At 49.1% G+C, this 71745-nt stretch overlaps 1 protein-coding gene and 1 pseudogene across 1 annotated transcript; both read left to right on the top strand.

The window, feature by feature from the left end:
• The first annotated feature begins 20620 nt into the window (after positions 1 to 20620).
• LOC100191574 (tyrosine specific protein phosphatase family protein) lies at positions 20621 to 30700 on the top strand. The gene is made up of 5 exons (NM_001137004.1): positions 20621 to 21063; positions 21146 to 21239; positions 30029 to 30086; positions 30158 to 30201; positions 30291 to 30700. Exons 1-5 carry the CDS (start codon positions 20729 to 20731, stop codon positions 30465 to 30467), a joined length of 708 nt encoding a protein of 235 aa, NP_001130476.1. The 5' UTR covers positions 20621 to 20728; the 3' UTR covers positions 30468 to 30700.
• Positions 30701 to 44586: 13886 nt separating this feature from the next.
• On the top strand, positions 44587 to 44755 carry LOC111590984 (uncharacterized; annotated as a pseudogene).
• Positions 44756 to 71745: the final 26990 nt, after the last annotated feature.

The raw sequence follows: 71745 nt of genomic DNA, 5'->3' as shown, positions 1-71745 counted from the left end.
CATCTTGATAGCATGAAGGGAAGGTATTTTCGAGACATGTCTATTGTGAGGGCAGATGCCAGGGAGAAGACTACGCCTACTCCCGAAGAGAACGAAGTCGTAATCTTTTGAAGCTTCTTGAAGGCTGGGATGCGATTTCCTTTGAGCAGTTTTGTCGTGGAAGTACTGAAGATATTTGAAATATACCTTCATCAACTTACTCCGGAATCAATCATAAGGATGGGCATCTTCATCTGGGTCGTGAGGAGCCAAGGTTTAGAACCAAATGCAAAAAGTTTCTGCAACATACATGAGCTATTGTATGAGACAAAGCCCTGGGGTAAAGAACAGTATCACAACAACTTCGGCTGCTACAGCTTTGGCTCCCGGTCTGGGTCAAGCTGCCCCATGCCAACCTTTCAAAAGAGGTGGCCCGGCGACTGGATGACGGAATGGTTTTACGTGAAGAATGATTTGAAATTACAGGAAGATATTAAAAGAATCATTATGCGTCCCATCTGGCAACGCTTCGGACTGCGGAGGCCGAAGGTAGAAATGAATGAAGCAGCCGAAAAATGCCAGAGAGCCTTCGGTGTTGTTTGCTCTTTAATTGGGACAAGGGATCTAGTTCAAGAACATATTGCCTTCAGAATATGGCCACTTGTGGAAAAATGGGAAATGCCGAAGGAGACCATTAAAGAAACTGACGAAGGTGGACTAGTCAAGTTGAAATACACATTTAAATACGGAGATAAATTCGTTGAGCCAGATGATGACTGGTTGAAAAGTATTGAGACCATCAGTGATGAATTACTTGGTGTATACTCAAAGGCCGAAGATACTGCATTATCGGCGGCCTTCGGAGGCCGAAAAAGGAAAAGGCTCAACCGAGTATTTGATGCAATTGGGTTTGTCTACCCCGACTACCATTATCCAGCACAGGGTGAAAAAAGAAAGAAAACATCTTCTGCGAAGGAAACTGCTTCAGCCGCTCCTAGCGAGCTGGCGCTGAAGAGGAGAAGGGTAAAAGTTCTCACACACCGGCCACGTTATATTGAACCGGCCACAATGCCTGCATTTTTCGGTGGAACTCCTTCGGCCACTGAAGCTAAAGAGACAGCTCCCCTGCCAAATATTGAAGGGCTGGCCGAAGTGCCAGTGACTGAAAAAATAGAAGAAACGAGGGCTGAAGAAGTAAAGACATCAGAAATCTTGAGTCCTTCGGCAAAAACTGAGGCAACAAAAAGCCAAAAGGGTCCAGCAGTGACCCCTAAAAGAAAAAGGATGGTTAATGTGCTAGATGTTTTAGAGACAATCAAATCTTCAAGCACAACTCCAAAGAAAATTGCTAAAACTTCCGAAGTGCACACTGAAACCTTTGACGCCGAAGCTTCAAGTCCACAGTCTGAAACTGAAGCCGGGCCTTTAGAGCCCACCAAGGTGAAATCCTTGGAGGCCGAAAAAATAGAAATAGCAGAACAAATTTTGGCTGAAGAAACTGGCACTGCTGCCCCCGAAGCATCTTCCAAAGTATTTGATTATATTGTATGACATGCTTCGGGGAAGAAATTATCTGAAGAAGAAATTTTTGAAGCTAATCACTATGCCCGAGAACTGAAGTATCTGAAAGGGGCCTTAGTATTCAATGGCACAGATGAAGATGACTTCTTATACTGCCTCCCAGACAACAAAGAATTATCTGTCTGCCGGGAGATGGCTAGAAGTATGGGGTTCCCGAAGCTTGAAGCTGGGCTCTGCGCTATGACGAAGGATGATCTTGCGGATAGCCTTGCATATAATAGTCTAAAGGTATGAGAATTGTATATTTGGAAATTTGTAATTTTTGAATCATTCTTTTATTCTTATACTAATTCTTTTTTCATATAGGGTTTAATATTGAGCAACACTTTGAGAGCACAAAAGAATGCCGAAGACGAGAGCTATAATATTGCTTTCAACAACCTACGAACGAAGGTTATTAAGCTGAGGAACGAAGCTTTGGAAAAAGATAAGATTCTGCTTACATTGGTGGATAAAATAAAGGAAGACGAAGCTACCTCCAAGGCTCAAGCTGAAGCCCAAAAACGCGAAATTCAGGATCTTCGGAAACAGCTGGCCAGAGCTAAAGAAGAACGCATACTTGAAGAAACAAAACGAGAACTTAGTGATCAATGGGCGAATCATTTGGAAATAAATGTTGAAGAGCTTCGTGCGGCCAAGAAAAGGTTCTATGACAAATCCACAGAGTGTGTTAAGAAGATAAAATCCAGTTTCGCCAGCGTTGGCGCATTTTCTAGCGAAGAAAATTTTTCAAGGGGGAATCCAGAAGGCCCGATTGAATGGATCAGTCACGAAGCTGAGGCCTTCGAAGAAATCTTGAATAGCCGCGGAGACATATGTGCTTTTTCAGGCGCCAGGGGGATTGCTACTGTTCTGGAAAGAAAAGGCTGTGATCATGTGAAATCTTTAGCGCAATCCGAAACTGCCTTGTCTTCCGAAGATATAAAAGACCCCTCGGCCGAAGCAAGCCTTGTCGGTGGGAAATTTTTCACCGACATCTGGGACAATGGTGGCCGGGAAGTGGCCAAAGAAATTATTCAAAAAAAGCGAAAAAGGCATCCATGATGCTAGAAAAATAGCAGAAGCTGCTGAAAAAAGCGCAGAGCCCGAAGGGCAAATAGGTATTAACTAGTGGTTTTTATTCTGTTGTAATTTTTGATTTCAAACTTTGTTCGCGGTTTGTAATAGTAATATAGGCGTATCTTCTCTTCCCTCAGAACCTGTTGAGGCATCTCCGGGCCCCCACCCGAAGGGGGACGACGAAATTAGAAAAATGGCCGAAGCCATCATGGACAAAGTTGTCGATCAGCTACTGAACGAAGCTGCAGAAGTAGTTCTTAGGGAAGATTAAATGCTATTGTAAAAACATTTGGAATGTAACATGTGTAATATTTTGTAACTTTGAATGTAATATATAATCTATTTATGGTTCAATTCTTTACGATGCATGAAATTTTCATCCATACCATTTTTTGAGCCTTCGGCGAAAAAACACCTTCCCTTCTTTTCATGCTTCGTGAAGAAAATCTTTTATATATCACAAGAATTTCCATACTTCTCTGATGAAGAATATCCAAGCTTCGTGAAAACGTTCTCCGAAGCTATAAAAAAGTTTTATGTTGTCTCTCTGATGAAGCTACACTTCTTCTCAATTTATCTTGTGGCTTAGCACGATTTTCTCTTTTTCAAAACATTCTCCGAAGATCAATATTGTACCCCCTTCTTGTTCCACATGCAATATGATGTATGATGCTTATGTTATGCAAGATGATGTGATGATGTTATGTTATGCAAAATGATATTTGTGCCGAAGGTACACACATCCCTGCAGTAGAGCACACAATCTTTTTTTATCAGCGCTAACTTTTCGTTGTAAGCCTCCCTTAGAAGCTTCTTCGCCTTTTACTTCAGCGGAATCAGCGTTTATTTTTCGCTGTAAGCCTCCCTTAGGAGCTTCTTCGCCTTTTACTTTCAGCGGAATCAGCGTTTATTTTTCGCTGTAAGCCTCCCTTAGGAGCTTCTTCGCCTTTTACTTTCAGCGGAATCAGGGCTTATTTTTCGCTGTAGGCTCAGAAAACTTACACTGTGCTCCCTTAGGAACGACTTTTTACTGCTTCGAATAAATTGCACTGTGTCCTTAGAACAAATTTTTGATAATTCAAAGGTCCTTCGTGCCACCATAAATTCTTATGCTTCGGCAACTCAAGCCTATGGAGAAGATATATTTTCATTATGGCAAAAGGCGAAACTGTTACAAGAAATTGAAAAACGATAAAAGACACTTAGACTTCCCATAATTGTTCCTTATTAACAAGAAAGTAATACTGAATGTGAAAATGCGAAAAAGACTGCTGTTGAGGTAGGATATTTGTCAGTAAATGTGCTTCGACTCTGGCACAGTGCTATTGACTGTGCGAGCTTCGGACTCCTCTCTGAAGTCCCGCTGAACGTGAGTGTGCTGACTCCCTTCTGGCTGCTGACCTCGCTGCGTTGGTGGTGGCGGTGGAGGCTGTTGCCAAGATGCTTGGGGTTGACTTGCCGAAGCAACAGAAGCTGCAGGGTGATTGCCTACATATTCTGGAATGTAAGGCGAATGGTACGAAGCAGTGTGCATGACCTGCTTCGGCTGACTTTGTTGTGCTGCAGCTTCTGCTATCTCCTTTTGCTTCTGGATGGTGACATGGCACATCCTGGTGGTATGGCCCTTGTCTTCACCATAGAATAGGCAGTAAATTCTTCTTGGCTGATCCCCAAATCTTCCCCCAAAGCCCCTGGCGCCTCTGCCCCTTGGCGCTAGCAGCCGAAAAGAGCTTTGCTGCTGCCCCGAAGCTTGCGAAGAGTATTGTGGCCTTTGCTGTTGGCTCCCTCTATCGTCACTTTGAGTAGAGTTGTGAATTGACCTGACGTGCCTCGGATGAAATCTTCCTCCGAAGCCCCTGGTCATTTCAGAGAACCTGAATGCCTCCTCCCTTCTTTGGCGGAAGTCATTGTCAGCTCAGATGTACTCGTCCATCTTCTAGAGCAGCTTCTCCAAAGTTTGTGGTGGCTTCCTGGCAAAGTATTGCACTGAAGGTCCTGGCCGAAGTCCCTTAATCATGGCCTCAATGACAATTTCATTGGGCACTGTTGGCGCTTGTGCCCTCAGACGCAGAAACCTTCGGACATACGCCTGAAGGTATTCTTCGTGGTCCTGGGTACACTGAAATAAAGCTTGAGCAGTAACTGGCTTCATCTGAAACCCTTGGAAGCTGGTTATCAACATATCCTTCAGCTTCTGCCATGAGGTGATTGTCCCTGGCCGAAGAGAGGAGTACCAGGTTTGAGCGACACTCTTGACGGCCATGACAAAAGACTTTGCCATGACTGCAGTATTGCCACCATACGAAGATATGGTTGCTTCATAGCTCATCAAAAATTGCTTCGGGTCTGTATGACCGTCGTACATGGGGAGCTGGGGTGGCTTGTAAGACTGGGGCCATGGTGTAGCCTGCAATTCTGTTGATAGAGGAGAAGCATCATCAAAAGCAAAATTTCCATGATGGAAATCTTCATACCAGTCGTCCTCTTTATAGAAGCCTTCCTGATGAAGCTCTCTGCGCGGAGGCCTTCGGTTCTGGTCATCTTGAGCAAGATGACGAACTTCTTCCGAAGCTTCATCTATTTGCCTCTGAAGGTCAGCTAGACGAGCCATCTTCTCCTTCTTTCGTTGCACCTGTTGATGGAGCATCTCCAGGCTTTGGATTTCCTGGTCCAAGTCGTCCTCCGGAGGTGTTGGACTGGTGGCCTTCCTCTTCTGGCTTCGGGCCTCCCTAAGAGAAAGGACATCCTGATTGGGGTCCAGCGGCTGCAGAGTAACAGCCCCTGTCGCTGAAGCTTTTTTCGGCGGCATGACGAAGGTGATGCTTGCCGAAGGTGTTCAAAGCTCAAGAAATGGAAGTGAGTTCACCGGAGGTGGGCGCCAATGTTGGGGACTTGTTCTCAAATGCTATGAATTAAGAACAAGGCAACATAAAATGTTAAATATGAAAGCCCTTCGTCCTTCGAAGCATTATTTCCCTTTGGATATAATGGATTTCGGATGAAGGTTATGAAGGTCACACCTTCATAATCATAATAAAAGATAAGAGAGATTTATACATAAAACACGGAAAATAACATGATTACTTTGAACATTATTATTCATTTATTTTTATTTATTTTACTTATATAAACAACAACAGATTACAAATGTACCTTCGGCTTGAAGGAAAGTAAGGGTACAAGCGTGATGCTAATGCCAAGTCAGCGTGAACAGTACGTGAGTATTGTTCATCTATTTATAGGCACGGGACGCAGCCCGTGTAAAATTACATTAATGCCCTTTACATTTATCAATAACTCTATCGTAATTCTTCGAGGTCTAATTTGGCTTTTCATCTTTAAGTCGGTTCCCCTTTCCTGCTTCCATGCCGAAGCTTTTCTACGCATAGCTTCGTGATTGTTTTAACATTCGTCATGATCGCCTTCGCATGTTACTCAAGCTTCGTCTTACCTATTCACATATTTCACTTGGAAAACATTGTCAAATTATGTTTTTGAGGACCTTCGGAAGCCGAAGGCCCCCAACACCTCCCGAAGCCGAGGCCTAGGTCGGGCGAGGCAAAGACCTCCTCCCGAGGCCGAGGCCTGGGTCGGGCGAGGCAAAGACCTCCTCCCGAGGCCGAGGCCTGGGTCGGGCGAGGCGAAGACCTCCTCTCGAGGCCGAGGCTGAGGCCGAGGCCTGGGCACGGTGATGATTCCTCCCGAGGCCGAGGCTGGGGTCGGGCGAGGCGGAACTCCCTGTTGCGCCTGAGGCTGAACTCGGGAGAGGTGGTAACTTACTGTTGTTAGTCTTACCCCGGTGGTTGGCAAAGTGGTTGGAACAAGGTGAATAGTGTCGTTATCCTGTCAGAACGATCAGTAAAAGAGCGAAGTGATTGCGGTCATTTCGACCTTGCCAACTGCGTGTGTCGGGATAAGGTGTCAGGTGATCCCTGCATTAAATGCGCACGTGATATGGTCGGTGGCAAGGCGGTTTGGCCGAGGCCGCTATACGACAAAGTTTACCCGAGCTTTGTCTCGGGCGAGCCGAGGGTGCGCCTACTGCCTGAGGGGACCCTCGGGCGAGCCGTGAATCCATACGGGGCTACTATTCTTGCCTGAGGCTGGGCTCGGGTGAGACAGGACCGCGTCCTTTGTTAGACGAGGCTTTGACTTGAACCGTGCTTACCAGTCTCTATGGTTTGTTTTTAAGATGTTCTCCAGCCGTGTTTAGAAGTACTGGGGGTACCCTTGATTATGGTACCCGACAGTAGCCCCCGAGCCTCAAAGGGAGTGTAGGCACTCGCTTGGAGGTTCTACTGGATTTTTGCAAGGTGACTGGTCTTTTTTAGTAGTATTTTGTTCCGATGGGTGCGCGCGAGTGCACCCGTCGGGTGTAGCCCTCGAGGCCTCGGAGGAGTGGTTTGACTCCTCTAAGGCCTTAACGCTCTTCTTGTTATTCCCTGGTCGGTCTTGTTGTTCTCTCATGCGGCCTGGCCACAGCCCGGGTGCATAGTCAGGCTCTGAGTTTTTAAGTTAGTTTGTCGATGTGGTCAACAATTTAGCCATAGCCTGGTGCGAGAGCAGCCCCCGAGCCTCTGCACGGAGCGATAGGACGATCAAGGACTGTCTCAGCTTTTTATAGTATGCCCCTTCGTCGCCTTTCCGCAAGGAGGAAGTGGGGAACACGCCATGTTACCCTCAGTGGGCACCGAACACAGTGTTTCCAGTGAGTTGCTAATGTGTAATCTGAGTGGATGCCCGAGCCCCGTTCGATAAGGGTCGGCTAGTGGCCCAGAGGCGCGCTCCAAAAGTACATGTAGGTGATTCACTGGACCTGAACCCATTTGATAGGGTCCGAGGGCTCGGTGCCTCCCTCCGATGGGATTTTATTACAAATCGTTCCGCTGGTCTCGGAAATGTCCTAGGGTACCTCGGGAGCGTAGCCCGAGCCTCGGCCATGTAACAGACGTACCTAGGGTCAACCCTGACTCTGCATGCTCTGGGGCGGCTGTCGAACCCTTCCGAGGGGCCAGCCTTTGAATCCCTGATTAGTAGAGGGCTCGGAGCCCGAGTGCTCTGGGGCGGTTGCCGAACCCCGCAGGGCGCAACCTTCGAACCCCTGATCAGTAGGAGGGCTCGGGGCCCGTTTCCTTTGCTGAGAAGGACTCTTTCGAAATATCTCCTTTCCTGATCCCTACAGAGAGAGAGAGGGCAAAGGAAGAAAGGATATAAACTAAAACAGTGTGGCACACCTTTTTGAGGAAGTCATCATGACGGAGGCGAAACGACGCCCGCTCGCCTGCCAGGGGTGACGCGTGTCCTGCCAGAGAGTTAATGCGACGGGACGGGCGACTCGTGGGGTATCCGTTGCGCGTGCGCGAGTCATTCGAGGAACGGAAAAACCGTTTTGATTTCGAATTTAAAATTCTCGAGGGGTTGGGCGAAGTTTTGGGTGGATTTTGCCCGGGCCTTTATATACCTGGAAGAGGGACCGATAGTGGTTCTTTACCCTGCCATTTGCGCTTGCCTTCCGCTTTTGCTTTCGCAATCTGAGAGAGTAGACAGAGAGAAGAGAAAACCACGCACCTCGTTCCCTCCGCTTCCACCGCTTCCGCTCGGCGATGGCTAACAAGACGACCGTCATTCCGTCGCGTGACCCGTAGCCCTTCTCCACCGTCACTGCGGAGGATCTGCAGGCCCTCGTTGCCGAGGGTCTGCTCCGTCCTCTCTCCGGCGGGCCACAGCCTGAGTGGTTGGCCCCCTGGAGCGAGGCCGACCTGACTCCGCCGCGGGGGTACGTGGTCAGGTTCACCCCTTTTCATGAGCGGGGGTTTAGGATGCCGGTGAGCCGCTTCATGCGGGCGCTCCCACATTACTACGGGGTGGAGCTTCACAACTTCAACCCCAACTCCATCGCGCATGCGACCATTTTCGTGGTGGTCCGCGAGGGGTTTTTGGGGATTGACCCCCACTGGGACCTGTGGACCCATCTCTTCTCCGCGGAGTTCTTCACCACGTCGACGGATGTGAAGAAGGTCCATATGGCGGTGCAGGCTGGTGGTTGCACCCTCCAGCTGAGGTCAGGATGCGCAAAGCAGTACATCCCTGCCTCCCTTCTGTCTTCGAACAAGGGGTGGCAGAATCGGTGGTTTTATCTCCGGAATGACGACGGGGTGCTGTCGCCCTTTTCTCAACGAGTGGTGACCGCCGCCGGCGATAACTAGCGCTGGGGGGCCACACGCGATAACCAAGAGAAGCTCCAGCCCATTCTCTGTGCCCTGCAGAAGCTCCAAGCTAAAGGCCTTACCGCCGCGGGGGTCGTCGCCGCTATCCACCGCTGGAGGGTGCTCCCATTGGCAGAGCGGCGGTTGCGGCTTTCGGAAATGAAGCCAGGGGTTGATTTGGCGGGTTCACAGATGTCTTCGACCCCCCTCTACACCGACGACCTCCTCAGACGGATAGCGGGCACGGTAGGGAGGCTAGACGCTGGCGTCCTTAACCAGCCCCCGATGCGTCCCGACCACGGATATGTGTCCCTGGTAAGTGTCCGACCTTTCTTCTATTTTGTGCGGTGCTTCTTACGTTTTTAGCCCTTACCCTTGGGATTTTTGTTCGTCCCCAGGGGTTGAGGAACTTTAAAACCTTCCGGCCACCGGTCCCGGAGGACGCGACAGGCCGAACCGCGCGTAGGCTCGCCGCGGAGAAGGATAAGCAGAAAAAAGACGCGGAAAAGGCCCAAGCTCGCGAGAGGATGCGGGCTCGGGAAGCCTTGGAGAAGCGTCGTTGGAGGCAAGCAAGGGATGGGCTCCCGTTGGAGCCGTCGCTGGACACGCCCGATGACGACGACGACGATGATGATGATGATGATGATGATGAGGACGATGACATGGCGGCCCGACTTGGCCTCAGTCCGGATCCGAGGCTGGGCCAGGGGTCGTCAAGCCAGCCTCCAGGTGGGCTGGCACCACCAGTGTTTGGGGCCGGGACGCCGGGGTCCCAGTCCGAGGAGCAGAGGCGGGCCGAGGGGGTACTTGACCCCTTGGCCGAGATAATTGGGGTGACTCCGAGGGGTCGGGCCGACCCGCATCCCTCCCGAGAGCAAGTGCCTGTGCCAGCCGTGCGGGAGGTTGTTCCCTCGGCTATCGTGACATCGCCCGGGCAGGCCACCCCCTCGGCGCCTCGGGCGTCCGAGACAGAGGCGGCGTCGAAGCCGGCCGCTGGCCAACCCTCGGCAACGTCTGTGGAGACCGGGGTCCGAGAGGTCTCCCCGCAGGCACGATTGGCCTTGCCCTAGAGCGGGTAAGTATCTGAGGGCACCCTTATTTCAGCCATTTTTCTATGTATCTTGATTTTGTCTTTTCTTCTTTTCAGCAAGCGGAGGCAGGGCTCGGCTGGTCTGACCCCCACGAAGGCCCTTAAGACGGGGCCGGCCTCTGCAGCCGGAGCTGCGGCGCGCCATGCTGGTTGGTTGGCCTCCGCACAAGGCGCCCTCCGGTGGGGGGGTCCAGGAGGCACGTGCTATCATGGGGCAAGCCTCTTAGGTCGACCTCCCTGTTGGAGCGGCCATCGTGCCAGGGGAGGTCGTTGACGCGACCGCGGCCTCGAGCCCGCCTTCCTCGTCGCCGACACCGACGTCAATTCCTACCGGGGCCACCGCTGGTGCGCCCACGGAGCCGCCCGCTGCCGCCGATGTCGAGATGGCTGAGGTGCTTCCGCCCCCGGCTCCTTCGGTCCTAGTCATCCCCGATTCCCCCGTTTTCGACCATGGGGAGGGGCGGCCGTTGTTGCCGAGGTTGGTGAGCAGAGGCCTGCCGCCTTGATCGAGGAGAGGCCCGATGCGTCGGCTGCAGAGGGACCCGATGCCTCGGTCGTGGGGCGCGCAGATCCCTGGCCTGTCGTGGGGAGCAGCGGCCTCATCCCCACACAGCTCAATCCCATTGAGTGGGGAGGGCAGCCGCTCGTGTTCTGGGGCCGCGATACCTCAGAGCCTCTCCTTGCCCTTAATGATGAGGGAGGGGAAAGGTTGCAGAAAGCTTTCCGTGACTATAGCAAGGCGGCGATGAGGTCTCTTTGGATGGCCACGGAAGTCCTTTCTCAAGACGTTCCCTGGGTCTTCCAGGTAAGGATTTAGACGCACACCTCGTGTGGTCAGGGCATTCTTTGTGATATTCTATTTTTTCTTTTCAGGAGCTCGCGGACATGAGCACTGCTAAGTCGTTGTTCCTCCGCCGTGAGAGCAGCGTTTGGGAATCGCTGCGGCTCCAGGGGGTCGCGCTTACTGAGGCCAACGAGCGCCTCGCCCAACAGAGCGCCGAGGCGGTGGACCTTCGGCTGCTCTGTGAGGAGCTGAAGTCAGAGGCAGCGGCGGCGCGGACAGAGGCGGCGTCGGCACGGACGGAGGCTTTGTCGGCTCGGGAACAGGTGGCTTCCCAGGCCGAGGAGATGCAGCAGCGGTAGCTGGAGCTTGGCCAGGTCATCAGTGAGCGGGACCAACTCCGAGGCCAAGCTGCTGAGGCCGTGAGCCAGGCTGAGACCCTTAAGGGATAGCTGGCTGAGGTCACAGAGCGGCTAGCCGAGGCGACTGCTCGGGTCGGGATCCTTTCGGAGGGCCTGGCCGTAGCCGTCGGGTCGACCTAGTCCGCCCAAGCTATGGCTTCACAGCAGCGTGCCCGGGCCAAAGGTATGTTTTGCCTGCTTCATGATTTTGCTTTAGCTTAACTCTTCTCCTCGCGTCTGAATATTGTCTAGCTGTCTTCAGGGTTCGAGACGGCTCTTAATGAGTCCATTGAGAAATGCAAGGCGCTTGCCCAGGCGGCCAAGCAGAAGGAGGCTGATTGCATGGCCATGTCCGAAACCATTTCAGCCTTTTGCCGGACCTTTGGTCTTGACGACGTCCCCTCGGGCAGCTCCCCCCAGAGTCGCCTGCGGGCCTTGGGAAGCCACGTGCGCAGCAGACTCCGCGGGGCGCTGCATCACGGTGTTATGCGGGCCTTTGCCGTCCTCTCTTCCCACTACGACGTGGATTTGGAGCGGGTCAGCGAGGGCTACTGCCTACCCGATGACGAGGATGCCGCCTTGGCTGAGGCCCAAAGGCTTAATGCGGTTGCCGAGGGTCCAGGCGCGGTGCTGGCTTCCTTTTTTGAGGTGGAGATCCTTCCGCCCGTGTCTCCGTCCGAGGCCGGGCCACATTCTGCCGCCCTGCCAGTGAGGCCGCTTCGTCTGCCGTAGGTGTAAATAACGCCGAGGGTGCTGCTCCTCCCCCTGCCGACATCTGAGCCTGTGTAGAATGGTTATTTTAAGTATGTGTATGTTTTCTGCGGCTGCTGAGGCCTGAACATTTGGATGTTTGAGTCTAAAGGTGTGTTGCTCTTGAGTCATGTTTTCCTTGCGTCTCTTTCCTCTTGTTTCGAGCATTAGGACTTGTTCAGTAGCAGAATCACTTATCCGAGCGTGATTTACCTTTCACGGAAGGTGGTGAGTGAGGTATCCGTATCCCGGAGGCGTAGGAGTCCCTTGGCTCGGTCGACCTTGCCGTTCGAGGTCTCTCTCGTTCGTTTTTAGGATTCCATTATCGATATAGTCGAAAGGCACGAAAGTCGTTTTGGTAGAAAACTTTTCCAAGGAAAAATTTGACGCAGAGGGGGTTCCCCCCTTCTAGCCCCCGAGGGAGGGTCAGTTTTTGCCGAGGCAAGGTCGATCCTTCCTTGACGGTTAGACTTTATTTATACATGTAAAGGAATCGAGATACATGAACGGCTTGAAACATTTAAGGGTAAAAGCGACGTAGCTGTTCGATGTTCCAAGCTTTGCTGTAGACCTCGCCTTGATCGTTGGCTAGCTTGTATGTCCTGGGCTTCAATACTTTGGTGATGATGAACGACCCTTCCCAGGGAGGAGTAAGCTTGTGGCGCCCTTGGGTGTCTTGTCGTAGCCGAAGCACCAAGTCTCCCACTTGGAAGCCTCGAGGCCGAATCCTTCGGGCGTGATAGCGTCGCAGAGACTGCTGATACCGTGCTGAGTGCAGTAAGGCTACATCCCAAGCCTCATCCAGCTGGTCCAATGAATCCTCTCGGCTAGTTTGGTTGTTTTGGTCATTGTATGCCTTTGCCCTCAGGGAACCGTATTCTAGGTCCGTGGGTAGGATGGCCTCGGCCCCATAGACCAGGAAAAACGGCGAGAAACCCGTGGCTCGGCTCGGTGTTGTCCTCAGACTCCAAACCACCGAGGGTAGCTCTTTTATCCACCGCTTGCCAAACTTGTTGAGGTTGTTGTAGATCCTTGGTTTTAGTCCCTGCAAAACCATGCCATTGGCGCGCTCCACCTATCCATTTGTCATCGGGTGAGCTACGGCGGCCCAGTCTACACGGATGTGGTGGTCGTTGCAGAAGTCTAGGAACTTTTTCCCAGTGAATTGCGTGCCATTATCGGTGATGATGGAGTTTGGGATCCCGAAGCGGTTGATGATATTTGTAAAGAACGTCACCGCCTGCTTGGACCTGATGCTGGTTAAGGGTCGGACTTCGATCCACTTGGAGAATTTGTCGATGGCGACTAGCAGGTGCGTGAAGCCCCTGGGTGCCTTCTACAAGGGACTGATGAGGTCCAGACCCCACACAGCAAACAACCAAGTGATAGGTATTGTCTATAGAGCCCGAGCAGGCAGGTGTGTCCGTCTTGCGTAGAATTGACACCCTCGGCAGGAGCGTACAATCTTAGTGGCATTGGCCACCGCGGTCGGCCAATAGAAGCCTTGACGGAAAGCGTTTCCTACGAGGGTCTGAGGTGCTGCATGGTGACCGCAAGCCCCCGAGTGTATTTCACGTAACAGCTCTTGTCCTTGGGTGATGGATATGCATCGTTGGAGAACGCCTGAGGGGATGTGGTGGTACAACTCTTTTTCATCACCCAGTAAAACAAATGATTTGGCGCGCCGAGCCAGTTGCCGGGCTTCGACCTTGTCGAGGGGCAGCTCTCCTCGGAGGAGATATTCTAGGTACGGGGTCTGCCAGTTTAGAACTGGTGTGACCCCATCCTGCCCTACCTCGACATGCAGGGCCTCACCCCCAGCGGCCGAAGGTACCTTGAGCTGGTTGAGGTCCCTTCGGGTTCGGGCGCGTCATTGAGCTTTACGGATGGTTGATATATGTCTCTAGAGAAGACATTCGGGGGAACCATTGTCTGTCCCGAGGCTATCTTAGCCAGCTCATCTGCAGTCTCGCAGTATCGTCGAGCAACATGGTTGAGTTCCAACCCATAGAACTTATCTTCCAAGCGACGAACCTCATCATAGTAGGCCTCCATTTTTTGGTCGTGGCAGTGAGAGTTCTTCATGACTTGGTCAATAACGAGCTGCGAGTCGCCATGAGCGTCGAGGCGCCGAACCCCTAGCTCGATGGCGATGCGCAACCCATTCACCAAGGCCTCGTATTCGACCATGTTGTATGACGCCGGAAAATGGAGGCGTACTACATAACGCACATGTTCTCCGAGGGGTGAGACAAAGAGCAAGCCAGCGCCTGCCCCGGTTTTCATAAGCGACCCATCGAAGTACATGGTCCAAAGTTCGGCCTGGATTGGAGCTGTTGGCAATTGGGTGTCGGTCCATTCAACCAGGAAGTCGGCCAAGACTTGGGATTTTATGGCCCTCCGAGGGGCGAATGAAAGTGTTTCTCCCATGAGTTCCACTGCCCATTTTGCTATCCTACCCGAGGCCTCTCGGCACTGGATGATCTCCCCCAGGGGGAAGGATGACACCACAGTCACCGGATGAGACTCAAAGTAGTGTCGCAGCTTTCGCCGTGTTAGAATCACTGCGTACAGTAGCTTCTGGATTTGCGGGTAGCGGATTTTGGTCTCGGATAGTACCTCGCTGATGAATTAGACTGGCCTCTGGATGGGCAGCGCGTGCCCTTCTTCTTGTCTCTCGACTACGACCACAACGCTGACCACCTGAGTGGTTGCGGCTACGTAAATCAAGAGGGCTTCTCCCGCAGCGGGGGGCACCAAGATGGGTGCATTAGTGAGGAGTGCCTTAAGGTTTCTGAGGGCTTCTTCGGCCTCGGGAGTCCAAGTGAAGCGTTCGGCCTTCCTTAAGAGGCGGTACAAGGGTAATCCTTTCTCGCCGAGACGCGAGATGAAGCGGCTCAGAGCCGCAAGGCATCCCATGACCCTTTGTACTCCTTTTAAATCTTTGATGGGCCCCATGTTGGTGATGGCTGCGATTTTTTTCGGGTTGGCCTCAATGCCTCGTTCGGAGACGATGAATCCTAGGAGCATGCCTCGAGGGACTCCAAAGACACACTTCTCAGGATTGAGTTTTACGCCCTTTGCTCGCAGGCACCCGAATGTTACTTCAAGGTCAGAGAGGAGATCAGAGGCTTTCCTTGTTTTGACGACGATGTCATCGACATACGCCTCAACCGTTCTGCCGATGTGCTCTCCGAACACGTGGTTCATGCACCTTTGGTATGTAGCACCTGCATTCCTCAAGACAAATGGCATAGTAGTATAACAATACATGTCGAAAGGTGTGATAAAAGAAGTCGCGAGCTGGTCGGATTCTTTCATCTTGATTTGGTGATAGCCTAAATAGGCATCGAGAAAAGATAGGATTTCACACCCAACAGTGGAGTCCACAATTTGATCAATGCGAGGCAGAGGGTAGGGAACTTTGGGACATGCTTTATTCAACCCAGTGTAATCTACACACATCCTCCATTTTCCCCCTTTTTTCTTTACAAGTACAGGGTTAGCTAACCATTCTGGATGGAATACCTCTTTGATGAACCCTGCTGTCGTTAGCTTGTGGACCTCATCGCCTATGGCCCTACGCTTTTCTTCATCAAAACGACGTAGGTGATGTTTCACGGGTCGGGCACCGGCTCGGATGTCCAGTGAGTGCTCGGCGACATCCCTTGGTATGCCTGGCATGTCCGAGGGACTCCACGCAAAAATCTCGGCGTTTGCGCGGAGAAAGTCGACGAGCACTGCTTCCTATTTGGGGTCGAGCTCGGAGCCAATCCTGACTTTTTTGTCGGCGCCATCGCTGGGGCCGAGAGAGACAGACTTGACTACCTCGGCTGGCTCGAAGTTGCCGGCATGCCGCTTCGGGTCGGGCGCCTCTTTGGAGAGGCTATCCAGGTCGGCGATGAGGGCTTCAGCGTACTCAACGCATTCCACGTCGCACTCGTAAGCGTGGCAATATGTGGATCCGACGGTGATGATTCCCTTGGGGCCTGGCATCTTGAGTTTGAGGTACGTGTAGTTGGGGACAACCATGAACTTGGCATAGCACGGTCTTCCCAACATCGCGTGATAGGTTCCTCGGAACCCGACTATCTCGAAAGTGAGGGTTTCCTTTCGGAAGTTGGAGGGAGTTCCGAAGCAGACGGGCAAGTCAAGCTGCCCGAGGGGCAGGATACGCTTTGCCGGGGGCAATCTCGTGAAAAGGTGTTGCATCGGCTCAGATCTTGGACCGATCGATCCCCAAGAGCCCTAGGGTCTTGGCATAGATGATATTAAGGCTGCTGCCTCCGTCCATGAGAACCTTGGAGAGCCTAGGTGTTGCCGATGACAGGGTCGACGACGAGCGGGTACCTTCCTGGGTTTGGTACGTAGTCGGGGTGGTCGTCTTGGTCAAAGGTAATGGGCTTGTCGGACCAGTCTAGGTAGACTGGCGTTGCTACCTTCACCGAGTAGACCTCCCGACGCTCTTGCTTGCGGCATCGAGCCGAGGTATTCGCCACTTGCCCACCGTAGATCATGAAGCAGTTGTGGACCTCCGGGAAATCTTCTTCCTTGTCGCCCCCCTTATTGTTGTTGCCTTGGTCCTTGCCATCTTCTGCCGAGGGCCCAGTCTTACTGAAGTAACGCCGGAGCATGTCGCATTCTTCAAGGGTGTGCTTGACGAGACCCTTGTGATAGGGGCACGACTCCTTGAGCATTTTGTCGAACACATTGGCCCCTCAGGGAGGTCTTCGAGGGTTCCTGCGCTCAACAGCAGCGGCGAGATCTGCTTCAATGGCGTTGTGTTTTGCTTGCGCCTTCTTCTTGCTCTTTTTCTTTGTGTCGCACTGGACGGACGCCTCGGGGACGTCTTCCTTCTGCCTTCCCTGAGGCTGCTTGTCTTTCCGGAAGATGGCTTCGATGGCTTCCTGACCAGAGGCGAACTTGGTGGCTATGTCCATCAATTCGCTTGCCTTGGTGGGAGTTTTGCATCCCAGTTTGCTTCCCAAATCCCGGCAAGTGGTGCCGGCAAGGAATGCTCCGATGACATCCGAGTCGGTGATGTTAAGCAACTCGGTGCGCTGCTTTGAGAACCGTCGGATGTATTCTCGTAGGGATTCCCCTGGCTGCTGCCGGCAGCTCCGGAGATCCCATGAGTTCCCAGGGCGCACGTATGTACCTTGGAAATTACCAGCAAAGGCTCTGACTAGGTCGTCCCAGTCGAAGATCTGCACAGGAGGCAGATGCTCCAGCCAGGCTCGGGCAGCGTCGGAGAGGAAGGGGGGAGGTTGCAGATGATGAGGTTGTCGTCGTCCGTCCCTCCCAGCTGGCATGCCAGCCGGTAATCCGCGAGCCATAACTCCAGCTTCATCTCCCCTGAGTATTTGGTGATGGTAGTCGGAGCTTGGAACCGGACCGGGAACGGCGCCCGTCGTATGGCTCGGCTGAAGACCCGCGGGTCTGGTGGTTCGGGTGAGGGGCTCCGATCCTCCTCACTGTCGTAGCGTCCTCCGTGTCTGGGGTGGTAGCCTCGGTGCACCCTTTCCTCGAGGCGGGCTCGACGGTCGCGACGGTGTTGCTCGTTGCCGAGGCGGTCCAGGACCGCAGGGGTCCTGTCTTCGGTGTGCTCGGTATGGACCGAGGCTTCTCGCACGTGTCGGGAGGGCTCGGCGTGATGCTCCGAGGGACATCCTTGCCTTCGGGAGGCAGAGCTCTCGGCTTGTTGGACTGCGGCGTTTTCCAGGAGGCCCCTGAGTTCGCCTTGGACACGTCGCCCCACGGTGGTGGATGGCTCCGACATTGTTCGGAGTAACATCGCCGCTGCAGCTAGGTTCTGGCCGGCCCTGTTGAAGGTCGGGGGCAGCCCTGCCCTGGCGTCGTCAATAATACGGCGCTGGACGTCCCGGGCTCGATGACGCGCTCCTTTGGTGAGTGCTTGGCCTGCCCATTCTTGCTCGAGGTTTTGTCGGAGCTGCATAAGTCGCTCTGTTTCTTCGTCGAGCTTGGCCTGCATCTCGCGGAGTTGCTCAAGCTGCGTGCCCTGACCCCCCGCAGGGGTCTAGGCCTCAGCTAGCTCCCGCGGGATGTCGACGCGAGACGCAGGTGCAGGGACGCCGTTGTTTCTTGGCATGCCGAGGTGGTTGTCTCCGTTGTGATCCTCTTGATCGATGTGGAAGCACTCGCGAGTTGGGTCGTAACCCTCATCGTCAAGGTTGTGGCCATCGTCAGAGTCGCCAGAGAGGCAGTGGTCACATGTGGACATGAAGTCTCGCATGGCTCTGGGATCACGGAGTTTGGAGAAATCCCAATTGAAGTCGAGGTCATCCTCTTCCTCGGGACCCGTGGGTTCGGAGGTAGAGGCGACCATCAATAGGTCCCAAGTTGACCACATATGGTACCCTGGGAGGTCAGGATATGTCCTTGCGAAAGCGCTCGCTGAAGTGGGGTCGCCTGGCGGATCGAAGCTGAATCTAAAAGGATCAGGATGGAAAACCGATGGTACGTCCTGGTTGGTGGACGGTGGTGAAGTTGCAGTGGAGATGAAATGTGTCGCTATCTCAGGCGCGAGACTAATGCCCGACAAGTCCCTCGCAAGGGTGCTGTCGTCATCAGACCGCCTGGGGTTGGCACGTTGTCGGGGAGCGACGCCCGTCGTTGTCCCAGGTGCGAAGCTAACGCCCGACATGTCCCCCGCAGGGGTGCCGGCGCCGTCAACTCGCTCTGGTCCGACAGTCGACGAGGTGCTGCCCCCTGCCTGGCCATGGTTGCCCCGTCTCTGTCTCCTTCGGCGGGGAGGGTGGCGGGGTAGACCCGAGTGTCCCTCTTCCGCCCTGGGGAGAGGTCGTTGTCGGGTTTGCCCCCGCCGGGCGAGCCAACGACCATCGTCGCTGTCGTGCTGCGGTGGGAGGAGTATCATGTTGTAGCTGTCGTCGAGGGACATGAACTCGAGACTCCCAAAGCGGAGCACCGTCCCGGGCTGGAGAGGGTGCTAAAGATTGTCCATCCGGAACTTAACGGGAAAGTATTGTCAACACGCAGCGAGCCCCTACCTGGCGCGCCAACTGTCAGTGTTTCGAACCCGTTGGACCCTCAACCGACTAGTGAATTTTATGCTGCGTGTCCCTGCCCGGATGGATTGATGCAAGGTGAAACACAAGAGGGAGGATGAGGCTTATATTATCTTGCACCGGGGTGCTTGTAGTAGGGGATACAAGCTTTGCGAGAGAGGGAACGGATCCCAGGTCTCTTGAGAGGTCTAGTGTCGTGGAGAGAAGGTTTGCCCTGAAGTGTTTTTTGTGATGATGTTGGGCGAGCCGTCTGAGTAAGCCTTCAAAGCGTGTCATGGGAAGGCCCTGGGTATCTCCTTTTATAGGTACAAGGAGGTGACCCAGCTGTACATATGGGGGTGTAGCTAAGTGCTAACGTGGACGGCGGAGGAGCGCTTGAGCCTTGTAGAAGCGCGGCCGGCGGCGCGGCCCCAGGTCCTGACCCCTGTAGTGGTGCGGCCAGCTCCGCCGAGTTGAAGCCGAGCACTGTAGCGTCGTGGCCGGCGGTATGGCCTGGTCGTCGAGGTGGCCTTGAAGTTTGTATCCTGCTGACGTTTCTTTGACTTTGTAGAGAGCTGAGGACAGTCGACGTCAGGGGCGCATGCCGGGGATCATCATTACTTGTTACTGGAGTAATTTGATGTGACACCGGTCTTGTTCCTTCGTAGCCTGAGGTGGCTAGCTAGGGGAAGGATAGTGCTATATTCCCTGTTCGTGTAGTCGGTCCGAGGCCGTCTCGGGCGAGGCGGTGATTCCTCCCGAAGCCGAGGCCTAGGTCGGGCGAGGCGAAGACCTCCTCCCGAGGCTGAGGCCTGGGTCGGGCGAGGCGAAGACCTCCTCCCGAGGCCGAGGCTGAGGCCGAGGCCTGGGCGTGGTGACGATTCCTCTCGAGGCCGAGGCTGGGGTCGGGCGAGGCGGAACTCCCTGTTGCGCCCGAGGCTGAACTCGGGAGAGGTGGTAACTTACTATTGTTAGTCTTACCCTGGTGGTTGGCACAGTGGTCGGAACGGGGTGAATAGTGTCGTTATCCTGTCAGAACGATCAGTAAAAGGGCGAATTGACTGCGGTCATTTCGACCTTGCCAACTGCGCGTGTCGGGATAAGGTGTCAGGTGATCCCTGCATTAAATGCGCACGTGATATGGTCGGTGGCAAGGCGGTTTGGCCGAGGCCGCTATACGACAAAGTTTACCCGAGCTTTGCCTCGGGCGAGCCGGGGGTGCGCCTACTGCCTGAGGGGCTACTGTTCTTGCCCGAGGCTAGGCTCGGGTGAGACGGGACCGCGTCCTTTGGTAGACGAGGATTTGACTTGAACCGTGCTTACTAGTCTCTATGGTTTGTTTTTAAGATGTTCTCCGACCGTGTTTAGGAGTACTGGGGTACCCCTGATTATGGTACCCGACAAAATGCAAAGAGTAAAACAGACAATCGCCACAGACCACCAACTCTCAGCAGACAAAAATCAGTTTACTTGCCAAACGGTTTTAAAAATGATTCTGATTCTATAGGAGAATCAGGAGGATCAGCTCCTCAGGAGCATCAGTATCTGGAGCTAAAGAAGTAGGAGTTAGAGCTTTGCCAAACGGACCTTTAATATGTGTACATGTGCACTAAATATGTCCTCTTTTATAGTTATTAATAGTAGCTAAATCGGTAAATATAGAAACAAAAATTATACGTACAAACTATGGCAAACATTAGGCAGCTAAGCCTGAATCCGCTTTGTGGCGCCTATGCGCCCGCAGCAACCAACGAGGCAACGGATCGAGTTCCTCTCCGAACTCCAACTCTGCGCCGCAATCCACTCAAGAAGGTTAGCCCTCGTGGTCTCGGATTTGGATAATCCTCCGCCGAGGTATGAAACAGGAGGCGGCCACCAGCATAGTGGTGACCCAGGAGGACGTCCTGCACCACTACAAGGAGCCTCCACCCCGCCGCGAGGACGATCCGCCAGCACTGGCTGCGTCGCTGTCGTTGCCGTCGTCACTGTCGGAGGACGATGGCGACGCCATGCCGCAGCCATCTTCATACGCGGTCTTGCCGCGCCGGGAAGGCGAGCTGGTGTCTGCGGAGGAGCTGCTGCTGGTGCCGCCGCTCAACTTCGCCATGGTGGACCACGGCGTGTACCGCTCCGGATTCCCGGACGCCTCCAACTTGCCGTTTCTTGAGACGCTCCGACTCCGCTCCGTCCTGTGAGTCTCGCCCCAAATCCACCGACTGCCGGCCTATTGGTTTTGTGAGTTCTGACGGTTCTTGGATGCGATTGCGTCGCAGGTGCCTGTGCCCGGAGCCATACCCGGAGGCTAATCTGGAGTTCCTCCGTGCCCACGGGATCAAGCTCTTCCAGTTCGGAATCGACGGCTCCAAGGTGAAGAAAACTCTACTTTTTGTAGCACTACCCATTCTCTTTTTGATTAACTGCTCTCTTTTTTCGACTAGTATACATGCTTGGATCCTCGCATATCTTGGATTAGTTCTATTGTTATTTATTACCTGGAAATAAGTCCTTAACAAAAAAAAAAAACCACACTTCTTTGTTGTTCGGTCTTCGGGAAAAGAAACAGAATGACAAAGTTACATTCGTATACTCACTCCAAATTGTAGGTTACACTTTGACTTTATCCTATGTCAAATGTAAGGGAAAAAATCTAAATCTAACCATATTTTGAAAGAACATAGTAACTTAAATTTCAAATAAATTCACTATTAAAGCATATAGAGAACTAATTTGATATTGTAGATGAGCTAAAAAATGTTCAACTTATGACAAAGCTAAAATAGCCAAAAATGTACTTTGAATTTAAATAGAAGGAGTATTAAATTATTACTGCTAGTTCTTCATTGTTGCAATTGCAATTGATTGATTACGTTAAAATTGTTTCTTATTATTTTAATTCATTCTTTTCACTGCACGGATTCCTTGTGACTTGAGTAGTTGTCGACACAGAATGGCTGTCACACTCATGGCTTTGATGCTGGCAGTGGCTAATGTTCGCCAAATCTTCCCCGTTGTACTTTTATTCTGATATATTCTGCCTTTGTAACCGCAATTTATTAAAAGATATAGATATATGTCTTGCCCAAGCTGAGCTTCTCTCCTGACTGGTGCTTTTGCCTGAAAGCATCTATCGAATAAATCTTGTTGAGATATTTGGTTTAGTAAGTGGGATTTTCTGGACCACACTTTGTCACATGCTATTGTGGGATAAATAAATACTTTTCCTTGTAAATACAGCAAAAGAAGTAAAGAACAACAAACGTGCATGTTAAGGCCTATATACTGTAGGACCATATTGCCTATGAGGCTCTCTATATATACATAGCCATTCCTCTATTGGAATTATCAATATGAAATTCCCAACTTAGTAACATGGTACATGTTGTGGACCTGTCGAGATTTCAAAGAAAAACACAACATGACAACATGGTTACTGATTTACATCCTTCTCCCCTCCGAAGGTGCTGAAGTGGAGAAGGTTAAGAAAGCATTCATAATCAAATCAGTGAGATAGCAAAGGCATTGTTAAACACAGAGTCAAAATGATACGAGGTGAAGTAAACTCGTATAGGTAACAAGTTTCGTCTACCTCTATTATCAATAAAATCCACTTTAGGTTTCTCTAAACAACAATTCACACTTATGGAATGCATAAAAGCTATACCTTTGGAAGCTTCTCTCGGGAGAAGCTGCTATAGGAGCAAAATTACAAATGCTGATCCATGTAACGGTGGCACTGTTTATCTATTTATAGGGTTGGGCTTGTATATATTTTCATATGAAATTACAAGAACGCCCCTCCTATTATACATTAACTCTTAGTGTTTGGGGGATGCAATTATATCTTTTATAACGTGTCGTACACGTCTTTTCTTTTCACTAAGTATCTTCTGCTGCTTCCTTTTGTGAAGATAACCACAAAGCTGACCTGACTTCATCTTTTCTTTCAACTTTGATATTGCTCATGTGGTCTATATTTTGAGTCAGTTTGTGTGCGCCCCTACTTTGATTTGTTTTGGTCACTTCGTGTGCTATGGTACTTAGGGGGGCATCATCTTGCTATTTATTCTATGCTCGTGATCATCCACTCCAGCTTCATGCTTACTCGGACTCCACTTGGTCAAGTGACCCGATAGGTCGTCGTACCATATCAGGGTATTGTATTCTTCTTGGCTCTTCTATTGTTTGGAAGTCCAAGAAACAGGCTATTGTATTTGATTCTAGTACAGGGGTAGAACTTTGAGCACTTGCCACTACTAGCGTAGAAATTGGATGTCATAGCTTTGGATGCGTCCAAGGTCCTTTGCAAATAGGAGTTTGTCAGGAACACTGCGACTGCTCATCCACTACCGGTGTTTGGCGACTGTGAAGTCTCCTCATTGGTGGCTGCTAGGGACGTCGTAGCTCCAGCTCTGTTCTAGGCACTTTGTGTGTCTGAGCCTATGAATCCCCCTCTTCGACGGCAACTACAGATACAATGACTACTAGGGACTTCGAAGCGACATCTCCATCCTAGGCGATAGTCAGGGCTAAGGACGTCGAAGCGTCGGCTCTGTCTTCAGTCTCTACTCATGAAATATTCATCAAAAAGATTATTGAGGATGTCGTTGCTTTGACTCCGTCCTAGGCACATCGTGAGGCAGAGGCTATATTCCCCCTTCTTTGACAACTTCAGGTTCTACGATTACTTCCAGGGATGTAGAAGCTTCGGCTTGATCCCAATGTCAGGACAATGGAGGACATTATAAATGTGGCCTCATCTTTTGTCTCTACCCATTAAGCGTTCATCAGCATGCTCACCAAGCATACAATTAGTCTACTGCAGACTCCAAGGATGATTAAGTGTACAAGGGATCGATAACACCACCACCTGTTACCCCACGACGTAGTCGTCGGTTAGCAAGAGCCCATGTGAAATTTCAGATAGGAGACTTAGGTAGAAGATCCAAGAAGAAATCTATGAGGGCCCTTGATATCTTAGGCCAATAGGGTGGTATCAACCAACAAGCACAAGAATATGAGAAGATTTTAGTTAGCCTATGTCAAATTCACACCTACAAGCTTTAGCAACGATGTTTAAATGGTCCATTCCCAATCTGCATCACACTAGCGAGGGAGAGGGTGTGGTGAGCAAGTCATGGCTCGCTTGGAAGCAGGAACATACCGCTGCAAATGCCCTCACTCGTTAGCTTGCGGAGGCCAAGCGCCATCTCGTTGGTCCTTCTTGTATCGATCCACCCCTAGCTTCCCTGATGATTGAGACTCCCTCAGCATATCAGGCTGCCATCATTGCCAACCTCCATGCTTAGGTCGCAGGTGTCTAGAATATCCGGTCCCTGCTTTCCGTTCTCCTCGGCCCAACTTCTTCCTACGCCCGCTGGTATGGTCTCATCCTCACCCTAGAGTGCTATGTCCTAGAAAACCACATCCTCACCGACATAGTGTTCCCCGCTATCCCCTCCTAGCGCCAGATGGATAGTGTGGTCCTTTTCTAGCTCCTCGGCACTATCACCATCAAGTTGTAGGATGTCGTTCGCGAGATGGTGGCAATGCTCGTCAGGTCTGAGTTGTCATTGAGTAGTAGTTCTCATGCCCTCCATCTTTGCCGCCTTCTAGGCTTTCGTGCAAGGGGATCTCTTCGTCATCGAGTACTTCCGCGAGCTGTAGGGGATGGTGGATTCCCTCTATGATCTTGGAGAGCCCATCTCTGATCGCCATGCTCGGCCTCAACCTTCTATAGGGCCTCAACGAGCGCTACACTGACCTATGGACATGGATCACCTGATCGGTTCCATTCCTTTTCTTTCACAAGGTCCACAATGACTTCATTCTTGAGGAGATCACCAAGAGGGCTCCACTTCGCTCTGACACCACCACAACTCTCTTCAACTTCAACTCGGGGGGGAGGAGGTGGGTTTGTCTTTGTGCTCGTCTGCCCCTCCGATGCTCATGTTCGACGTTTGTGGGGGTGCCAGATTTGTCTCTGGTGGCGGTCGTGTGGTTGGGGCTGGAAAGGGGGATCTCTCTGGCCCTCTCTCTAACCCACGAACCAGTCGCATCTCAATGTGGCCTAGACCATCTTCGGTGGTACACCACCGCACCCGCCAGTACCCCAATCAGCCCTTGTGGCGATGCCTAGCTTGGGGTATCCCCTCGGTTTCATATGGGTCTTGCTAATCGCTTTCATTGACACCTTCGACATCACTGCAACCACCCATGGACTTGTGGATAAGATCAACAATCACTTGCTAACTCGTTTAGCATGATGACCATGACTCCCCTTGCCCTCACTGACTAGGTGGCCGACTCTAGTGCCTCCTACCACACCACTTCGGATGCTAGTATACTCCCTTCCTCCCAACCTCTCCACCCATCTCATCCTTCTTCTATTGTTGTCGGCAACGAGAACATTCTCATGTTCACCTCATTAGGTGACTCAGTCATTTCTAGATCTTTTTGTCTTTGCTATGTCATGTAGCCCCAAATGTTATTCGGAATCTTTTATCTGTTTGCCAGGTTACCATTGATAACTCTTACTCTATGGAGTTTGACCCCTTTGGCTTGTGCATGAAGGATCTTGCCACCCGGAACCTCCTCTTCCGTTGTGATAGGCTGATAGCTCTAGGCCCCTGTACATCATGTGGCTTCTGGCTTCCACTACTCCATCACCGCTTTCACTACTTCACCACCTTCGTCCTTGTTGTAGTCGCATGCCCTGACTACTTCCACTACATCTAGCACTTGGCATCATCACCTTGGTCATCCTAAGCCATAACTTGGGCATTTTGTCCAAGATATGTAGTAGTTCTGTCATCTCTTGTACTAGGGGCACTCATGAGCATCTATGCCACACCTATTAGCTAGGTCGTCATGTTAGACTTCCATTCCCTAGCTCCTCCTAGGTTTTGCCTGTTTTGATCTCATGCACTACGATTTACGAATATCTTGTGTCATCAGCGTTTCGGGCTATAAGCATTGTTTGGTGATACTTGATGATTGCTCTTATTATTTGTGGACTTTTCCCTTACGACCCTGTTTGTTTCAGCTTTTTTAGCTTCTGGCTAACAAAAGTTGTTGCAGACTACCAAACGCCTAGCTTTTCAACCCGCTTCTATGAGAATCACTTTAGTCAAAACCGCCCAAAAACAACATGAACACAGAATTAATCGAGTCGTTGTGATAGTAGGAAGTTGTCACTTTCTACATCATAAACTCTATGGACTCTTTTATCTTCCTCTACACGGAATCTCCATGATACTCAGATTCTCTCCACAGCCAGATTCTCCCCACAACCAGATTCTCAGAAAAGCTCCTCAGGAAAAAGTTGAACGCCTGATACTTTTAACACTCTTTCGCACTTCTTCACTTGGGTTTCCACTCATTTTTGTCGACCATTAAGGTTGTCTAGTGTGACAATGGTCGCCAGTTTCGGATTTTCTTCGTCTCCCATGATGTGCAACTCCAGATATCATGTTCATACATTTCTCCATAGAATGGCCAAGTTTGAGCATATGATTCGCGTCACTAATAACATCATGCACATCTTGTTGTTCTAGGCCTCTATTCTTGCTCGCTACTGGGCCAAGAGTCTTCACACCACCACATACTTGCTCAATCGCCTTCCCATCATTGCGGTTTATGACCCCACACCCTACTTTGCCCTCTTTGGCACCACTCCCATTCCACCCTACGCCCATTTCCACGTCCTTGGTTGTGCATGCTATCCCAACCTCTCTGCCATCGCTCGACATAAGGTTTCCCTCCGCTCCTCTCGATGTGTTTTCCTCGGTTATTCGCCTGATCACAAGGGGTACCATTGTATTTATCTTACCACTCATTGCTTGTTGATCTCTTACCACATCGTCTTCGACAGGATAGACTTCTTGTTATGGGCACTAGGCCCACAACGCAGTAACAAGCCAGCCGCGAGTACTGTTCACGCGCGGGTATTGTAGCGCGTGAACATGGTTGGATAGGGTTTGTTAGAGTTGCTTAGCTATTAAGTTAGTGTTACCCCTCTATATAAGGAGGGCAAGGTGTTATTAGAAGATAAGCAAGAATAATATATCTGGGTTTACTCATGGCCTCCTATGGGAGGACGAGTACCAGTTCTATCTTGCCAAATATACGTGTTCGTAACACTTCCCCTTTTCTTCATCCCTCTCTAGCTCCATCCTCGAGCTGGACTTCCTTCTTGAGACTGACCCCGTGGCTCCTCCTGTCAACTACCTCTTCTTTTTCCCATGCAGGTTCGCCTCCGCCGCTCCCACATGTAGCCCCGGTGCCCTCCACGCCACACGCGACTCCCCCATCTTGGTCTGTGCCATCTCCCCTCTACGAGCCATGTGAGGCCCGACGTCCCCACTACGCCACATGTTCCTTGACGCCCTCTCTACTCCACGCGCGGCCTCGACCCCTCCTCACCCCTTACGGTTGAGCCACCAGTGACCTCATCTGCTTCGCCGATCTTGTGCATGTTTATTAGCGCTGTGCACGGACGGGTGGACCTTCTCGCTCTTGGGCTGAGCAGGTGGTGTATCATTCTTCTCTTCTTCACCGAGACCTGCCACATCCACCCGATGGTGACATGTCAAGGCGTCGGAGTTCGTCCTATGGACCGCCTTGTCTTCTCTGCGACATCCTTGCCACTGGTCTCCCACGTGCCTTCTTCCGTCCACCACGCCCTCATTGACCCTCACTGGTGTCATGTTATGATAGAAGAGTATGAGGCCCTTCTTGCCAACCGTGCCCCTCTAGCGGCAATGTGGTGATAGTCAAGTGGGTTTGGACACACAAGCGGAAGACATAGGGCTCTCTTGACAGGTACAAGGCTCGTTGGGTTCTCCAGAGATTCACTTAGCGTCCTGGTGTTGACTATGACAAGACTTTCAGTCCAGTGGTGAAACCCGCTACTGTTCGCACCATTCTATATCCTAGCACTCCCACTTTTGGCCAATCTATCAACTGGATGTCAAGAATGTCTTCCTCTATTGCACTCTTACAGAGACGGTATATTGTGGCCAACCAACTGACTTTGTGTATTTGGCTCATCCTGACATGGTATGCAAACTCAACAATCCCTTTATGGTATGAAGCAGGCACCTCGAGCTTGGTACAGTCGATTTGCCTCTTGCCCTCGTTGGGATTTGCCGAGGCCATGACAAACACCTCCTTATTTATCTAACGACACGGTAGTGACACTGTGTACCTCTTCCTATACGTTGATGACATTGTACTCACTACTTCTAATTCAGCCCTCTTGCATCGAATGATTATCACCCCTTAGGCTATCTCTAGCAGCTTACCATCCCCATATTCAAACTCCACTCTGCGAACAGTGCAGTCTACTGTACAGTGCAAAACAATGTTTTGGGTGACCATATGTGTGAACTGCTGAAGACGGTCTTAGCATGAGTTTGCAATGAAGGATATGGACCCTCAATCACTTGGGTATTGATGTCGCGCACCATTAGGATGACCTATTTTTCCCACAACATTCTTACATCTTGGATACCTTCGAGCACACTGCATGTTGGACTGCAAGTCGTGTGCGACTCCGGTGACACCCAAACTAAGGTCTATGGTGATGGCACCCTGGTCAGCGAACCTACTGCCTACCGAAGCCTTAGACCGTCTTCAGCAGTTCACCCATATAGTCACCCAAAACACTATTTTACACTGCTTTCCACTATAGAGTGTATTGTTCGCAGAATGAAGTTTGAAGCTGCTGTAGATAGCCTTGCAAGCGCTCTTCAGCGTCTCACCTTTATTGGGCCTGACATCTCCTATGCTATCCAACAGGTATGCTCTCACATGCATGATCCCTGGGAGTCACTTGACAACCGTAAAGCGGACCCTCTGTTACCTTCATGGTACTCTTGAGTCTTGACTATGAGCTTCTTTGACGCTCCTCTATCCATGAGATGATCATCTACACTGACACTAACTGGGCAGGTGTCCAAACACCCGTCGGTCCACCTGTGGCTATGTTGTCTTTCTGGAGGACAACCTCATCTCCTGGTCCTCCAATCGTCAGCCCATGGTCCCCTGCTCTAGTGCCAAGGCTGAGTACCTCGCCATCGCCAATGACGTGGTTGAGGCGTGTTGGCTCCGTCAACTTCTCTAGGAGCTCTACAACCCGCTTATCAAGAGCACACTTATCTACTGCGACACCGTCAGTGCCGCTTTGTCAACCTGATCCAGCACCAGCACATGAAGCATGTTGAGATCGATCTTCACTTCATCCGTAAGTGCGTGGTGGTTAGGGACGTTCGTGTCCTCCATGTTCCGACGACCTCGCAATTTGCTAACATCTTCATCAATGGACTTCCATTCTCAGTGTTCTCAGAGTTTTGGTGCGGTCTCAACATCTGCCATGGCTAGAGTTTTGACTGCAGTGGGTGTTAGACTGTTTATTAGCCCTGTGACTTCATCCGTGAGCTTGGACCCTATGGAATCTCATGAATAGATGCATCTTTGATGGCACCTCCATCTTTGTTGGCTGCCCAACAGTTTTTTGATGAAGAGCTGCAGATGTGTTTTGCTGGAGCTGGGAAACTCCATCTTTGTTGGCTGCCCAACAGTTTTTTGATGAAGAGCTGCAGATGTGTTTTGCTGGAGCTGGGAAACTTCAGGATTTATTCTTTGGTCGTGTGGGAGTGGTAGATTAATTTGTCTTAATAGTCAGGTTGTATTTTGTTGTTTGGATTGACTGTTGAGTTTTTGTTTTGTATTTTTTTCGTAACTTCTTGATCTCCTAGTGGATGAAAGTAGGTTTTATTGTATGTGGGTTTTTTTTTTCCTTTTTTCTCTCTAATATAGAAGATGCGCAACTCTCCTGCATGTTCAGAAAAAAAAGTTTGAGTGCTTGAATCTTTGTAAGACATATTAAGCGAGCTCTTGTGGTGGCAACTATTATAAGTACTGTTTAATTCAAGGATTGGGCTTTGAAGTGTTTCTATGTATAAGTACAAGCTAATCATCTGCAGTATAATGGCAGTGTAATCATCTGTTGTACTTTTGGTTTATATGATATAATTGACCACTATTCCTTCTATCAAAACATCATGTTGCTAGTTAATTTTGCTTTGTTTTCCATGAAATGAAATCTTTCTCACATCTTGTAGCTTAGTTTTGGACTTTTGATACTGAAATAACAGGAACCATTTGTGAACATACCAGAAGATAGAATCCGTGAAGCTCTAGAAGTCATCCTAGGTACTGAAATGCCTTATAACTCATTTATGTTCTGCTTATGCGTCCTGGTCTGATGGCAAATTCTCTTATAGATGCAAGCAACCATCCGGTTCTTATTCACTGCAAGCGAGGAAAGGTAAGCAGCTTGATTATGTCATGCACTCAATCTGTTCCCCATGAACTATGTATGAGCTTGACATTTGAAACATGAACCAAAATTTGCAGCATCGAACCGGCTGTGTGGTTGGATGCTTTAGGAAATTGCAACGCTGGTGTCTAACTTCAATATTTGACGAATACCAGCGTTTTGCTGCTGCCAAAACAAGAGTTTCTGACCTACGGTTCATGGAGCTATTTGATGTATCGAGCATAAAGCATTTAGCATTTGAGTCGTCTGTATGATAGTAACATTGGTGCATGATAACAACTCAATACTGGTTCCATTACGGTGTCATCTTTTTCATTTAAGAAAAAAAATCATTTCTAAAAATGCTACCTTATTACTCCCTCCATCCCCAAATATAATTCGTTTTAGACTAAATATATATTAATTAATTAATCTATAAATATTATTTGTATTTGTATGTATATATTCATTATCATTGTGGACGGAAAAAAAGTCTATATTTTGAGACAGAGCGAGTATTTTTTTAGCATAATGGTTTGGGAGAGGCAAGTCATAAGAATAAGTCCTGACTACATGTGGTTATTATCAGTTCATATATGTGATAATGGCAGCTTAATATCTGTTGCTAAGAAAATGGACGAAATCGCTCGAGTCTACTTCATTGTGGGAGTTCTTTTTAAAAAAAAATTCGCTTGACAAGCAGTTTTACTGGTGGAGCATATAATGGTTTGGGAGAGGCAAGTCATAAGAATAAGTCCATACTACATGTGGTTATTATCAGTTCATATATGTGCTAAAGGCAGCTTTATATGTGTTGCTAAGAAAATGAACGAAATCGCTCGAGTCACATCAATAGCAAAGCTCTACTTCATTGTGGGAGTTTTTTTTAAAAAAAAAATCGCTTGACAAGCAGTTTAACCGGTGGAGCTAACACCTTGTTTGGCAACCGGAAATTCTATTGAGTCTTGCTAGAATTAGTAGAATCAGTGTCAAAGAGTTAGATGAGAAGCGTTTTGCTTGAAAATCGTCAGAAATATCTATATCTCTACTATATTTAAGCATTAGTTTTAACGGTCGTCCAGCGTCATCTTTTTTACAAATAACCCAACATATTTCTTCAAAATTAACCCACGACCCTAGATCATATTCCATCATTATCCTATTTGTTCACACAATAGTGTTCTCGAAGTTGTCGCTCTAGCAACAAACCCCATCCATTTCGCAACAACCTCCGCTCGTTTCTTCAGTCGTTGCACTGCCACCGGCGAGGAGGATTAGAGCGCTCGCCTCCTGATAAGGATGCTCACTAGGTGATAAAAGTTGCATCAAGTCTAGCCAACTCTGAACCTCCTCGTTGCCCCTAGGACCTGGAGCCCATCTCCTAGCTCACTCTTTTCGCTTCGGCGTGAGCTCAGCTCCACTCCTCCCATCCCATGGGCGACGTGGCATTAATGGTAGATCTACCTAGCGTGCGCTTCATCTGGCCACAGTTGTTCTCTTCGGATCTATTATTGGTAGAGATCACTCTAATTGTTGTGTTTTTCGCGGGGGACGTCCACTGACCATGACACAAACTTCTCAAATAAGCAAGCCAAGCTGCTCAAGACGCAGAAGTTCGCGTCCGAGCTTGACCATCTGGTTAGTTCATTCTTTCACTCATACTCTTTGTTTCCCAATTTGATTGTAACGAGCACACAATACTTTGGGGATATGTTGCTATTGTCTGCAAGGGCTTCGTGTGATTCAGTGATTTTGTGCTTGGTAGGTGGATACGTCAAAGGTCAAGTTGGACGTGATGAAGCCCTGGATTGCCAAGCGGGTCACTGAGCTACTTGAGTTCGACGTATGTTTCTGATCCATGCAGAGGTAGTTACATTTTTCACTGAAAATTAGCCCATGTGCTACGGTCATATTGTTGTTTTTGACCTTGCGCCCTTTTTCTTCCTTTTTGTAGGGTCTTTACTTAATGAGAACCTGAAAGTTGCCTAGAGGGGGGGGGGTGAATAGGCAAGTTAAAACTTTTTCAACAAAAACTAGAAGCAAACTGGGTAAAACTGAATTGATCTCAAAATTCACCCGGTTAACTTTGGAAATGAGATGTTCTAAATGATCCACAGGGTTCAAAGTAGTAGATCTGAGAAGGGCACTTCTCAAAATCCACACACCAAAAAGATATAAACAAATCTTTCACGGAATGGTGAGAGAACGAAGAACACATATAAGCACAATGAACAAGAACACAAGAGACACAAGATTTATCCCGAGGTTCGGTCACACCACAAAAGGTGCCCTACTTCCTCGTTGAGGCGCCCACAAAGAGCCGGGTCTCCTTCAACCCTAATCCTCCCTTTGCCGACCACAAAGGTCAAGCCCACACACTAATCTTTGCTCAAGCGAGCGGGTAATACAAACTTTCTTGTGGTCTTCCACAAGATTTGGAGACTCACAAGAGACACCTAGTCATCTAGGAGCTAGAAGCTCCAAGAGTAATGAATCCACAAAGAACTCGATGTAGTACCAAAGCTCGAATGAAGAAGAGCAAGAGAGATTTGGAGATGAAGCACAAAACTGCAGCTCTCAAACTCACTCAAAGATTTTTCTCCAAAGATTTGAAATGGGAGAGGCAAGAGATGTGTGAGAGAGAGTGGGAGGTGTTCTTCAAGTTAGAAATGGGGTTGGGGTCGTGCTCTTGTGTGTGGGGAGAGAGGTAGGAGTGAGTAATATAGGTGGAGCTCAAAACTAGCCGTTGGGCAGATTTTTATGTCTGAGACCGGTTGAACCGCCCCTGGCAGGCCTAGCAGCCTGTCTGCCAGTCTGACTGGCAGACTGACGCGCAGACTGACCTGTAGACTGGCCAGGGTTGACCAGACCGGTTGAACCGCCCCTGACACCTCTGGCGACCTGTTTGCCAGTCTAACTTGTAGACTGTTGGTCAGAGGTCAGAGGGGTCAGAGACCAGCTGAACTGCCCCTCAGGACCAGTTCAACCGGTCTTGACCAGAGAGTTTAGGAGAGAAAACCCCAGCTCAACTGCCCGGAGGCAAGTTCAGCTGGTGTATGGTCAAAGAGGTTCACCGCTGAAGTTGAGTTCAGCTGAAGTTGAGAAAGCTCAACTCAGCTGAAGTTCAGCTCAGCTGAAAAGCTCAGCTGCAGCTGAAGAAGCTCAACTCAGTTGAAGTCAAGTTCAGCTGGAAAGCTCAGCTGCAGTTGAAAAAGTTCAGCTGCTTTTCAGCAAGAACACTCTAGGTTTCTCAACCCTAACCACGATCTACCATAGAACGTTAAAGAGATTTTTGCTTTTCAAAAATAGCTTTTGAATAGAGAGGTTTGAGCTTTGGCAAACACCAATCTTCTTTTTGGATCCCTCTTTATAGTACGACGATTCCTATACTCAAGTTAAATAAAATATAATTAAGTAAACTCCTTGAGTAATTGACATCTCATGTGTGATTTCTCCATGGCGTTGCTTCATAAGGATCACAAACATCTTTGTCTCACCTTTTGAAGCATACATAAATCAAACCCTGTGACTTGTACCATATCACCATGTATGAGTTCAAAACATGGCTTCAAGTCACCTTGCTGATGCATCAACATGTTATAACTCTTCATAGCTGATTAGTTCATCGACTTAGTGCAAGTACTCTCTTCTTCACCTTAGCCATGGTACCTCGGTCCACAAGCCGTCGCTTGGCCTTCACCTTCGCTTAGTTCCTCGAAGCCCTTTCCTTGCTATCTTCACCATATCAAGCCATTCTTAAGTCACATCATTTTGAGCATCCATTGAGAGAATCATTTCTTCAATATTGTGAACCTTGCTTGAATGTCTTCTAGATATAACTGTTAAGATTAATCAAGCTCTAGTTTGATTCTCATAGAAGCATATATGGACTGATAGTAATATGGTCAAGCCAATTCACGATTCCTCATATCTTATTCACTTTGGCTTGACCTATCCTCTTAATCACTTCATCCTCTATTCTGATCATATGTATGTAGTGATTTCTCAGGTCTTATCCATATATTCAAACCAATGTAGAGATCATATTATATCCATTTGCATTGTCTTATTGGTTATTTAACCTCGTGTTGAACCTTTGTTCACTGATCATTATACACTATTCAAGTATGTTCATCATACTGAATTTCCTATTCAACACTTAGCAAACTCGTTAGACCTTTAAATGTGTTGTTATCCAAATCACCAAAACTCTCAAAAGGGATGAATGCACTTTCAATCTCCCCCTTTTTGGTGATTGATGACAACACATTTAAAGCTTACATAAGATTTGATAAATAAGATTTTGAATCCTATGATATAGTTTCCTCCCCCTAAATATGTGCATTTCAGAAAAATAACACTTTTGTACTCAAATGCCAAAAGCACATATTTGGGTCAAAGTATGGAGACAACTTATATCATACTATTCATGGGGTGCAGTGTGTCATAAAATAAACGTGATGTTCATGACATAGTATGCACTCATCAATTTTCTACATCTTATGTTTTTCTTATGACTTCCCCTTTTGTTAATTATTTCTCCCCTTTTTAAAGTCTTCTAACACTTAGTTGCATAAGACTAAAGGTAAGCTTTAATGCAAAATTTCTCCCCCTTTGTCATAAATCTCCAAAAAGGATACAAAGAATATAAAGGGTAGAAATTATGATTAAGCAAGATGGGAACACACTATTATGAAAAGGGTCCTTAGATGGCACAAAGGTAATGGATAAGTGTCATAAGTGATGTACCTTTGCGTTTTACCTTTTCAAGGGATTTTCAGACTCGTGTTGGATTTAGAATTCATTAGCAAGCTCTTGTTGGCATAGTTGTGACTTATGTCCAAGATATCAAATGAAGATTGTCATTTATTGGAGCAAAGAATCTTTGATACCCATCAAATTTGCAGTGGAAGCGATTGTCTTTGCCTGAAGATTCCTTTCTAATTTGAGACTACACACATAATAGACTTGAAAATGAAGTTAGTCTCAAAGATTCAAATCATAGACTATTCTCCCCCTAAATGTGTGCATACAAGTGATGAATACTTGTTTAACTTATGCACTTCGACTTGTGAGGCTAGGGGATTAAGTCCTACAATTTGAACCTTGGTACAAATAAAGTACAAAAATGTGAAATTGTACCAATTGAAGGAATTGCTCATAATCCAAAAGGTATACTAATAGACATGATATGCAATATTTTAAGCCAAGATTCTTGAGAAGTTAGCATGTTTGACTCATACCTCACTAAGATGACTTAAGACAAACTTATGACATCAACACAAGAGGTATTAATCAAATATCTAGAGATTCTTTAATCGTCACCACAAGTGCAACCTTATGGCGTGACTTAAGATATTGCATATACATGCGCACACTAGCATGTAAGAGCCTAGATACACAATTGTAATACAATAGTTCATGGAGTGACACGCCTTTGTTCTACGCCACATGGTCTCCATTATAATCATGAATTTCCATCTTAGCTTTTGATAGGCTTGACATTTCAAAGAGAAACTTATCCTCTTCAAACAATTAAGAGAAATTCTTCATTTCTATGGAACCATTCATCCTCATTTGATGTTCTCCAAGGTGTGAGACTACACAACATGAACTTGAAAGAATTCATTAGTCTCACAAGATATAGGCTAAACTCTCCCTCAATTTGTGCATGCAAGAGTACACAAAGTACACTTATGCACATCAACAATACGAGGTTAAAGGAGATGTTTGCACTATATCTTGGTTTAACATAACATGCTTTACATAGATGATGAAAATTAAACCAATTGAAAGTTTAAGAATTGAAAGTATATCAATTGAAATCCTGAAGGGTAAAGCATGCTAATATGAACCTCAAAACCTCATAATGAAGGATATCATATAAATATGTCACTACATCTTCATTATTTGGTTCAAACTGAGATTGAATATTCATAGTCTCAAATGGGTTCTACCTCTAGGTTTCTTTACTCCACTTTGAATTTTCATAGATTATTTCAGGTAGGTAAGGAGGCCCGTATTCCCTTCGCTATATCTCATTCCTGGATTTGCCTGCCTCTATATGGCCTCTATATATCTAGTAGGAGATTGAGTAGCACTTGACTAGATTGACTGGTGCGTGCGCATTTCCGAATTGCATTTCTTTGACTGACTTGTATTTCCTATATTTCCTTTGGGATTTTCATGGCCTTACAGAGTGAGTTAAGTGACTTGGAGTTAGTTATTTCCCGGATTCCTCGCAACAAAGAGATTGGTAAAAGTATAACTCCCTTCTTGAATCACTGTGATCTCTTTTCTCTTTACGATTTCATCCAACCAAGTGATCTTGAACTTCTTTCATCTTTTCTTGATTCAGTCAATTAAAACTCAATGATTGAAACAACCAAGACTCTTATATCCATAGATTTTGAATCCATCTTGAAAGCGCTTGGAAGGACCTTATTGAAACACTTAGAAAAGAGAGCATTAGAAACACAAAGGAGGGTTTCACAAATGATGATCCTTATATGAGGATGACAAATGAATCATCATTCTTAGAACCCAAAAGGGTAGATTAAATTATTTTAAATTAGTGCACATATATGGTTGATGTCAAAGTTATATGCACTATTGAACATTTTATATTGCAATGAAATTAATCTATATTATGGTACATCCCACTAAGGATAGAATACTAAAACAACTGAAGGAGAGGAAGTTTTCATACCTTGGCCTCTTATCAACTTCATCTTACTTTAGTTGAATAGTATCCTTAAGCTTGTGATTTATCCAATTTAAAACAAGCACCATCTCTTAACATAGATTTTCTATGGATAAACTCAACACAAGAGATGGCATTAGTAGCACAAGCACTAGTTTCTTATTTAGCAACCCTTTATATGCGAAAGACAAGCGTGTTGCTAAAAACAGAAAAACCTCATAATATGGACTAAATTTCCCTTGAGCCCTTAAGCACAATATATTTTGAATGATATGGATAATATGCATGGTTATTCAATAAAGTCTAAAGGGCTGACTTAATCCATATTATGGTGAGTGTCTAATATAGAAGAATCAAATCCAAATTAACTAGAGAGAGAGTACATCACATAGTTTTGGATTTGTTGACCATATGATAATATTCATTTATCTTCCAATTAGACCTTTATTTCATAATCAATAACTGATGTATATCCTCAAGTGCTTCTTTTCCCTTAGTGGCTACACAAGTCACAAAAGAGATAAGATTTGAAAATAATATGCACTTGAGATTTAGTTGTTACCACCCTTGCTACTATCTCCAAATATGATTTATATATTCATTATCGAGCACCCAACTTGATCCATTGAAGGAGTGATCTTGCAAAACAAGTTTAAGCTTCGTATTTTGGTACCCAATTTTAATTGGGTCCTTTAAGATTAGTAGTAAGAGCCTTGGGTACCCACACATTCCTTATTGTGGCCTTTCTCTTTGTGTAGGCATCCACATATACTTGACAACCATCTTACTATGGTTCCAAGTTAATATGTAAACTCACATATAAGAGCAAGAGTTAAGAATAGGAGCCTTTTCTCCTTTTCTTGATACATCATTGTGTTGCCTTCTTGATGATGAACCTAGCTTGACCTTGGGTGCACCTACCTTATCAAGGTTAGTTGCACAAGCATTCATATCATAAAGACAAGTTATGCATGGAATTTACAACTTAGTGATCCAATTCAATGTGAAGCATATGGATACCGATTGAAGTAGATTTCTAAGATATCAAAATATGGGTTTCCAAAATTTAGAGAGTATGGATCACTAATTGTACCTTTTACAGTTTAAAAATCATATCCATGTTAGTGCATATGTATATGATGAATATCAACAAAAAGGATTCTTATGCACTTTTAGATTTAACGATAAGGGAATTTTAAACTGCATCAAGAGTAGCTATTTAGAAAACAAAGATTACAATCCACATGAATGAGATACAAATTTACCATTTTGGATTGTCTTAGTATAGCTTACTCAAGGGAAACTTATTCTCTACGACACAAGATATATAATGTTCTCCCACTAGATATGTGTATCAAGTATTTGAATGAATTGCCACATACACTTTCAATTCAGTTAAGAGTTTCATGAGGAGTACATTACATATCATGGTCAAGGCATGACAAATTTGCAATGAATCAACTTATGCCTAAGAATACTTACCACCATATAGAACGTACCATTTGTTATACCAATTTGATAGATCTTACTATCTGTGGTGGTGTCACCTTAGTATTCTTCTTTTCATCATTTATGGAGACTTCCTTCTTTGTTATCTCTTTTCCTTTTAAAACTAGTCGATAAAACACTTTGAAAAGAGGTATTAGTAGCACAAGGAAGTATTTAATGAATGATGATATCTATGTATGAAAGGCAAACAAATCATCATTTATGAGGCATAAAGGCATAAATTAAATTCCTTTTAGATTAATGCACATGGATGAGTGAATTAATAATATGCACCAATTTACAAATTTAAGCCAAAAGGAATTTAAGCTTCATATTGGCATTTCTTTCCATAAAATAGATTATTACCAATTGAAAGAATGCCACTTGAAAGGAACTATTATTGGTCACATACCAAATGAAACAACTAGTTCCATACCTTTGCCTTGACCATTCCTAATCTTTCTTTTAGGTGAAGATTAACCTTTAATGCTTCACTTGGTTGTAGGCCTTTTTCTTGATTCCCACAAAGGTTAATCCTTATTCCCTACAACACAAGTTCTTGCTAGAGTTGAATATGAAGTTAGTGATATAACAACTCAATTCATCTTTGGGCCAATCTTAAAAAAATAGTCAATGTAAGATTGATAGCTTGAGATAAGAATTGGGTTAAACTGCTCAAGCACCCCAAAGCCCAAAGCTTCATATCATCTCTAGAAACCTGCAAAACTTATTAAGTACACTTTGGTACCCATCTCATGATGGGTCCATCAAGGTTAGCCAATAAGGACTTAGGCACCCAAATGGCCTTGGTCCTAGAATGTGGTGAACTCATCACCTTTCTAGCACAAGAGTCAAATTTGGGTCCCCTAATCATATCTGGATGTATTGACAAGTTAGGCTTAGGAAACTTACTCATGGGACAATCCTTGCATAGGTGTCCCTTTCTTCGGCAAGTGTAGCAAATCTGATTTTTAATTTTGCAAGGCTCCTTCTTACCTTGCTTCTTGTTTGCTACATGGTTAGTGAGCCTCTTTCTTTCTAAAGTTAAGCCACTATCTTTTATGTAGGGACATGACTTAATCTCATGTCCCTTCTTATGACATTGATAACACTTTCTAGTGCATCTTCTCTTATTTGGAAGAGTGGCTTGCTTGTTACCTTGTGTGGAGCATGTGGAGGCGTGGTTGAGGCACTTGTCATGAGCTTTGGCTTTCTTCTCTTGATGTTTGCTCATGTCCTTCTTGGAAAGCTTGGTATTCCTTTGAAAGGGTTTTGTGCATGCTACTATTGTCCCCTTCTCAAGCTTTTTCACCATATTATCACGATTATCTTGAGAAGGTTGAGCATGACACTTTCCCTTCAATTGAATAAAGCTCCTTCTTAGCCTCTCATTTTCTTCCTTGAGCTCTTTATTTTCTTGTGTGATAGAAATATCACAAATTCCTGAAATTTCTAGCTCAATGGAAGATTGGCTTTCTTGAGAGCAACATTTGTTAGCACATGATAATATAGTTTCTACTTGAGTACATGTGCATATGTGAGGTTGGTATGATTTTATATTAGTTAGCACAACCTCATGAGCCATTTCTAACATGATATGTGAATCCATAAATTTATTATGAGAGCACACAAGCATATCATGTTTTTCTTGCAAAGCTAGATTTTCAATATTTAGCCTTTCTATCGTGTTCTTGAACATAGCATTTTTATTTTCTAATTGAGCAATATATGATGAATGATTAACAACTTTAATTTGCTCAATTGAAATGTCTTCATACCTTTGGACCAAATCATCATTAGAGCACTTTAGCTTCTCATGCTCTTTGGTCAACTTCTCTAAGTCTTCGATTTTTCTGATGAGGAAGTCTTCTTTCTTATGAAGCATTTCTTTTTGTTCTTCCGCTCTTTTCATGAGTTTGAGCAAGCTCATCCGATTTTTCTTGCTTAGCTGAGCGAAGAATTGTTGAAGATCATCCTCATCTTCACTATCACTTCCTTGCTCCTCCTCATCCTCACTTTCGCTTTCACTGTCACTCCCATTAGCAATAAAGCACATATGAGAAGTCGATTTAAAATACGAACCTTGTGAAGAGGTGGATTCGTCGTTTGGTCTCCATCGATCATTTTCTTCTTCAATCTTGTTCTTCGCCTCATCTTCCTTCATTTTGAGGAACATCCTTTCGGCGATTCCCATGGCAAGATCTATTACTCTAGGATCAACATCTGCACCAAAAGATAAAGTCGAGGCAACCTCAACTTTTTCAAGCTTAGAACCACTTTTGTTTCATAGTCCCCCCGACATGATCTTTTCCTCACGCGGTTAAGCGTTAGAACGAGGATTAGGTTCTGATACCAATTGAAAGTTGTCTAGAGGGGGGTGAATAGGCAAGTTAAAACTTTTTCAAAAAAACTAGAAGCAAACTGGGTAAAACTGAATTGATCTCAAAATTCACCCGGTTAACTTTGGAAATGAGATGTTCTAAATGATCCACAGGGTTCAAAGTAGTAGATCTGAGAAGGGCACTTCTCAAAATCCACACACCAAAAAGATATAAACAAATCGTTCACGGAATGGTGAGAGAATGAAGAACACGTATAAGCACAATGAACAAGAACACAAGAGACACAAGATTTATCCCGAGGTTCGGTCACACCACAAAAGGTGCCCTACTTTCTCGTTGAGGCGCCCACAAAGAGCCGGGTCTCCTTCAACCCTAATCCTCCCTTTGCCGACCACAAAGGTCAAGCCCACACACTAATCTTTGCTCAAACGAGCGGGTAATACAAACTTTCTTGTGGTCTTCCACAAGATTTGGAGACTCACAAGAGACACCTAGTCGTCTAGGAGCTAGAAGCTCCAAGAGTAATGAATCCACAAAGAACTCGATGTAGTACCAAAGCTCGAATGAAGAAGAGCAAGAGAGATTTGGAGATGAAGCACAAAAACCATAGCTCTCAAACTCACTCAAAGATTTTTCTCCAAAGATTTGAAATGGGAGAGGCAAGAGATGTGTGAGAGAGAGTGGGAGGTGTTCTTCAAGTTAGAAATGGGGTTGGGGTCGTGCTCTTGTGTGTGGGGAGAGAGGTAGGAGTGAGTAATATAGGTGGAGCTCAAAACTAGCAATTGGGCAGATTTTTCTGTCTGAGACCGGTTGAACCGCCCCTGGCAGGCCTGGCAGTCTGTCTGCCAGTCTGACTGGCAGACTGACGCGCAGACTGACCTGCAGACTGGCCAGGGTTGACCAGACCGGTTGAACCGCCCCCTGGGGTGGTTGAACCGCCCCTGACACCTCTGGCGACCTGTTTGCCAGTCTGACTTGTAGACTGTTGGTCAGAGGTCAGAGGGGTCAGAGACCAGCTGAACTGCCCCTCAGGACCAGTTCAACCGGTCTTGACCAGAGAGTTTAGGAGAGAAAACCCCAGCTCAACTGCCCGGAGGCAAGTTTAGCTGGTGTATGGTCAAAGAGGTTCACAGCTGAAGTTGAGTTCAGCTGAAGTTGAGAAAGCTCAACTCAGCTGAAGTTCACCTCAGCTGAAGTTCAGCTCAGCTGCAGCTGAAGAAGCTCAACTTAGTTGAAGTCAAGTTCAGCTGGAAAGCTTAGCTGCAGTTGAAGAAGTTCAGCTGCTTTTCAGCAAGAACACTCTAGGTTTCTCAACCCTAACCACGATCTACCATAGAACGTTAAAGAGATTTTTGCTTTTCAAAAATAGCTTTTGAATAGAGAGGTTTGAGCTTTGGCAAACACCAACCTTCTTTTTGGATTCCTCTTTATAGTACGACGATTCCTATACTCAAGTTAAATAAAATATAATTAAGTAAACTCCTTGAGTAATTGACATCTCATGTGTGATTTCTCCATGGCGTTGCTTCATAAGGATCACAAACATCTTTGTCTCACCTTTTGAAGCATACATAAATCAAACCCTATGACTTGTACCATATCACCATGTATGAGTTCAAAACATGGCTTCAAGTCACCTTGCTGATGCATCAACATGTTATAACTCTTCATAGCTGATTAGTTCATCGACTTAGTGCAAGTACTCTCTTCTTCACCTTAGCCATGGTACCTCGGTCCACAAGTCGTCGCTTGGCCTTCACCTTCGCTTAGTTCCTCGAAGCCCTTTCCTTGCTATCTTCACCATATCAAGCCATTCTTAAGTCACATCATTTTGAGCATCCATTGAGAGAATCATTTCTTCAATATTGTGAACCTTGCTTGAATGTCTTCTAGATATAACTGTTAAGATTAATCAAGCTCTAGTTTGATTCTCATAGAAGCATATATGGACTGATAGTAATATGGTCAAGCCAATTCACGATTCCTCATATCTTATTCACTTTGGCTTGACCTATCCTCTTAATCACTTCATCCTCTATTCTGATCATATGTATGTAGTGATTTCTCAGGTCTTGTCCATATATTCAAACCAATGTAGAGATCATATTATATCCATTTGCATTGTCTCATTGGTTATTTAACCTCGTGTTGAACCTTTGTTCACTGATCATTATACACTATTCAAGTATGTTCATCATACTGAATTTCCTGTTCAACACTTAGCAAACTCGTTAGACCTTTAAATGTGTTGTTATCCAAATCACCAAAACTCTCAAAAGGGATGAATGCACTTTCAGAACCCCATCTCATTTACCATTGTGATAGGACCAAAATTCACGTCCAAACTTTGCACTACATCTACTGCACGTTTGCTTTGGTGTCATACTCCGATATGCTGCATGCTTAGAGTTTCAGACATGATGCTCAAGCAATGCATTGGCACACAGAGTTACAATTACAGGCAGTTGTGCTTGCACTACACATGTGCAAACAATTCAAACAGAATATATAGTAGTATCCCTATCCAGCACCCGTTGCAATACATGGATCACACGGTTTCATCAGTTATAAATACCCTGAGATGAATCCAGAAAAAAGTTGTATGTTTGAAATTTCATAGATACAGATAGTAGAGTTGTAGAGCTTAAAATCAAATTATCCCCATTTTGTTGCTAATGTTTTATCTATTTCAGTTATAAAGCAACTTCATCCTGGAAGAGTCGTAGCCTATCAAAGGACATCACAACAACAATTATTGCTTCTGTTTTTCTGGTATAAGCCTTATGAACTCACAATTTCAATCATTAATTAGGTGAAAAATTTATCATACTAGAATGTTGGGTTGTTGACTATCTTTTCTATTCTCTCTTCAATCTCTTCTCGGTCTTCTTCATTCTAAGATGGGTTAGTTGTTTCTTCAATCACCATTCTCATGATCCTTTTCTATAGGAATTAAAGAGTGCTTTTGTTTTCTTTTCTCTATTTTTATTTTAGAGAATTCCCAGATGGTGGATTTAGTACTACTGGATTCGCCCATTGGCATGGAAAATGTATGGGCTTATCGTGACACAATATGGAGACGTAGAAGACCCCATCACAGCCCCTGGCGAAAGCAAGTAGAAGATTAGCTACTATGTAACACATCATTTTGGCTACCATAGGGATTTTATGCCAGTCGTTGCACATGTTCTTGTGCTCTTTACAACATTCTTAGCTTTCATGTACGCAATCTGCATCAAGAGGTTGAATTTCCAGCAACGATAGGAACGAGATATGGAAGGAAAACTCTTTAGAGTTATTTTGGAAAACACTTCCTTTTCTCCTTTCATTTCTGAATCCCTTCAACATAGGGTGTAGTTCGTGCATTCCACACATCACCAAATGTGGCGAGGTATTATACAAATTTCTAGCCATTTAACTGTGGAACATTGCCAGATCATAACTATGAAAAAGTTTTGTTCATGTCGAATTCATTTCACATTGAATTTTAAGTGAAACCAACTACGCAATTGGAAATGAGTACAAGGCTCTATAAAAGCGGAAAATGTTTTTATTGTTTGATATGATACTCTAAAGGCAAGAGCAAGTATGTATTTCATTGAGCATGTTAAGCATTAGAGGATAAACTTGTTATATTTGGTATTTTAAGAATGGTCTTGTTGACGTACTTGTGTTTTTCTTTGTCTTGCTAAACTTGGAGAAAACTATTAAGCCATCACTATAAATGAATTTGCATGTGTTACCTATGTAATCTCAATGATGAGTTTGGTTAGGGTATCAGGTCTACACCATCTTCTCGCTCGCAAGTCCTAAGCCAAAACATTGGCTATAATTTAATTCGAGCATAAGGCTCCTTTTCAACTCATTTTTCGGTCTTTTGGCTAAAATTAAGTGTAATATTTGTTTTGCCAGTTCAATATCAGTTTAATATCTGGTATATGAACAATATGTTCACTTTGACATTAAATTTCTTTATTATGGGTATTTTTATGTGGAGGTTCCATTAAGACTCAAGTGTCGTTTAGTCACCCAATCAATATCATCAAATACAGTTGGGTACCATCGCGCAGGTATTAGACTAGTGTCTCGTTTATATACGAGGTGGATGGAGAGGAGGCGGCGGCAGCGCCCGAAGCATGGGCAACCACGACGTCCAAACTTGTCAAAGGGTGCCACTTAGACTTATAAAGTTTGTAAATGTATTTTTGGGTCCCTAAATTTCTTTTATGGTGCAACACACATCTCTAAATAAACTTGTAAAATAGTGTGTGTAGGTCTGTTTCTGGACCATACCAACCATTGTGGGGCACCACTTGAGGGCCTAAAATGTGTTTTCAAAGTTTATGGACCAAAATAATATCTCTTAACAATTTTAAGGGTTGCTCCTGCATTTAACTCTTAAAAATATATTAGTAGGTTTCTAAACTTAAGTGGTATATCGTAAACCCATGTTAGTCGTACACCCATTAATAATGATATGATATTTCTAGTATGACATATTTTTATTAAATCCTTATATTTATATATACCACTATATAATCCACTAGTATAAACTTTGCAAAATCCATCCAACCAAATCACCCTCACACTCATAACCTCCATTAAATCCACCAAATAAATTACACCTAAACTTACCACATCATCAAAACCAATAGTTCAAATTGCTAGATAACTCTTTCCCCCTTACTAAAATCTAATGGATAATATTATTTATATCATCCCTTATCCCTCTCCCTCCCTCGCGACCCCGCCACCCTAGCCTCTCCCCTCCCCGTCCCTTCACTCGTGCCACCTCTGTCATCGATCTCTTCTCCCCCTTCCCGAGATCGTAGCGTTAGCACGTGCATATGCTAGTTTCACTTAGAAATAGACTATTCCTTCTCTCTCACCTTTCACTCATGCTCATCGATCTTCACCCCACATGGCCATACCTCTACGATTGGTCATCGGTCTCTGGTCCACATGTCCATATCCCTATGCTCGTCGGCTACACTTGCCCTTGTGTTTCCCTCTGCCATGGTGGGTCATTACTTCCTCAGCCTGGTCTACCCTTCCTCTATGTCATCGCTTAGTTAGGATCCACTAATTGTCACACCATTGCTCATATATTGTTCATTAGGGCCCCAAAAATATTTTAGGGGCAATGTAATAATGGTATAACTAAAATGTTGTGTAAAGTAGTCCCCAATAGCGAAGAACTTTATCGAATACTCTAAGAATTGGTATGGGAAAGGTTTCATCTATCATATGTGATGTTTCCCAAGACACTTCATCATCGGAGCATGTGTCCATGGTCACTTGAGGACCCTTACTAGGACTACTGATGCTCGAAGGTCAAAGTAGAACCCCCTTGGGACCCTCACAATGGTAAGGCCGAGACTTAGCACCATGTTGAGCTTTAGAGGCACAAGTTTTATGAAGTTGTTTCAAATGACCAGTACCAGCAGTTGAAGAAGCAGTAAGTTGAGACTTGTAGTAAAGACATTCGATGGCATACCTAACCTTCTTACCAATTATGTCCTTGAACTATTGCTCGAAGTCGTTCCATACATCAGAGGTGCTCTTGCAGCCGCGATTGTGGCAGATAGTCTTGGTGCTTGCGATACTCGCTATGGTTGACTTTGTAGATGTACCTCCTGTAGATTGTCTTCCTAAAGCATTCTCACCATTGCGATCAGTGGAACTCAGAGGATCAATAAATGATTGGATGATGTTGTCGTCGATTCGATTTAAGTTTAGGTCCATGAAAATGGACTACTCGAGTTGGTTGTCAGTTCTATTATTGACAGTCGCATGTCCACACGAACGTCGAGGAGGTTGGAGATTGTGGGCAACTCCTAGTCCTAAAGGTCGAGGAGGAGTAAGAGAAGTTGCTCTAGCCATCCCCATGATAGTTGGTGAGTCGGGTGGCCATGGAGGTGGTGCCACGACTGCCGAAAGTGGGGCCTCGGCCTGGTGGAGTGCGGAGCGTGGTTTCAAGCTAGCTAGTGTCAAGTGTGGAGGAGCTCTGCCTTAGTCTCGATTCTTGGGTTGGCGGGCTATTGGCCACTCGTTCTCAAATATTGTGAATCAAGAACAAGGCAACACAATTGTCAATTATTAGGGACCTTCGTATTCCGAAGCATTATGTCCCCATGGGTATAATGATCATCAAACGAAGGTCGTGAAGGACAGGCCTTTAACATTTAGTATGTTTATATGAATGCGAGAGGACGAAGATAGTAATTGCATCTCATTAATTCTATCATATTCGTATTCTATAAAACATGTATGAATATCAACAAAATTCATATTACATTGATACCTTCGGCTTGCTCGAAGGTGAAGACGCGATAGAGTGATTAGAATTCAGCATGAATAGCACAGTGCTACTGTTCATCTATTTATAGGCACGGGACGTAGCCCAGGTAAAAGTACATTTATGTCCTTAATATTCACATATGATCAAAATACAAGTCATTAAGGACTAAGTAGTATTTTCCTCTTTCGGCCAGCATCATCATTATACTTCATCTCCGTTATGAGTCGAAGTTGTCCATCTGGTGATAGCTTTGGCATTTATTCTTATCCTCTTTAGATCTGGTCTTCATCTCGTGTGCCTTCGTCATGAGGAAGAGGCTTGCATTCTAAAGACGAAGCTTCCTGTAATGACTTATGCTAAAAACAAATGGTGTTGGGGACTTGTTCTCAAATGCTATAAGTCAAGAACAAGGCAACATAGAAAATGTTAATCGGTAAAGTCCTTCGTCCTTCGAAGCATTATTCCTCTCAGGGTATAATGGTTTTCGGACGAAGGTTATGAAGGGCATACCTTCATAAATATATTGTATAATGACGAAGGATGAATTATAAGAAATATAATGAACAACATAAACAACTATGTCTTATTATCATATATAAACAGAAATAATCATTGAATTACAAATGTACCTTCAACTTGAAGGAGATGAAAGTACAAGCGTGACGCAAAAGTGAATGCCCAATCAGCCCCCCCCAGTACGGGGGTACTGTTCACCTATTTATAGGCACAGGTCACAGCCTATGCAAAATTACATTCATGCCCTTTACATTTGATAATAATTCTATTGTAATCTATCGAGGTCTGAATAGCCTTTTCATCTTTAAGTCGGTTTCATTTTGTTGCTATCATGCCGAAGCTTTCCTGCTCACACCTTCGGCGCTGTATCGACCTTCGTATTATTCTGGTCTGCTGTGATACCGATTTGAGTCCGAAGATACCTGTTCACACATTAAACTCCAGAAATACTGTTAAATCCTGTTTTTGAGGACCTTCGTAAGCCGAAGGCCCCCAACAAATGGTTAATTATGTTTTTGAGGACCTTCGAAAGGAGAGGGCCCCCAACAGTAACCCCTCACAGTATTAATTTGTTTTATCGTAACAAATTCAGACTGCGACGTGAACGAAGGCCTTTAGCCGAAGGTCCGAAAAAACACCTTCCCTTCGCTAGGATAGCGAATCATTCTGACCCATGGGGTCCACCAAGCTGTGAGGCTCTGAGTATATATATAGAAGGCTATGTCGCAAATATTTTTCATGCCATCTAGCTTTCGTGCTGCAGTTGTTGTTTAGTTTTCCTGTTTTCTGAGTTCAATTGTTTGCGAGCTTCGACTTTTTGACACGACCATCACCGAAATGGCCGAAGACAAGAAGAGCATTGACCCCACACTCGCTCGCTTCTACGAAGCCATGGAAAGGACCAATGTGGAGAAGATCACCAACGAAATATTGGCTGGGCTATCTATGATTCAAGCGATAGTGAAGGCTTCGATATTGAGAGTGAGAATGAGAATGTCGAAGATCGGCCGTGGAGACCTAGCCACGTTGTTTTTCGGAAATCCGTCATCAAGCAAGGTCAGATTGAATCGATGAAGGGGAAATACTTCTATGATGTATCTATAGTGAGATCTAGGGGAGAGGACACCGCTCCTGTCGGGGACCATAATTAGGGGTACCCCGAAGACTCCTAATCTCAGCTGGTAACCCCCATCAACACAAAGCTGCAAAGGCCTGATGGGCGCGATTCCGGTCAAGGCTCCGTCCACTCAAGGGACACGATCTCACCTCGCCCGAGCCCAGCCTCGGGCAGGAATAGTAGACCAAGGCAGATTCACGCCTCGCCCGAGGGTCTCCTCAAGCAACGGACGCACCTTCGACTCGCCCGAGGCCCAGCTCGGGCAGGCTTCGCGGAGAAGCAACCTTGGCCAGATCGCCACACCAACCGACCTTATCACAGGAGCATTCAATGCAAGGATCACCTGACACCTTATCCTAACGCACGCTCCTCAGTCGACAGGGTCGAAGTGACCGCAGTCACTTTGCCGCTCCACTGACCGACCTGACAGGAAAACAGCGCCGCCTGCCCTGCTCCGACTGCTGTGCCACCCACCAGGGTGAGGCTGACAGCAGCCAAGTCCAGCCTCGGGCGCCATAGGAAGCTCCGCCTCGCCCGACCCCAGGGCTCGGCCCCCGTCTCGGCCTCGGAAGACGGTCTTCGCCTCGCTTGACCCTAGGGCTCGGACTCAACCTCGACCTCGGACAACGAACTCCGCCTCGCCCGACCCCAGGGCTCGGACTCGACCTCGACCTCGGAAGACGGTCTCCGCCTCGCCCGACCCTAGGGCTCAGACTCAGCCTCGACTCCGGAAGACGGTCTCTGCCTCGCCCGACCCCAGGGCTCGGACTCCACCTCGTCCTCAGAAGACGGTCTCCGCCTCGCCCGACCCTAGGGCTCGGACTCAGCCTCAACCTCGAAGGAGTTACCGCCTCGCCCAACCTCGGGCTCGGACCGACCGCGTCACAAGGGGGCCCATCATTACCCTACCCCTAGCTAGCTCAGGCTACGGGGAACAAGACCGGCGTCCCATCTGGCTCGCCCCGGTAAAACAGGTAATGATGGCACCCCGCGTGCTCCATGACGACGGCGGTTCTCAGCCCCTTACGGAAGCAAGGAGATGTCAGCAAGGATCCGACAGCCCCGACAGCTGTACTTCCACAGGGCTCAAGCACTCCTCCGATGGTCACGACATCACATGAATAGGGCAGCAACACCTCTCCGACAGCCACGACGGCATGTACATAGGGCTCTGGCTCCCCTTTGCTAGACACGTTAGCACATTGCTACACCCCCCATTGTACACCTGGGCCCTCTCCTTACATCTATAAAAGGAAGGTCCAGGGCTCTCGTACGGGAAGGTGGCCGCGCGGGAGAACGGGTCGACGCGCGAGGCTCTCGCTCGCTCTCTCTCTCTCCCTCGCGAACGCTTGTAACCCCCTACTGCAAGCGCATCCGCCCTGGGCGCAGGACAACACGAGGCCGCGGTTAACCCTTACTGTTTTCCCCCATGTGCTCTGTCTCGCGCCGACCCATCTGGGCTGGGACACGCAACGACAATTTAGTCGTCGGTCCAGGGACCCCCCGGGGTCGAAACGCCGACAGTTGGCGCGCCCGGTAGGGGCCTGCTGTGTGTTGACGAACAACTTCCCGTCAAGCTCCAGATGGGTAGTCTCCAGCAACCTCTCCAACCCGGGATGATGCTCCATTTCGGGAGTCTTGAGTTCATGTCCCTCGACAGCAGCTACGACATGATACTCCTTCCTCCGCCGCGTGACAACGACAATGGCGGCCGTCAGCCCGCCCGCCGGTGGCGGAATCGACGATGTCTTCCCCGCGTGGCGGAAGAGCAACATCCGGGTCTGTCCCATCACCTTCCCCGCCAATGGAGGAGGAGGCGGGGCAGGCATGGCCAAGCAGGAGGCGGCACCTCATCGGCTGTCGAGCGAGTCGACGGCGCCGGCGCCCCAACGGAGGACACGTCGGGCGTTGACCTCGCGTCTGAGACGAAGACGAGCGTCGTTTCCCCGCAACACGCCAACCCCAAGCAGACAGACAACGCCAGCACGCTCGCGAAGGACTTGCTGGGCGTTAGCCTCGTACCTGACATAACGGTGCAGTCCGTCCCCGACGCGACTTCGTCACCATCCGTCGATCAAGAGGTACCGTCTGTTTCCCATCCTGTGCCTTTTAGATTCAGCTTCGACCCACCAAGCGACCCCGCTTCGGTGGATGCTTTCATAAAGGCATATCCGAACCTTCCAGGGTATCATATGTGGTCAACCTGGGACCGATTGACGACCGTCTCGACCTACGGGCCCACGGGTTCCGAGGAAGATGACGAGCCTGACTCTGGTTAGGATTTCTCCGGGCTCGGTAACCCCAGTGCCATGCGGGACTTCATGACCGCGTGTGACTATTGCCCCTCCGATTGCTCCGATGGTAGCCACAGCCTCGGCAGCGAGGACTGTGGCCCAAGTCACGAATGTTTCCACGTCGATCTAGGGGGTCTCGACGAAGGAAACCACCTTGGTATGCTGGAGGACGACGATCCCCCTAGGCCTGTGCCTCGTGTTGACATCCTTCGGGAGCTAGCTGTGGTCTTAGTCCCTGCGGGGGGTCAGGACGCACAGCTCGAGCAAATCCGCGAGATGCAGGCCAGGCTCGACGAGGAAGCATGACAACTTATGACGCTCCGGCAGAACATCGGGCAGGAGTGGGCAGGCCGAGTACCGGCCGGAGAAGCACGTCATCTGGCCCAGGACGTCCAGCACCGCATCACCGACGATGCCAGGGCAAGGCTGCCCCCGGCTTCCAGTGGGGTCGGCCAGAACCTGGCTGCAGCAGCAATACTACTCCGAGCAATGACGGAACCATCCACCACCGAGGGGCGGCGTATCCAGGGAGAGCTCAAGAATCTCCTGGAGGATGCCACGGTCCGACGGGCCGAAAGCTCTGCCTCCCGAAGGCAAGGGTACCCCCCCGGAGCATCGCGCCGCGACTTCCCGATTCATGCGGGAAGCCTCGGTCCACACCGGGCGCACGCGGAACACGGCTCCTGCGGCCCCGGGTCGCCTCGGCAATGAGCACCACCGCCGCGACCGTCGAGCCCACCTCGACGAGAAGGTGCGTCGAGGCTACCACCCCAGGCGTGGAGGACGCTATGACAGCGGGGAGGATCGGAGCCCCTCGTCCGAACCACCCGGTCCGCAAGCTTTCAGCCGGGCCATACGACGGGCGCCGTTCCCGACCCGGTTTCGAACCCCGACTACCATCACCAAGTACTCGGGGGAGACAAGGCCGGAACTGTGGCTCGCGGATTACCGGCTGGCCTGCCAGTTGGGTGGAATGGACGATGACAACCTCATCATCTGCAACCTCCCCCTGTTCCTCTCCGACGCCGCCCGAGCCTGGCTGGAACATCTGCCTCCTGCGCAGATCTCCAACTGGGACGACCTGGTCAAAGCCTTCGCCGGCAACTTCCAGGGCACATACGTGCGCCCTAGGAACTCTTGGGATCTCCGAAGCTGCCGTCAGCAGCTGGGAGAATCCCTGCGGGACTACATCCGGCGATTTTTGAAGCAGCGCACCGAGCTGCCCAACATCACCGACTCGGATGTCATCGGCGCGTTCCTCGACGACACCACTTGTCGTGACCTGGTGAGCAAGCTGGGTCGCAAGACTCCCACCAGGGCGAGCGAGCTGATGGACATCGCCACCAAGTTCGCCTCTGGTCAGGAGGCGGTCGAGGCCATCTTCCGGAAGGACAAGCAGACTCAGGGGCGCCGGCCGGAAGACGTCCCCGAGGCGTCCGCTCAGAGCGGCGCGAGGAAGAAGGGCAAGAAGAAGTCGCAAGCGAAACGCGACGCCGCCGACACAGACCTTGTCGCTGCCGCCGAGCGCAGGAACCCTCGGAAGCCTCCCAAAGGCGCCAACCTGTTCGACAAGATGCTCAAGGAGTCGTGCCCCTATCATTAGGGTCCTGTTAAGCACACCCTTGAGGAGTGTGTCATGCTTCGGCGCTACTTCCACAAGGCCGGGCCACTGGCGGAAGGTGGCAGAGCCCACAACAACGACAAGAAGGAGGATCACAAGGCAGAGGAATTCCCCGAGGTCCACGACTACTTCATGATCTACGGTGGGCAAGTGGCGAACGCCTTGGCTCGGCACCGCAAGCAAGAGCGCCGGGAGGTCTGCTCGGTGAAGGTGGCGGCGCCAGTCTACCTAGACTGGTCCGACAAGCCCATCACCTTCGACCAGGGCGACCACCCCGACCGCGTGCCGAGCCCGGGGAAGTACCCGCTCATTGTCAACCCCGTCATCGGCAACGTCTGGCTTACCAAGGTCCTCATGGACGGAGGCAGCTGCCTCAACATCATCTACGCCGAGACCCTCGGGCTCCTGCAGATCAACCTGTCCACGATCCGGGCCGGCGCGACGCCCTTTCACGGGATCACTCCAGGGAAGCACGTCCAACCCCTTGGGCAACTCGATCTGCCCGTCTGCTTCGGGACTCCCTACAACTTCTGAAAGGAAACCCTCACGTTCGAGGTGGTCGGGTTCCGAGGAACCTACCACGCAGTGCTGGGGAGACCATGCTACGCCAAGTTCATGGCCATCCCCAACTACACCTACCTCAAGCTCAAGATGTCGGGCCCCAACGGGGTCATCACCGTCGGCTCCACATACTGACACGCGTACAAATGCGACGTGGAGTGCGTGGAGTACGCCGAGGCCCTCGCCGAATCCGAGGCCCTCATCGCCGACCTTGAGAGCCTCTCCAAGGAGGTGCCAGATGCGAAGCGCCACGCCGGCAACTTCGAGCCAGCTGGGGCGGTTAAGTCCGTCCCTCTCGACCCCAGCAACGACGCCTCCAAGTAGATCCGGATCGGCTCCGAGCTCGACCCCAAATAGGAAGCAGTGCTCGTCGATTTTCTCCGCGTGAATGCCGAGGTTTTTGCGTGGAGTCCCTCGGACATGCCTGGCATACCGAGGGATGTCGCCGAGCACTCGCTGGATATCCGAGCTGGAGCGCGACCCGTGAAGCAGCCTCTGCGCTGATTCGACGAAGAAAAGCGCAGAGCCATAGGCGAGGAGATCCACAAGCTGATGGCTGCAGGGTTCATCAAAGAGGTATTCCATCCCGAATGGCTAGCCAACCCTGTGCTTGTGAGAAAGAAAGGTGGGAAATGGCGGATGTGTGTAGACTACACTGGTCTAAACAAAGCATGTCCGAAAGTTCCCTACCCTCTGCCTCGCATCGATCAAATCGTGGATTTCACTGCTGGGTGTGAAACCCTGTCTTTCCTCGATGCCTACTCAGGGTATCACCAAATCAGGATGAAAGAGTCCGACCAGCTCGCGACTTCTTTCATCACACCTTTTGGCATGTACTGCTACGTTACTATGCCATTCGGTTTGAGGAATTCGGGTGCAACATACCAAAGGTGCATGAACCACGTGTTCGGAGAGCACATTGGTCGAACGGTCGAGGCTTACGTCGATGACATCGTAGTCAAGACTAGGAAAGCCTCCGACCTCCTCTCCGACCTCAAAACGACATTCAAGTGTCTCAAGGCGAAAGGCGTAAAACTCAATCCCGAGAAGTGTGTCTTCGGAGTCCCCCGAGGCATGCTCCTGGGGTTCATTGTCTCCGAGCGGGGCATTGAGGCCAACCCAGAGAAAATCGCGGCCATCACCAACATGGGCCCCATCAAGGACTTGAAAGGAGTACATAGGGTCATGGGATGCCTTGCGGCTCTGAGCCGTTTCATCTCGCGCCTCGGTGAAAGAGGCCTACCTCTGTACCACCTCTTAAGGAAGACCGAGCGCTTCACTTGGACCCCCGAGGCTGAGGAAGCCCTCGGGAACCTAAAGGCACTCCTCACAAGCGCGCCCATCTTGGTGCCCCCCGCTGCCGGAGAAGCCCTCTTGATCTACGTCGCCGCTACCACTCAGGTGGTGAGCGCCGCGATCGTGGTCGAGAGACGAGAAGAGGGGCACGCATTGCCCGTCCAGAGGCCGGTCTACTTCATCAGTGAGGTATTGTCCGAGACCAAAATCCGCTACCCACAAATCCAGAAGCTACTATACGCGGTAATTCTGGCGCGGCGAAAGTTGCGACACTACTTCGAGTCTCATCCGGTGACTGTGGTGTCATCCTTCCCCCTGGGGGAGATCATCCAGTGCTGAGAGGTCTCGGGTAGGATTGCAAAGTGGGCGGTGGAGATCATGGGCGAGACAATCTCGTTCGCCCCTCGGAAGGCCATCAAGTCCCAAGTTTTGGCGGACTTCGTGGCTGAATGGGTCGACACCCAGCTTCCAGCAGCTCCGATCCAACCGGAGCTCTGGACCATGTTTTTCGACGGGTCGCTAATGAAGACAGGAGCGGGCGCGGGCCTGCTCTTCATCTCACCCCTCGGGAAGCACCTCCGCTACGTGTTGCGCCTCCATTTCCCGGCGTCCAACAATGTGGCCGAGTACGAGGCTCTGGTTAACGGGTTGCGCATAGCCATCGAGCTAGGGGTCCGGCACCTCGACGCTCGTGGCGACTCGCAGCTTGTCATCGACCAAGTCATGAAGAACTCCCATTGCCGCGACCCGAAGATGGAAGCCTACTGCGATGAGGTTCGGCGCCTGGAGGACAAGTTCTACGGACTCGAGCTCAACCACATCGCTCGATGATACAACGAGACTGCGGACGAGCTGGCTAAGATAGCCTCGGGGCGGATAATGGTTCCTCCGGACATCTTCTCCCGAGACCTACATCAACCCTCCGTCAAGACTGACGACACGCCTGAGCCCGAGAAGGTCTCGGCCCTGCCCGAGGCACCCTCGGCTCAGCCCGAGGCACCCTCGGCCCCGAGGGTGAGGCACTGCGTGTCGAGGAAGAGCGGAATGGGGTCTCGCCTAATCGAAACTGGCAGACCCCATACCTGCAATATCTCCACCGAGGAGAGCTACCCCTCGACAGAGCCGAAGCTCGGTGACTGGCGCGGCGCGCCAAGTCGTTCGTCTTGCTAGGTGACGGAAAGGAGCTCTACCACCGCAGCCCCTCAGGCATCCTCCAGCGATGCATATCCATCACTGAAGGTCAGGAGCTATTACAAGAAATACACTCGGGGGCTTGCGGTCACCATGCGGCACCTCGGGCCCTCGTTGGAAACGCCTTCCGACAGGGTTTCTATTGGCCAACCGCGGTGGCCGACGCCACTAGGATTGTACGCACCTGCCAAGGGTGTCAATTCTACGCAAGGCAGATGCACCTTCCCGCTCAGGCCTTGCAAACAATACCCATCACCTGGTCGTTTGCTGTGTGGGTTCTAGACCTCGTCGGTCCCTTGCAGAAGGCACCCGGGGGCTACACGCACCTGCTGGTCGCTATCGACAAATTCTCCAAGTGGATCGAGGTCAGACCCCTAAACAGCATCAGGTCCGAACAGGCGGTGGCATTCTTCACCAACATCATCCATCGCTTCGGGGTCCCGAACTCCATCATCACTAACAACGGCACCCAGTTCACTGGCAGAAAGTTCCTGGACTTCTGTGAGGACCACCACATCCGGGTGGACTGGGCTGCCGTAGCTCACCCCATGACGAATGGGCAGGTAGAGCGTGCCAACAGCATGGTTCTGCAAGGACTCAAGCCACAGATCTACAACATCCTCAACAAATTCGGCAGGCGATGGATGAAGGAACTCCCCTCGGTGGTCTGGAGTCTGAGAATGATGCCAAGCCGAGACACAGGCTTCACGTCGTTCTTTCTAGTCTACGGGGCCGAGGCTATCTTGCCCACAGACTTAGAATACGGATCCCCGAGGACGAGGGCGTACGACGACCGAAGCAACCAGACCAACCGAGAAGACTCACTGGACCAGCTGGAAGAGGCTCGGGACATGGCCTTACTACACTCGGCAAGGTATCAGTAGTCCCTGCGACGCTACCACGCCCGAGGGGTTCGGTCTCGAGACCTCTAGGTGGGCGACTTGGTGCTTCGGCTACGACAAGACGCCCGAGGGCGCCACAAGCTCACGCCTCCCTGGGAAGGGCCGTTCATCATTGCCAAGATTTTGAAGCCCGGAACATACAAGCTGGCCAACAGTCAAGGCGAGGTCTACAGCAACGCTTGGAACATCCGACAGCTACGTCGCTTCTACCCTTAAGATGTTTTCAAGTCGTTCATATACCTCATTTACATACACAAATAAAGTCTAACCATCAAGGAAGGGTCAGCCTTGCCTCGGCAAAGCCCGACCCTCCCTCGGGGGCTAGAAGGGGGGAACCCCCTCTGCGTCAAAATTTTCCTCGGAAAAAGTCTTCCACCAAAACGACTTTCGTGTTTTCCGGCTATATCAGTAACAGAACCCCGAGAAACGAATAAGAGTGCATGTAAACGGCAAGGCCGACCGAGCCGAGGGACTCCTACGCCTCCGGGATACGGATACCTCACTCGTCACCTACCGCAAAAAATAACTCTTACTTGGGTAAGTGATCCTGCTACTGACGAACAAGTCCGGATACGTGAAACAGGAGGAAAAGAGACACAACTTTATAACACGACGACAAAGTGTTCAGGCCTCAGCGGCCGCGAAAGACACATACATATCCAAAATAAACTGTTCCGGCAGAATCAGGCATCGCCCGGGGGAGGAGCTGCACCCTCGGCTTCGTTCCCACCCTCGGTGAAATCCGCCCTGCCCTCGGACGGCGGCGCAAGCGGAAGGATCTCCGCCTCGAAAGTGGACGCCAACACCACGCTTGGGCCCGTGGCGGCCGCATCAAGCCTCTGAACTTCGTCCAGGGCAACTTCATCTTCGTCGGGAAGGCAGTACCCCTCGCTGACCCGCTCCAGATCCACATCGTAGTGGGAAGCAAGCACGGCGAAGGCCCGCCTAACACCGTGACGCAGCGCCTCGTGGAGTCTGCCGCGCGCGTGGTCACCCAAGGCCTGCAGGCGACTCTGGGGGAGACAGCCTCGGACATGGCCACGCGGTCGGTCTCCTTCTGCTCAGCCGCCTAGGCAAGTGCCTTGGCGGACTCGTTGAGGGCAGACTCGAGCTCTGCAAACAGCCAAAGCAGAAATCTTCAAACACGAGTTGAAGAATGAAGTTGAATCAAAATCTCAAAACAGCCAAGACATACCTTCGGCCCGGGCACGCTGCTCCGAGGCTATGGCTTGGGCGGACTGAGCAGACCCGACGGCCACGGCCAGGTCCGCCACAAGGGCTCCGGCACGAGCAGACGCCTCGTCTAGCTGGCCTCCAAGGGCCTCAGCCCGGCTTTCAGCCTCGGCGGCCCGGCCCTGAGATTGGTCCCGCTCACCGATGACCTGGCCAAGCTCCAACTGCCGCCGCTGCGCCTCTGCGCGCGCCGCCGCTGCCTCTGCCCCCAGCTCATCACAGAGCAACCGAAGGTCCGCCGCCTCGGCGCTCCATTGGGAGAGGCACTCGGTAGCCTCGGCAAGCGTGGTCCTTAGGAACCGCAGCGAACCCCAGACGTCGGCCTCGCGGCGGATGAACGACGACTTGGCGGTGCTCAGATCCGTCAGATCCTGAGGAAGGGAAGCGGGGCGTCACAAAGAATGCCTTGATCACATGAAAGGTATGCCTCAAATCCTTACCTGGAGGATCCTGGGAACGTCCCTGGAAAGGACCGCCAGGGTCGACCGAAGCGACCCCACCGTTGCCTCGGCACACTCACGAAGCTCGTCCCAAGCCTGCTCCTCTCGCTCATCGTCAAGAACAAAGAGGGGTTTCGAGGCACCACGGGTCCAGAACCGGAGCCTCTCTCCACGCCGTTCATTGGGACTTTGCCGCGCGAGGATGAGGTCGCCGCTCCCCAGGATGGGCCACGGTTCTGCGCCCCCTCCTCCAAGGCGTCGGCACCCCCTGTGGTCGGTGCATCAAGTACCTCCTCGACCAAGGGGGCAGGCCTCCGATCACAGGCCTCGGGTAGCAGCGCCTCAGCCATCTCAGCATCGGCGGCGACGGATGGCCCCACGGGCAGAACGGCAACAGCCTCGGCCGAGGCTGGTGCCGGTCTCAGCAACACGTCAGGTGGTGTGAAGGCCGCGACCGCGCCAGTAGTCTCCCCCGGCACGATGGCCGCCTCAGCAGAGGGGTCAGCCTGAGGAGCCTACCCCACGACAACTCGTGCCGCCGGAGCCCCCCGCTTTGGGGCATCTTGTGAGGAGGTCAGCCGGCCAGCGAGGCCCGGTGCGGCACTGGCTGCAGAAGCCAACGCCGTCTTGAGGACCTTCCGAGGAGCCAGACCGGTCGAGCCGTGCCTCCGTTTGCTGGGAGGAAAAGGAAAGGCAGGATCAGGACATACGAAGAAGGAACCGGGACAGAGGTATCCTCAGATACTTACCCACTCCGGGCCACGACCAATCGTGCCTGCGGGGAGGCCCCTCGAGCCTCGGTCCCCGCGGGCACCACCAAGGTTTGCCCCGCTGCTGGCTTCGGCACCATCCCTGCCTCGGGCACCCAGGGCGCCCAGGCACAGACACGGCGACCTGAGGATCAGCCTCCTGTGCTGCCAGCATGGGCAACGACTCTTCAAGGACAGCCGGGTCGGCCTGACTCCCTGGGGTCACCTCAACCACCTCGGCCAAGGGGTCAAGTACCCCCTCGGCCCGCCCCTGTTCTTCGGATCAGGACCCTGATGCCCCGGCCCTGGATACTAACGGCGCCAGCCCACTCGGGGGCTGGCTCGACGACCCCGGGCCCAGCCGCAGATCTGGGCTGAGGCCAAGGCGAGCCGCCATGTCGTCGTCCTCGTCGTCATCGTCATCATCGTCGTCGTCAGGCGTCTCCGGCAACGGCTCCCTTGGGAGCCCGTCCCTCTCCTACCGCCGACGACGCTTCTCCAAGGCATCCCGAGCCCGCGTCCGCTCGCGGGCCCGAGCCTTCTTCGCGTCCTTCTTCTCCTTCCTCTTCTCCGCGGCAACCCTCCGCGCGGCTCGGTCCACCGCGTCCTCTGGGACCGGTGGCAGGGAAGGCTTGTGAAACCCCACCTCCTGGAGACAGACGAAAAGTCTCAGCTGTGAGAACCAAGGGCAATCTGACACAAGAAGGAAGAAGGAGCGGACACTCACTAGGGACATACACCCACGCTCGGGACGCATCGGGAGCTGGGTAAGGGCACCGGCGTCTAGCCTCCCCACCGTGCCAGCTACCCGCCTGTGGAGGTCATCGGCGGGGAGGGGGACCGAGGGCATCTGCGAACCCTCCAAGTCGACCCCCAGCGTCATCTCCGAAAGCAGCAGCTGCCGCTCCGTCAAGGGGAGCACCCTCCGGCGATCGATGGCGGCGACCACCCCCGCGGCGGTAAGCCCTCCGTCTCGCAGCTCCTGCAAGGCATCTAGAAGGGGCTGGAGATTCTTCTGTCTGTCACGCGGGGCCCCATAGCGCCAGTTGCTGCCGGCGGTGGTCACCACTGGTTGAGAAAACGATGGGAGCCTCCCATCGTCGTTCCGAAGGTAAAACCATCGGCGCTGCCACCCCTTGTTTGAAGACACAAGGATGGCGGGGATGTACTGTTGCGCACGCGCCTGCCTCAACTGGAGGATGCAGCCACCGGCCCGCACCACCGTGCGAACCCTCCTTTCCCCCGTCGTCAAGGCAAAAGGCTCCACGGAGAAGAGATGGGTCCACAGATCCCAGTGGGGGTCAATCCCCAAAAACCCTTTGCAAACCGCCGCGAAGATGGCTGCTTGCGCGATGGAGTTGGGGTTGAGATTGTGCAGCTCCACCCCATAGGAATGCTGAATCGCCCGCATGAAACGACTTGCTGGCACTCCGAACCCCCGCTCGTGGAAAGAGACGAAACTCAGCACATACCCCGGCGGCGGCGACGGGGCGGCTCCGCTCAGGGGAGCAATCCACTTCGGCTGCGGGTCACTGGAGAAGGGACAAAGCAAGCCATCGGCAACAAGGGCCTCCAGATCGTCCGCCGTGACGGTGGAGAAAGGCCACGGGTCGCGCGGCGGAACGACGGTTACCTGATCGGCCATCACCAAGCGAAGGAGGTGGCGGCGGAGCGGACAAGGTGCACGGTTTTCTTTCTCTGGCTATTCCCTCAGGTTGCGGAAACCTAAGCGGGAGGCGAGCAGCAGAGTAAAGAACCACCACCGGTCCCTCTTCCGAATATATGAAGGCCCGGGCAAGACCCGTTCAACACTCCGCCCGAACCCGCCGCGAATACCAAAACTCGAAGGCAAAACGACCGTTCCTCGAACGGCTCGCACAACGGCTGCCCCGCGAAACACTCGTCCCGTCGCATTAACTCTACGGCAGGGCAGGCGGCACCTTTGGCAGGCAAAGCAGGCGACGCTTCACCTCCGCCATGATGACCGCGTCAAAAAAGGTGTGCCACGTCGTTCAATTTCATATCCCTTTTTCTCTTCTTCTTTCTCTCTCTTGCTACAGGGACCGGGACAGGGGATACTCCGAAAGGGATCCTTCTCTGTGAAGGAAGTGGGCCCCGAGCCCTCCTACTGATCATAGGTTCAGAGGCTGGCCCCTCAGAAGGGTTCGACAGCCGCCTCAGAGCACTCAGGCTTCGCGCCCACTACTGGTCAGGGGTTCGAAGGCTGGCCCCTCGGAAGGGTTCGACATCCGCCTCAGGCCACTCAGGCTCCGCGCCCACTACTGATCAGGGGTTCGTAGGCTGGCCCTCGAAGGGTTCGACAGCTGCCTCAGAGCACGCAGAGCGAGGGATGACTCTGGGTACGTCTGATACATGGCCGAGGCTCGGGCTACGCTCTCGAGGTACTCTAGGACATTTCTGAGACCAGCAGGAGCGATTTTGTAACGGAATCCCATCAGAGAGAGGCATCGAGCCTTTGGACCCTATCAAACAGGACCGGGTCCGACAAATCACCTGCAGGTACTTTTGGAGCGCGCCTCTGGGCCACTAGCCGACCCTTATCGAACGAGGCACGGGCATCCACTCGGATCACCCGTTAGCAACTCACTGGAGACACCATGTTCGGTGCCCTTCGAGGGCACCATGGCGCTTTCCCCCCTCCTCCTTGCGGAAAGGCGACGAAGGGGCGTATGAGAAAAGCGGAGTCAGTCCTTGACCATCCTCTCTATCTGTGCGGAGGCTCGGGGGCTACTCTCGCAAACCCGGCTCCGGCCAAACCGTTGACAGCGTCAACATACCAGCCCGAGAACTTGGAACCTGACTATGCACCTGGGCAACGACCAGTTCGCATGAGGGAACAACCAGACTGGCTGAGGCATCACGAAAGGCATTAAGACCTCGAAGGAGTCAAACCACTCCTCCGAGGCCTCGGGGGCTACACCCGGCGGGTGCGCTCGCGCGCACCCACCGGAACGAAATGCAACCGAGAAAGGCCGGTCCCCTTGCAAAAAAGTGCGACAAAAGCCTCCAAGCGAGTACCAACACTCCCTTTGAGGCTCGGGGGCTACTTTCAGGGACCATAATTAGGGGTACCCCCAAGACTCCTATTCTCAGCTGGTAACCCCCATCAGCACAAAGCTGCAAAGGCCTGATGGGCGCGATTCCGGTCAAGGCTCCGTCCACTCAAGGGACACGATCTCACCTCGCCCGAGCCCAGCCTCGGGCAGGAACAGTAGACCAAGGCAGATTCACGCCTCGCCCGAGGGTCTCCTCAAGCAACGGGCGCACCTTCGACTCGCCCGAGGCCCAGCTCGGGCAGGCTTCGCGGAGAAGCAACCTTGGCCAGATCGCCACGCTAACCGACCGTATCGCAGGAGCATTCAATGCAAGGATCACCTGACACCTTATCTTGACGCATGCTCCTCAGTCGACAGGGCCAAAGTGACCGCGGTCACTTTGTCGCTCCACTGACCGACCTGACAGGAAAACAGCGCCACCTGCCCTGCTCCTACTGTTGTGCCACCCGCTAGGGTGAGGCTCACAGCAGCCAAGTCCAGCCTCGGGCGCCATAGGAAGCTCCGCCTCGCCCGACCCCAGGGCTCGGCCCCCGTCTCAGCCTCAGAAGACGGTCTCCGCCTCGCCTGACCCCAGGGCTCGGACTCAACCTCGACCTCGGACGACGAACTCCGCCTTGCCCGACCCCAGGGCTCGGACTCGACCTCGACCTCGGAAGACGGTCTCTGCCTCGCCCGACCCCAGGGCTCGGACTCAACCTCGATTCTGGAAGACGGTCTCCGCCTCGCCCGACCCCAGGGCTCGGACTCCACCTCGTCCTTGGAAGACGGTCTCCGCCTCGCCCGACCCCAGGGCTCGGACTCAGCCTCAACCTCGGAGGAGTTACCGCCTCGCCCGACCTCGGGCTCGGACCGACCGCGTCACAATGGGGCCCATCATTACCCTACCCCTAGCTAGCTCAGGCTACAGGGAACTAGACCGGTGTCCCATCTGGCTCGCCCCGGTAAAACAGGTAATGATGGCACCCCGCGTGCTCCATGACGACGGCGGTTCTCAGCCCCTTACGGAAGCAAGGAGACGTCAGCAAGGATCCGACAGCCCCGACAGCTGTACTTCCACAGGGCTCAAGCGCTCCTCCGACGGCCACGACATCACATGAACAGGGCAGCAACACCTCTCCGACAGCCACGACGGCATGTACATAGGGCTCTGGCTCCACTTGCTAGACACATTAGCACATTGCTACACCCCCCCATTGTACACCTGGGCCCTCTCCTTACATCTATAAAAGGAAGGTCCAGGGCTCTCGTACGGGAAGGTGGCCACGCGGGAGAATGGGCCGATGCGAGGCTCTCGCTCTCTCTCTCTCTCTCTCTCTTCCTCGCAAACGCTTGTAACCCCCTACTGCAAGCGCATCCGCCCTGGGCGCAGGACAACATGAGGCCGTGGTTTCCCCTTACTGTTTTCCCCCTTGTGCTCCGTCTCGCGCCGACCCATCTGGGCTGGGACACGCAGCGACAATTTACTCGTCGGTCCAGGGACCCCCCGGGGTCGAAATGCCGACAGTTCCCCTGCCAAAAAGCGATGAAGTGGTAGTCTTCAGGAGCTTCATGAAGGTTGGGCTTCGCTTCCCGCTTCATAAGATGCTAGTCGATGTTTTGAAAATATTTGAAATATACCTTCATCAGATTACCCCAAAGCTCTTATTAGAGTGGGGGTTTTATCTGGGTCATGAGGAGCCAAGGACTGGAACCAGATGCAAGGTGCTTTTGCAATATTCATGAGTTGTCTTATCAGACGAAGGTGATCAGAAAGGAACAATATCACAACAATTTTGGTTGTTACAGCTTCGTGCCTCGATCTGAGGCGAGTTACCCCATGCCCATGTTTCGGAAGAGGTGGCCAGGCTCTTAGATGCAGGAATGGTTTTATGTAAAGAGTGACCTGAGTCTGAGGGAAGATGTGAGAGGGATTATTCAACTCCCTATTTGGTCTCGCTTTGGCATTAGAAGGCCACACACTACACTTGGGAATGATGTGCAAGCATGCCAGGCCGCTTTCAACACAGTGTGCAATTATATTGGCACAAGAGACTTAGTTCAAGAGCATATTGCTTAGAAAATATGGCCTCTTGCGAGCGAGTGGGAAATAACGAAGGAGGCCGCCGCCGGCTCCAGCCAGGGTGGCCTGGTTTATCTAAAGTACACTTTTCGGTTCAGGAACCAGTTTGATGAGCCAAATGATGATTGGTTGGATGCCATAGAAGCGACAAGTGATGAGATACTTGGAGTGTATTCGAAGGCAGAAGACGAAGCTATGACAACTTCCTTCGGCGCTCACGACAAAAAGAGGTTGAACAGAGTGTTTGATGTTATCGGGTTTGTTTACCTAGACTACTGCTATCCCGCCCGGAAGCAAGGGAGTAAAAGGAAAGTTGTTACCTCGGCATCTACTTGTGCATCGAGGTCAAAGAAAATCAAAGGTTTGACACGCTGACCCAGGCGCATCGAGACGGCCGATGTGCCAAAGTTAAGTGAAAGGGTGGAAACAACCCCCTGGCCATAGAGATTGTTCCTATTGTGCCTTTTGGAACTATTGCAGACCCAGCTAGAGAGCCCGAGCCAGAAAAGGTAGCAGAAAAGAGACAAGAGCAGCTGAAGATGAAGGTAGCAGTACCGCCGAAGCTGTCAGCTACCATAGGAATTCCAAGGAAAAGGAGGATGGCTAGTGTCTTGGAAGTCGTTCTAGAATCTGCGAAAACGCCGCCTCCTTCTTTTGCCGAAGCCTCTAGGAGTAAACTGAAGATGTTCGAGAGATGATTACTACCAGCACCTCTGCCCATGCCGAAGCGGGACCTTCGGAAGCTGTACTAGAAAATCTTACGGAGGAGAGCCTTCCAAAAGAACCATCAGCGTTTGTTCCCGAAGCATCTTCCTAGGGTGATTTGGACTATATTGTTTGACATGCTTCGGGAAAGCAACTATCAGAAGAGCAGATTGCCGAAGTGCAACACTATGCCAAGGATCCTTGGTATATGGTGGAAATGACGAAGATGACTTTCTTTACTGTCTACCAGACAGTAAAGAGATAAATGTCTGTCGGGAAATAATGGACAACATAGGATATCCAAAGCTTGAACTTGGCCTATCTGCAATGTTGAAAGATCAACTTGTAGACAGTCTTGCTTACAACAGCCTAAAGGTGTGTATACCTTGATTTGTCATTCTGCAATTTGTGCTATGATAAACTATTTTTATGGTTTTTCTTGCCGCCGTTACGTGCTCACTCTTCGTTTTCCAGGGCTTGGTTTTAAGCAAGGCTTTAAAGGCCCAGAAAGATGCAGATGATGAGAGCTACCAAATAGCTCTTGGGAACCTTTGTTCAGAAGTTATTACATTGAGAAACGAAGCTCTTGAAAAGGATAAAGTATTACTCTCTTTAGTGGATAGATTGAAATCTAGCGAGGGCAGGCTTTCCGCTCAAGCCGAAGCTCATGAAGCCGAAGTACAAGAACTAAAGAGGAAGGTTGCTGAAGCAACTGAAAAGTTTGAAGTTGAAGTGGTGAAGCATGAGATATGTGAAATCAAAAGATCAAGAGCGCAAAAGAATGTCGATGAGCTTCGTGCCGCCAAAGAAAAATGTTTTGAAATATCCTTGGAATGCTCTAAGAACTTAAAACAACTTTGCAAAGGTTAGAGCCTATTCCTCTGAGCAGAAATTTATTTGTGGAAATCTAGATGAGATCATTCAATGGATAAATGGAGAAGTTGAAGCTTTCAAAGAAGTTCTTAGTGATCGAGGAGATTTTTGTGCCTTTGCTGGTGCCCATGGGGCCACATCCATCTTGGAGAAGGCTGGTTGCGATCATACTAAGGATGTAGCTCAGTCAGACTTTGCCTTCTCAGCTGATGATATCAGAACCCTTTAGCCGAAGCTACAACCCTAGGTGGGAAATTTTATTCTGAAGTATGGCTGAAGGGCGGACGAGAAATCGCTGATGAAGCCATCAAAAGAAATGAAAAAGAACCTCATGATGCTTCAAAAGAGGCAAAAAGGGCTAAAGAAGCTGTTGAGCAGGATAGACTTATAGGTATACATTTTTAACTCATTTTCAAAAGTTTTTCAGTTTCGATACTGATAGATATTTGTGCCTCAATGCAGCTGAGCTCTCTCCACCTCCCGAACCATACAATTCTGAAGCTGACCCATCCGTCAGAGATGTGGCAGAACCACCCAAATTATTCCAGCTATAGTGCCTAAGTCACGCCTCAAAGGCCGTAACACACTTAAATCGGAATAACCCATCAGTCCCTCAGATCTAGTCTGATAAAGCCACTTAACCAGGATCAAATACCATAATCTCACACGAAGGTGAGTCACAGCAGAAACACAATAAAACAGGAAACCTCAAATTAAGTATTGAATTATTACATAGATCGGAGTTTTTCAAGTAGCGAATAAAAGGTCACAAAATAAAATGCAGCGGATAATCGATGTCGTCGATAGCGAGGAAATGGGCTAGGCCTAGCCCACTACTCCTCCTGCTCCTCTCCCGTGGAAGCAACATCCCACTCGACCGTCCAACCCGGTGGCAGGGTGGTAGGCCAAGTCACACCATCAACCATATCCTGCAACATACCTGCAAAATTATGCCACAAGCAAGGCTGAGTATACTAATACTCAGCTAGACTTACCCGGTGTGAGGAAACTACTCCTCTACCTCTAGACCATGCAACTGTTTGGCTGAGGGGGTTTGGTTTGCCAAAAGCACTAGTCGTTTCTAAAATCAATTTTTAGCTTTTCAACTTCTAGCATCATTAACTTAGCTAGATTGGTTCCTTCTAGGCATACATGGTAACAAGCATTTAGTACAATCAACAAGTTATCTCATGTAAACCTCATTTCACTTCTTACTCAATGTAGTACAAGGGGTCAAGCAGTCTCATTAGCTGCGAGAAGCAGATGATTCGAACTGAGTTTTTATCCTTGCAAGGTAAACCTAAACACACGACATGTCAGGGTACTCCGACCCCACACATGTCAACCGTCCCCATCGATTCCCCGTTCGCGGCCAGGGCTCACCGCCTTGGCATACAATGCTCCACTAACCCCGGCTGCCGTCGTGCAGTGACCGCACTTGTACCCACCATAGCTAGCATGGGAGACCCAGTCTCAGGACGAGTGAGGGATAAAGTCCGCGCCTGGCTTCACTCAGGTACTAGGTTTACCGGTTACCATATTTCCCAACATGTGCTTAGTATGTTCAAACGCTTGACTCAATTATCCACACATTAATCCTTAATTCTTTTTCCCGTCTCATGGACAAGGCATCCTCCCTGGATCCAAGTCCATAGACCATTATAGATCCTGTTATCAAGATGAATACAATCAATTCCTAACCTCGCGTGAGTGCTAGAAAAATCACTCGACTTCTACCGAGATCCTGATTAGCAAAGCAGCTACTCGACCTAGCATACTAGTTTCCATCTCAAAAAGGAATCCTAAGTTCATGCAACTAGAGGTTTCAGGCAACTCCTACACTTAAGTGCACATTACAATCCTACAAGCATTAAGTGTAGTAAAGTAGCATATACAAATACGGTTATGCATAAAAATCGGGGCTTGCCTTCAAATGCTGGGGCTGCGGGGAGATCCTCAGTGGCAGTCTCGGGAGCTGGCTCCTGGTCTTCCTCTTGGACAGTTCCTTGCTCGGGGATGAGCACGTACTCTCCGTCAGCTAGATTGCAGTCTAATGAATGCAATGAGTAAGATATATGCATGATATGATAAGTGCTTTATCAATTAAACTTGATGGTGAATGATTCACTTAAATTAGATAGAGTTTACTCTTGCTACTAAAGATTCTTGTGGTATACTTAGCAATTTAGGGTCAAGCTTAGTTAAACTAAGTGGTAAGTCTATTTCGGTGTTCCACTGAATTCTTTTTAAAGCCTTAGTGAGAATTTAATAAGATTTCTAGTTGAACTTATTGGAGCGAGGTTTCTTATTTTCCTTTCTTCTTATTTCCTTTATGCTTTTAAGATGGGTTTGAACTACAAGTTATATTAATAAATTTCCAAAAATTTCTGAAAAAATTACAGTAGCTTTTTACTAGTGTATAATTCTCTGTCTCAAAATTTGGGGTTTAAAAAGTAAGTAGTTCTCTCTGGATAAAATTATTAAATATTAGGGCAGAAGGGGTGGTTTGAACTATAACTACCTTTTAACAGAAGGTTATTCCTTAAGACATATTTTTGCTGGCATCTAGATGTTATAACATGACTTTGCACAGTTTTCTAGCCATTAATACTTACCAGTTATTTTATTATGATTTTCTAAAGTTTCTAGCCAAAGGGGTGCTTTCTACTACCACTATATTTGAAAAATATCAAACAACAGATTTCTGATTTTTCCTAGCTCCTATTTTCTGCAAGAGCAATCATTCTGAAGTTTGGCATTTTTTGCTCAAGGGAAAGGTGGTAGGAATTACTTGGATTAAATGGCCTTTTTCATGAAGTATTGGCAATAGTTATTATTCTACATCTTTCAAATGGATTTGCATTTTTCTCTGGTGGCCTATCTCATTATTGATCTAGCAAAATTTTTGTTTGCCCAAAATTGCATTATTTTAGGGTTGCTCATGATTTATTTGGAATAGGACCCAATATCAAGTTTTATTTGTTTACCCTACTTAAAATGATGTGCTGGGGTGGTTATCATTTTTGTAGTGGGGTTCTAGTGGTTACAAGTCCACTGGATTTTTATTAACAAATTTGGGGTCTGTTTTTATAATTCCAATAATTATTTTCTAGTTGGAATAATGCTAAATAGGACATTTCATTTTAATTCTGTTTTGGACTAGTGGTCTTTTTATTTTTCCTAGGTTTTCTGTTACTTAAGTAGGCTAGGAAAAATAATTGCACTCACTGTTCATTATGTTCTAATGCCTTTCTGTTTTTCCTAAGTTTTGGGCAAAAATGGCTTTTAATAGATATCCCTACTTAAATTTTCAATACTGGGGTTCCCACTATTTTTAAACAGTGTCTAATTGAGGTTTAAACAACTACAAATTTTTTCAAGCCTAGCACAGAAGTATAACAATTTTCTTTATTTAAATAGGGTTTGGTCAGTTTCTGTGTTTAATTCCAAACTCTAAAAATTAGAACAGGAAGCATGGGGTTCAGTGTTTTTAATTGATAGTCCATAATATTTAGAATCCAGCAAATTAGATTGACAAATTTTGGTTAAGTATTTCTCAAGTTATGAATTTCCTAAGTCTTCTGCTGAATAATAAAAGATTAATTCGAAATGGTTTAAAGAAAAATAGTTTTGCGCTGGGGTCCCTGGCGAAAGTTCTTAAAAGAATTACAGACTGGTCCCTGGGGCACTATTCATTTGAGTCTACGGCTCTACAGAAAACCCCCTAGGGTTTCTAGAAATCGAACCCGCGGTCCTGTCCCCATATAAACAGTACCCGCGGCGGAGAAAAGGGCGGAGGGGCTTTCCGGTGGCCGGTGAGGTGGTCGAGGACGTAGGGGAGGACGTAGGGGATCACGACGATGTGTGGGTCGCCGTCGGGGATGGTCGGAGTCGGCCGGTCCTCATGGGCAGGCGGAGATGCTCGCTGGCGGCGAGGAATCCGGCGTACTCACGGCGCAATAGGTCAATTGAACGGGTCAGAGAGCTTCACTGGGTGCTAGGGAAGACGTGGGTGCAAGGAATTTGAAAATGGCCTACCGGAAAGCTCGGTCCACGCGCGGCGGCGGGCGACCGAAGTCCGGCGAGGGCGATCCCGGGCTTCCGGTGAAGTTCTGCCGGGTCCGAGGACTTGGAAAGCTTCACGGGCTAATGGTGAAGCTAACCGAGGGGTTGGCGCGGCTTGGACGCGATTGGAGGGAGTTGGCCACGGCGATCGAGGCTCGGAAAGCTTGGCGGGCGGTGGCGCGGCGTGCTCGGGGCGAATTCCGGTGATCTTTGGCTCGGGCAGGACTTGTGAGCGCGCGGGGAGGTATGGTCGAGGCTCGGGGCTGCTTTATAGGCACGGCGCAGCACACGGGCGGCCGTGGACCAGAGAGCGCGCGCGGGCGTGCACTGGGGAGCGCAGGTGTGCGAACGCGCGTGAACCGGGGGTGTCAGCCACGGTCGAACACGTGGAACTGTTGCCTCTGCCCAAGTTCTAACGCTGATTGGGCGCAAATCTTCGCGAATTCGGGCAAGATCGATGTGAAGGATTTGTTCTCCTGACATTGCTTTGTCTTTTGTGTATGGACGTCGCGCGGTTTTAGGCTAGGGACACGGAGTTGTAGCGTCAACAAGGTGCCAGTGTCAGAATGCGTGGTCCCGAGGTCAAACTGTGCCAAAACCATGTCAAATGAATTTGGTTTGAGTTCAAATTTTTCCAGCGCGTGTTCAAGGAAATTTGGCACAACTTTGATATTTGGACTTCCTGGCTTTGAGTTTTGAAAAACAGAGAACACAATTGATCTTTGGAAAGGGTTCTGAAATTCAGAATTCTGAATTTCCCCATCGGACCATGGTTCAAGGGCTGATTTGGGGATTTTGGAAAAACCAAATGGCCAAACTTTCTTACTATGATTTGTTAGTCATTTGGCGAACTAAAACTTTGTAATTTGGTCTTTACTAAAATTTGTATTTTCCCCCCAAGATTTCTCCCAATTACCCTTTATGTCTAATTGGTTCACTTAGGATTTATTAGGGTTTGAGAGTTTTCTTTCCTTAAGGTCCATGACAAGATTAAGGAGAGTTTGAGAAGACTCATTATAAATCTTTGTTCTTAATCTTTGATGTTCATTCCTTTACTAGGTTTACATGTGATAATAGGTTAGGGTTAGCTTAAGGAAGAAACCCTAGGTGACACTGGGGTGTCACAAGACAGGCGCTGGACATTATAAAAATTGCTAATGACTCTATTGACGAAGTTGTCGATAGGCTTCTGAACGAAGTTGCCGATAAAGACCTTAGGGAAGAGTAAAAACTTTGTCTCTCTGCTAGCTTAATGTTCTAGAAGATGATTCCTAGTTTTGTAAGAAACACTTTGTAAAAAATTGTATGTATATTGATGTAATATATTTCTTTATGGAGCGTGGAACCTTCGTACATACCATTTTTGAGCCGGTGGCGAAAAAACACCTTCCCTTCTTTCCACGCTGCAGAAAGAAATCCCCCTTCTTTGTCGAAGCTACTGTATAATGTTTGATTCTTGGTGTAGACATTGCGTAGGAATAGTATTGGCGGAAGCATAAACTTCTCATGGCAGTGGCTTCAAGTATAAGTCGCACATCTTTAATACTCTTTCATAAATTTTTTCTGAAGCTGAAGGAGAAATCCCCTTTTTCACATTGCTTTTGTTAATGCAAAATGACGTATGATGCGATGTCATGATGCAATATGACGTGATGACATGATGCAATATGATGTTGGCGCGCGAAACATAAAAGATAAGACTCCGCATCCCTTTAGGAATGACTTTGGTGTCTCTTCACCTTTGACTTAGGTGGTATTTTAGCTCTGCATTCCCTTAGGAACGACTTTGGAGCTAAGCTCTGCATCCTCTTAGGAACGACTTTGGAGCTTCTTCACCTTTGACTTAGGTGGCATTTAAGCTCTGCATCCCCTTAGGAACGACTTTGGAGCTTCTTCACCTTTAACTTAGGTGGTAACTTAGCTCTGCATTCCCTTAGGAACGACTTTGGAGCTTCTTCACCATTCTTGTTACACTCGATGGTGTAACCACAGACTTATTATATCAAGTTGAAGGTTGAAC

The sequence above is a fragment of the Zea mays genome, chromosome 2, assembly GCF_902167145.1.
Source record: "Zea mays cultivar B73 chromosome 2, Zm-B73-REFERENCE-NAM-5.0, whole genome shotgun sequence".
Taxonomy (NCBI): Eukaryota; Viridiplantae; Streptophyta; class Magnoliopsida; order Poales; family Poaceae; genus Zea; species Zea mays.
The sequence above is the reverse complement of the archived record's forward strand: the minus strand, read 5'-3'. Positions and strand labels throughout refer to the sequence as shown.

What these genes read in the sequence shown, in the direction of transcription:
- LOC100191574 (NM_001137004.1), top strand. Translation starts at nt 20,729, where the DNA reads ATGAAACAGGAGGCGGCCACCAGCATAGTGGTGACCCAGGAGGACGTC. An exon ending in CTCCGACTCCGCTCCGTCCT is followed by an intron (nt 21,064 to 21,145) that starts GTGAGTCTCGCC and finishes ATTGCGTCGCAG; the next exon opens with GTGCCTGTGCCCGGAGCCAT. An exon ending in TTCACTGCAAGCGAGGAAAG is followed by an intron (nt 30,202 to 30,290) that starts GTAAGCAGCTTG and finishes CAAAATTTGCAG; the next exon opens with CATCGAACCGGCTGTGTGGT.